Raw genomic sequence first — 72089 nt, 5'->3', positions numbered from 1 at the left:
CTGATGCAGATCCTGTGGTGGCGGAACTCACTTACTTCGGCACGCTGCAGGAGATTTTGAGGATCGATTACAGAGGATTTTTTGTCGACTTGTTCGACGTGCAATGGTTCAAGATAATCATGGAGGGTCGCAACGCTACTGTGCGTAGAGGAGAGTCTGGTTTTCTTGAGGTGGATTCTACTAAGAAATGGACTGACCTAAGAGACACTTTCGTACTGCCCGAGCATTGTGAACAAGTAAGTATGTAAATAGTTAACATCCCCCTTTTACAAGTTATGTGCTCGAAAGCTCTCATGTAAGTTATGTGGCTCTGGCAGGTAATATTTCATCCTACAAAGTCTACATCAAACTGGTGGTACGTCATAGAGGTAGCCCCTCGTAGTGCAAGGACGTATGAAGGCTACCATGTGCCAATCACAACGGCATCAATGGAGGAGATCAGAGAAGATGCTCAATCAGAAGCCGCTGCGGTGGTGCCAGACGAGCATCAAGATGCTACTACTCTATATGGGGTGCATGCAGAGGAGCTACAAAATGAAACAGAGGATATGTGTTTAAACGGAGAGCTCTATATAGATATAGGAAGTTATGCTGAGTTATGCGAGGATGAGAGAGAGATCTCTTAAAGCCACAAATATTGTATTTGAACAATTTTGCTCCGTGTTGTAAAAGCTCTGGCTCTCTAAGTACCTTCCATGGTGTATAACGCTCTTTTCTACTCACGCTCACATCTTTTGATTGAAAATTCTGAGTTTTCGACTTGCCTCTTCTATCACTCAATTCATTGCGTCATTCTATTTATATGCGTCATTACGTCATTGTATTTAATGGTCTTTGCGTCATTGTTTACTCTATTCATTCAATATTAAGTTTAAATATTCGTGTGTTTAATGCAGGTATGGATGATGAGGAGTTTCTTTCTTCTTTGTCGCCACAGCAGAGACAGTGGTACGTGGAGCGTCATCGCTCTGGCGCATCATCGCGCGTTCCTACTCCATCCGCATCTCCCTCTCTTTCGGAGCATTCGGCGCGCTCCGAAGCTTCGGCATCGACGAGACGAGCTTCACACTCGTTTAGACACCGGCGCTCTAGTGGTGGCGGTGGCGGTTGTTGTGGGGATTTTCACACCTCTACCTACTCCGCCAGGAGCCACCCCGCTCGACACTCCTCGCTTCGAGGTCCAGACGCCGGTGGAGACACCTGCCGTCCGTACCCCCATCGACACGCCGCTAGAGACCCCTGCTGGGACACCCAGGTTCACGCGTCACCGGCCAGAGGGCTTGCCTTACTCCGTCGACTTCAGCGGCGGCATCATCATGGATGATGACGGCAAGAAGGTGATCTCGCGCATGCGTGGTCTTTGCTCTCAGCTGTTTAGACACTACATACTAAACAAATGGAGTGAAGTACCAAGTGATTTAAAAAACAGAGTCATTAGCATACTTCATGATGAGTTTCCCGTTCCAACACGGGATCAGCGCTTCAATGAAGACCTGATGAAGATTCGAATGCGCGAATACTGCAAACACAAGCGTTCCGAAGTGCAAAAAGCAATCAAGCATGGGTGGAACAGGCCAGATTGGCTGGCCAAAGAAGATTGGAAGAATGCGAAGAAAGCAGCGCGCGAGAATCCCGACAAGTGGAAGCAACAAAAGGATGCAGCTAGAGCGCGAGTAGAGGCAGGGAGCTCGCACCACTTGGGGAGCGGTGGATGGGCATCATTTGAAACCGATTTTGTAAGTGTTTTTGCATTGCTCTTTTATGTTTGATAGTTTAGGGTTTATGAGTTTTTTAATTCTAACATAATGAAATCTTTGTATGTTTTGACAGTGGTTGATGACAGGACGTGATCCCACACCGTACGAGCGCGAGTACGCAGGCTGGAAGGGCTTAAACGCCCTGATGGACATTCTCAGTTCTCGCGGCGGCATGGTTAGTATTAGGGTTTACTCTTTTCTATTTTTTGTATTGTTTTATAAATGTCGTTATATGTTTATACTTACTGAAAGCTGTCTTATTGTCTTTTTTTTGCAGAATCCGACAGATACGCCGCTTGGACGCGATGAGACATCTGACTAGACGACGTCAGTTTAGCCGTAGCTAGATAGCATTAGTTTAGGGTTTCTCATAGCTTATGTATCATGAGACGGATTTTATACGTCTTTTTGAACCATGTATATTATTACATTTGTCACCGCAGTTCATTTTGCCAATCAATTCTTTATGCCTATGATGTTGTACAATTGTCATTATTACATTTGCCAATCAATTCATTTTGCCTATGATGTGTACAATTGTCAATTTTACGCTTGTCAATTTTGCAAACAATGCGTCTTGTGGGTGACTATTTTGGGTCTATTATCTACCCTTGCACTTTTTTTAAAAAGTGAATCAAGTACAATATGGTTGATGGGTGGCAGGGCATTCAATGCCCTGTCACCAAAAAAAAAATCTCTCGGGCGTCGCTATAACCGTCGCTATTTATGGCTTTGTAGCGTCGCTATGAGCGTCGTTATAGACTTCTGTTTAAACGTCGCTATATGCGTCGCTATATAGCGACGCGTATAGCGACGCATAAAGCGACGGTTATAGCGACGCTCTCGTAGCGACGCTATTAGCGACGGTTTTAGCGATGCCGGGGGTTATAAAAACCCAGTGTATTTCCGTCGCTAACAGCGTCACAAGAGCACACAACCTCTTGTAGTGATTGGACACTACTTTTGTACATTCTATGGTAGAGCTTAATTGAGCTAGAAATTGCATATACAAGCATGGTATTGATGCAATTTTATGTTTGATTAGTGTAGGGGTTGAGTAATTTCCCACTTTGACACATATGCATTTTTCTTCACTTATATGTGTTACCATATACACGTGGTAGTGATGTGTGTGAACACATTAGGACCGCCGGGGCATTTTTTCCCTCTTTAGGAGGTTTTCCCCCCATGCATTATATATACGCCCATCACTCTAGGGCTATCTATCTTTCCATTGCATACTAAGAAACACACTCTCTATTGTGTGCCTTGAGCTTCCTTCGTCTTCTCCAAGCTGTGTGCGTTTCTCTGCAACCCTAATTCCAACAATTGGTATCAGAGCAGGTCACGTCCTCCCGGGCTTAGTCGCCAGCTACTCCAGCACACGCCTGCTCACTTTCTCCGATTTCAGTGAGCTTTGGCAAGCTTTCGCAGGTCGACAAATATTTTGGGCAAGCTGGTAGAGCTTGATCTGCTCAGAATTTTGATTTGGGCTCATTTCGGCCTCCGTTTCCACTGCACAGGCTATTTTGTCATTTTGTGCAGAATTTTCTGTCAGTGCTGTTTTCTGCATAACAGGTGCCTTATAGTCTTCTACGGTTTGTGCTATATAGCACAGGTTGTTCCCGCTCCGTTTCTCTTATTTTCGGGCAGTTTTCACATCAGGTGCAACATGGCTGACAACAACAACACAGATGTATTCAAGATGTTTGCTGCTGAGGTCAGGTTGGATGGGGACAATTACCCTATGTGGGCTTATATGATGCAACATGTTCTTGTGTCAAAGGGCGTCTGGAACATTGTGCAGGGCATTGATGTATGTCCTGGTTCTGAGGATGTAGGCGATGTTGAGGATGTTGCAAGTCTTGCTGTTGTTAGAGTTGTTTTGTCTACGGTAGAACAAGCTCGTTGGGATGTAAAGGATGCGCAGGCTCATGCATTGATTGCGTTTTCTGTGAAGCGCACCATTGTTCCTCACATCCGTTCAGCAAAATCTGCAAAACAGGCTTGGGATATTTTGGCTGCTCTTTATGCAAGTCGCAATGAGGCTAAAATTGCTTTGCTGCGTAAAGAGCTGGAGTCAAAGATTATGAGGAAGATGATATGGACACTTTTCTTGCTGGTGTCAAGGATATCAATGAGCAACTTATTTCTATAGGTGAAGTCATTTCAGACAGTTCCCTTGTGCAGACTGTTCTTGATGCCTTACCAGATTCTTACCAGACTTTTACTAGTACTTGGAGACTTATGACCCAAGGAAATCCTGAAGTTGTCAAGTTTGATGCATTATGCACATTGCTGTTGCAAGAGTCACTTTCCAGGAAAAACAGGACTAGGCAGCGTGCAGTTGAATAGGCTTTTATTGCTTCTCAAAGAAAGGGTGGTAACAATAATGCAGCCACTTCTTATGGTTCTGCTGCGAGTGGCAAAACTTCTCTTCCTAATGCTTCTGCTGGCAGCACTTCGTCTGGCAATTCTAGTGATAAGGAAAAAAAGAAGATGCGTTGCCATTATTGTAAAGCTAATGATCACTTGATCAAGCAGTGTCCTAAGTTGAAGGCAAAAGAGGCTAAGAAGGAAGAGGGTGGTTCCACTGCAAATGTTGGTTCTACTACAAATGCAGCCATTGTTGAGTCTTCTGTAAAAGGAGACTGTAATGCTGATGTTGATGCAGAATGGGCTTTTAGTGCAAAGTGCACTTAAAATCCTGCTGTCAATGATACATGCTTGTCAGTTGCTGCAGATTCACATGTGTGGTATTTCGACAGTGGTGCTACAAAGCACAGTACCTCACATCGTGAATTGTTTACCTCTCTCGAGTCTGTCCCTCATGGGAATTCAGTCACTTGTGCCAACAATGCCTCTTATCCAGTTCAGGGAGTTGGAAAGATTGTGCTCACTGCTGCTAATGGCAGTTCCTTCACACTTGTTGATGCACTTTATGTACCTAGGATCAAGAAGAATCTCTTGTCTGTATCCGCACTTGCTAGACTTGGACTTGTAGTCAAATTTGTGGATGACAGATGTACAGTTCATGATCTCAGTTTTGGTGATGAAATTGTTGCATCTGGGCTTTTGTGCCATGGGCTGTATAAGCTCACTTTGTATGACAAGTGTGGAAAAATTTTTGCAAATGCTGTTGCAGATTCAAGGGCTATTTCAGATGCAAAACTTTGGCATGCACGTTTTGGTCATCTTAATTTTGCCAGTTTTCTACGTTTGCAGAAATCTGATATGGTTGCTTCTTTGCCGCCTCTTGAAGCACCTGTCAAACATGTTTGGGAAGGCTGTATTTTGGGTAAGATGCAGCGTTCTAAGTTTCCAAAGGATGGTTCAGTTCGGGCCACATGCAGGTTGCAGCTTGTGCATAGTGATGTTTGTGGGCCCATGCAAAATCCTTCCTTGGGCAATTACTTGTACTTCGTGACTTTCATTGATGATTACTCCAGGCATGCATGGGTATTTCCGCTTAAAGCGAATTCCGAAGTTTTTATGTGCTTCAAACAATTTCTGGCTATGGCTGAAAATGTCTCGAAATGTATTATGGGCACCCTCCGTTCCGATCGAGGGGGGGAGTATATGTCTCATGAATTTAATGCATTTCTGGCTAGTCATGGGATAAAACACCAATGTACAGTGCGTTATACACCTCAGCAAAATGGTGTTGCTGAGAGGAAAAACAGGTCACTGACGGAAATGGCACGATGTATGGTCAAAAGTCAAGCTTTTCCGCATTCTTTTTGGCTTGAGGCCATCATGTGTGCCACTTTTTAACTTAACAGGTGTCCTACGAAATCTTTGCAATCTATTACTCCATATGAAGCATGGCATGATAGAAAGCCTTCTATTGAGCACATGTGTGTTTTTGGCTATTTGGCATATGCTTTGGTGCCACAAGTGCAGCTCAAAAAATTGGATGATAAGGCTGTCAAATGTATTTTTGTTGGTTATAGTGCTGAAAGCAAAGGTTACAGGTTGTATCATCCGCAAACAAAACGTATTCTAGTTTCTCAGGATGTAGTGTTTGTGGAAGATTCTGTTCAGCCCTTGCTGTCATGTACTAGAGACAGTAATGTAAGCTCACAGGACATTTATGATACTTTGTTGCCTCTTTTCAGTCGTGGAAATACGAATGTAAGTTCCTATGTGGCAAATGTACTGCCTATGGGGGTTTCTGGAAATGTTCTAGATCAGCCTATTACTGATGCAGATGTACATGATGTACTTGATGAGGAAAGGGCTGAAATGAGCAGGCTAGAGATATGCCAAAATGGTTGGTGCACACTTTGCGTGACAGTAAATTGGATGCACCTTTGTCTAGTCGTACTCGTTTAGGCTCTCCCCATGCATCTTATGCATCAGATTGTTATGCTTTGCCTCTGTCTTTTGATGAAGCACAGAATTCGGAAAATATGATGGTTGCCATGCAATCACAATATGATGCACTCATAGAAAATGACACATGGACTTTATGTGATTTACCTCCTGGCAAAAAGGCCATTGGTACAAAGTGGGTTTACAAGTTGAAACGCAAGCCGGATGGTGAGATTGATTGCCATAAGGCTCGACTTGTTGCACAGGGTTATGCACAACAAAAAGGCATAGATTATGACGAGACTTTTGCTCCCGCTTGTCGTATGACTACTGTGCGTTTTCTATGTGCATTGGCAGCTCATTTTGGTTGGGATGTACATCAATCAGACATTGTTACTGCTTTCTTGAATGGTGACATATTTGCGAAAGTTTATGTAATGCAGCCTCGCGGTTTTGTCATAAAAGGACAAGAGGACAAAGTGTGCAGATGTAAGAAGGCTTTGTATGGGTTGAAGCAATCTCCTCGTGCTTGGTATGAGAAAGCTGACACTCATTTGGTCAAACAAGGCTTTCGTAACAGTCCAACAGAAAGCACATTGTATGTAAAGCGTGAGGGTGATGTACTTATCATTGTGGTTCTTTATGTTGATGATTTGTTGATCATTGGACCAAATGAGAGACATATTGTTGAATTTAAGGCTGATTTGAATGCTAATTTCAAGATGAAAGATTTGGGGCTGTTGCATCATTACTTGGGTATACAGTTTAAGCAGTGTGATGGTGATATTGCCTTGTGTCAGAAAAGTTACATAGAGACATTGCTATGTATGTTCGGACTTGAGGATTGCAAACCTATTGCCACTCCCATGGAAACAGGTTTGAAGTTGAGTCTACATGATGCTGGCGATCCTGCTGATTTCACTCTTCACCAAACTACTGTTGGCTGCCTCATTTATGTATGGAACACGAGGCCGGATATTCAGTTTGCAGTCTCACAGGTCAGCAGATTTATGCATAGCCTAGGGTCTAAGCATTGGCAGGCTGTCAAGAGGATTTTCCGCTACCTTAGTGGCACTTTACATCTTGGCTTGTTTTATCCCAAGGGGGGATCGTTGCCGCCAGACTTACATGCTTTTTCGGACTCAGATTGGGCTGGTTGTTTTGACATGCGAGTGTCCACAAGTTGTTTTTGTTTCATGCTTGGCAGTTCATGTATATCATGGTTGAGCAAGAAGCAACCTACTGTGGCCACTTCGAGTTGTGAGGCTGAGTACAGGGCAGTCTTCACAGCTACGGTTTAGTGTGTATGGCTCAGACGCCTTATGGCTGATTTGGGTGTTGGACACTGCCAACACTATCTACACTGACAGTCATAGCGCATTGGTAGTTGCGAGGAACACAGTTTTTCATGCTCGCACAAAGCACATTGGGGTGCATTACCACTATGTTAGGGAGAGGCTCTTAGCAGGAGAGATCAGCTTGGCTTATGTGCCAACACAGGAAAACCTTGCAGATCTTTTCAGAAAGGCATTGTCTCGTGAGAAGCTTGAAGCTTTCCTCATAGCTTTGGGCTTACTCCCCTTTGTGGACTGATCATGTCCTCAGGGCATGGCACTTCCCTTTACTCACGTGCCAGCTCTCGTTCACCGCATCACTGCAGGGGGGATTTGTTACCATATACATGTGGTAGTGATGTGTGTGAACACATTAGGACCGCCGGGGCATTTTTTCCATCTTTAGGAGGTTTTTTCCCCTGTGCATTATATATACGCACATCACTCTAGGGCTATCTATCTTTCCATTGCATACTAAGAAACACACTCTCTATTGTGTGCCTTGAGCTTCCTTCGTCTTCTCCAAGCTGTGTGCGTTTCTCTGCAACCCTAATTCCAACAATATCACATCAATTATGTGTGACAGATCAGAGGTTACAATGACAATTTGTGAGAGATGACAGTCTCGCTCTTGTTGATACATACATTGTTGGCATCGTGGTCACATATAAGGGCACATTAGATTCTGTTGTTCAAATGTATGAGGTAGTAGTGGAGATGTATTCATGCTGCAATCCTAATTTTGACACAGACTAGAGAGGTGGCTTCACATACAAATGATGATGATGTCACGTTTGCCTCTCGTATTCCTCTTGCTTTATGTATGATAGAGATGAGAATATCTCTCAATGGCTGTTAGATGAGTATACAACATTCCATGTCACATCATGTCGTGAGTGGTTTAGCACTTTTGCTAGTGGGAGCCTTTGTCGTGTGTATCTAGCTAACGGATCAGTATATGACATAGAGGGTGCAAGAGATGTATTCTTTTCATTGTCGAGTGGTGCATCTTCTATGCTATATGACATGTGCATTATTTTCCTAAGATCGCATAGAGTTTGATCTTGATAAGAAAACTAGTAGATTGTGGTTGTCATGTACTGCTTTGAAGCAATCTTTCCAGATGCGTTGCAGATTGCTTGTGATTGTGAGAAGAGCTAGATATGGCTTCTCTGTTCCATTAGACATATCTAAGGTACGAGACAACATAGTCTCGATTACATTACAATCATGTCAATGAGAGACTAGGTAGATATCTTTCATGGATGAGCTCCAGAGTGTTGTGCACGACATGTCTGTAGATGCCCCGGGGGATTCACTCTATATACAAAATGGGACGCCACCTGCGAGCGGACAACTTTGATAAAACCCCTATATACAACTCATATTAGGTAATATGACCCCCCTTTCTACGCTTATACGATAACCAATGCAAAAAACTATCATACCCCTATCTTACATAAAATTTAGGTCTCACATGATCTACTTGAGTAAAACTACTCAAAGAGCATGTAGCATAGTGATTGGCAACATACAAAGGAACCACTTCTGTTGATAACTAGATGTACCCTCAATGTGTCTTAGTTTGGCTTTCAAACTATGTGACCGTTTAGTCTGCACTCTAGCTACTCGTCCAATTTGGACCCATCTAAATTACTCAAAAAACATGGTTATATAGTTGTGTTAGGTTCTTCGTGTAAATTTTCATCTATACAAGCTCTTTATGGCTTTCATCCCTCAACAAATAAACTATAATCACAAAACAAGAAATTGATACAGGGGAATTTCAAACTCTGAGCAAACTTTTTCGAGCAATCATAAAAACAAGCAAAACCCAACAAGATATATATAAAACTATAAATAAAAAAAGGAAACATTTAGCATCAAATAAAATATTATCTATCTATCAATGTCCTCCTCTAGCATTATGCAAGGAAACTTCAATCATACACTCTTATATTAACTCCTTGATTATCCAAGGTTATGCTCCCTCCTCATAAGCATGACTGGTGGTCATAGATAGTAAAGCCATAGTAGATGCTCGGGCAAGTGTTTGTGTGTGTGTGTGTGTGTACGCGCTTGCGATTTGTTGTTGTTTTGGGGGGGGGGGGGGGGGGGGGGTTCTCAATACAATATTAAAGAAAATGCTTGTAGAGAGAGAGGATTTTTTCACAAAAAAAAAGTTGTTAAGAAATGCCTACTTTAGGGAAGTTATGAAATAAGTAGACTTGATAGAGTTTATTTGGTAGGTTGGAGTCAATATGAGAAATGTGTGTTTGTTGTCTTTGGTTCTAGATTGTATCTTATTGAAATTGAAGGTAAAAAAATTTGTGGGTAACTCCATATTTTTTAGCTTCCAAAAAGGATGTTTCAACTTACAATCATGACACCTAAGGAAAAGGAAAATGTCCTCCACATACATGAAAAAAATAGTGTGAAGGAATTAAAGGAATTTTTAAATTTCAAGTCTTTTATAGATGTCATTGAAAGGAACTTTGTATTTTTAAGAAAGAATTTTCTTTTGGAGTTGTAGTCAAATCCCTTTTGAATAGATGCAACAATAGCCAAAAGGCATATACAATTTTGGAGAGAACCTCACAAATCTAAGTGCACATAGGTAAAGCAATTGTTTCCTATATAGCAAAAATGAAATGTACTAATGAGATGATGCAAAGTTTCATGGTGTTGGCTACATTTTTGAGCTCTCTTGGGCTTGTACTTTACAACATTTAGACTTTTCATCTTCTCCCCTCCTCTCTCTCTCTCCCTCTCTCTCTCTCAAACAAACTTTGGCTAATTTAGTTGCAAAAGTGAATGAAGAGGCACTTTGCGATGCAAGTGCATTTATGCAAGCACACGTACAATGCATACGATCAACAAGTTCAATGAGTTGGGTGCAACAACATCCATGGTAGTTCGATCGATAAATTCACCATCACTAGCATATCTACCTTCTCAATGAGAGGACAATTCACCATTCTTAGAGGGCTTTAGCATCTTCCTCTCCCTTCTTGTGATATACTTACAAGATCACGACCCCTAGTATATGAAATAGCTTGGCTTTTCTCCTACAGATATGAAAGGGCGGTGGTAATACGTGTGCTAGTCTCCACCCAACCGTGCTATCTTATAGCCTCCCCCTAGCGTACACACTGTCCGGCCGTGCCGGTGGCCTTGCCTTAGGACCCATGTCCTTACATTACCCCCCCCTTGGAGAATCGTTTTCGTCCTCGAAAACGAGCGTAGGAAAACGTTTCTTAAGTGTGGAGACATTCTCCCATGTAGAACCTTCTTCAGGTCTATCTAGCCATTTTACCAACACCTGTCGTCTGACATGATGTCTGTTGCGAAGCTCATGAGAATCCAAAATGTTTTTGGGCTCATGAGGAATGCTTGGTGGTGCGATAAGGGCAACCAACACACCTATGTCAATGACATTATCATTCTGTCCTAGCTGTTTTCGTAAACGGCTAACATGAAAAACATGATGAACTCGTGAGTGCTCTGGAAGAGGTAACTTATAGGCCACTTGACCTATACGTTTGAGAATGGTAAACGGTCCACAATAGCGTGGTGAAAGTTTAGCAACTTTTCCCGTCTTCAGACTTTTTGAATGCTCCGGAACTTTGAGGAAAACCTTGTCTCCTTCTTTGAAAGGAGCAAGATGTCGATGCTTATCTGCGTACTTCTTATCTCGATCTTGAGCTTGCTTAACACTCTGTCGAGCAACTCGAAGCATGTCAAAATGGTCTTGGAGAAAATCCTTTGCTTGTTGTATCTTCTCCTTAGCCAACCCCACCGTAACGGGTGATCTAGGTTGAAATCCATACAAAAGCATAAATGGACTAAACCCTGTAGTCACATGCTTTGAACTATTATAAGCAAATTCCAATATAGGTAAGTAGTCTTCCCAATTGGTTTGCTTCTTGCTCACGTAGGCTTGTAGCATATCCTCTAGCACTTGATTAACTCTTTCTGTTTGACCATCCGTTTCTGGATGATCAGTCGTACTTAGATTACGTTTAGTTTCCAACTTTTGGACACGGCTCTCCAGAAGTGATTATCAAACTTTCGATCTCTGTCACTAATGATACTAGCTGGAAGACCGTAGAGTTTATATATATGCTCTACAAATAGCCGTGCTAATTTTGGTCTTAACCGTAGTCTTAATGGGAATGAATCGATCCATCTTTGCGAGACGGTCTACAATTACCCAAATGGCATCATGGCCACGATTTGTAGTAGGTAGTCCTACTACAAAATCCATAGAGATACTCTCCCACTTACCTGTGGAATCTCTAAAGGATGTAAAAGGCCACCTACCTTGAGGTGCTCTGCCTTATTAACTTGGCACTGTTGGAAGTTTAGTATGTGCTCTTGAATATCATGATGTAAGCCCGACCATAAAATTGCCGTCGAACTAAGGCATACATCTTACGGATACCTGGATGACCAGCACTTGGACTATCGTGAAACTCAAATAAGATTTTGCGCCTAGTGTCTGAGTCCTTTGGCACACATACTCTACCTTTGTGGAGTAAGTAGCCATCATCAATGGAAAAATTCTTCCATCGCTTAAGCTCTTCCTGAGTAGGGGTGGAGCTCTGTGTGTTGGAGTTTCTATCTGCGCGTGCAGGGACATGTTGAGCTGGCTGTTCAGAGACATGTGAGTGTGAGGGATCCCTTTTTAAAACTGCCCTCGACACTTTAGCATATGCTTGATCTTGTGTACACTTGCCACGTAATGACTCAAAAAATCCACTGTTTAGTTCCGTGAAAGGAAGTGAATTAATTTGAGGCATCCGACTTAGTGCATCCGCTACTACATTATATCGCCCCTTGCGATATTGTAGCTTACAATCATAATCTTGAAGGATTTCTGCCCATCTAGCTTTATGGCCCTTCAAGTCTGTTTGAGTAGTAAACCATTTGATACTCTCATGGTCAAAAACTACTTCAAACTCGACACCATATAAATAGTGTCGCCACTTTCGTAAAGCGTGAATTATGGCATAGAGCTCTCTCTCATAGACATAATAATTCTGTTGAGCTCTATCTAACTTTTTACTTTCAAAGGCTATAGGTCTTCCCTCCCGGAGAAGTACCGCACCGATGGCTTTATCACTAGCATCAGTCTCTACCACAAACGGCATAAGTGGGTCGACGATTGCTAGGATGGGAGCAGTGGCTATAGCTACCTTGAGCTGTTCGAAACTGCATTTTTGGGCTTCTTCCCAAGAAAAGGTCTTACCTTTTGCTTTAAGTTGATCCATAGGAACAATGATTTTGGCATAGTCACGGATATACTGTCGATAAAATCCAGCCATGCCTAAAAATATTTGAAGCTCCTCAACCGTGTCGGGATGTGGCCATCGAAGAATGACAACGACCTTGTCAGTGTCCATCTTGATGCCAAAATAAGAGATCACATGACCGAGGTAATGTATCTCTATTTAAAGAAATCGCACTTGCTTTGCTTAGCATACAACACGTGAGCTCGTAGTAGCTGTTCAAACACTAATCATAAGTGTTCTATGTGTTCATCTTCAGTCTTACTGTAAATGAGAATATCATCAAGTAAGCACCACAACAAACTTTCCAAGATAGGGACGTAAGACACTATCCATGAGTGTCATAAATGTAGCTGGAGCATTGGTTAGACCAAAAGGCATAACCAAAAATTCAAAATGCCCGAACCGTGTTCTAAAGGCAGTTTTGGAGATATCTTGTAGTAGGATACGTACCTGGTGGTATCCTGAACGAAGATCTATCTTTGTATAGTATCTTGGCCCGTGGATTTGATCAAACAATTCATCCACTTGAGGCAGAGGATACTTGTTCTTGATGGTTATCACATTTAATCCGCGATAATCTACGCACATGCGCATAGTACCATCTTTCTTTTTTACCAATAGAATTGGTGATGCCCAAGGCGAAGTGCTAGGTCTAATGAAACCAAGAGCGAGGTCGTCAGCCAACTGACTCTCAACCTCCTTAGCTTCTTTAGCACTCATATGATAAGGTGGTTTACTCACCGGTCTAGTGCTTGGCAAGACATCTATGCCATGCTGCACATCACGTGTAGGGGGTAAACCCGGTGGTAAATCACTTGAGAACGCATCACTATGCTCCGTGAGAAAGTGAATCACCTTTTGCTGTGCAAAAAGGAGAAAGTAAACTAGAGTTATGCTGGGATGGAGAATCTTGTTTTCTTGTAAGTTTGTTTTACAATAGTTGCACGTTGCTCTATAGAATTAAAATTGAGACCACTTTGCTTGTTAGATTTGTTAACACTTTGTTTATCAGTAGAATTCATTGTACTTTGCTTACCATTACTAGAATTCACCGCACTTTGCTCTTGAGAATTCACAAGACTTGGAGACAAGCAGTAACACAAAAAGACTTCATCTGTTAAATTTTCTTTTTGCAAAATAGAAAGCTCGGCTGTATATATAAGAGGTGCAGATGGTATATTTTTCTCACCAAGCAAAAGCACATGTTTACCATTGGCCATAAAGGATAAGGAGTTGTGTTCATAACTAGTGTGCAATTTTTTTCCTAAACCATGTAGCCACTCCCGTCCTAAAACTACATCAACACGGTCCATGTTCATAACTTGGAAGTCAAGGGTCATCGTATGATCTTGAACAATAAGCTCAACCCCTTGAACTACCGTGTCCCATACTTCTATATCATTCCCAAAAATCTGCTCCACCACATACTTGTGAGAGCAGGGAGTTTGTGTAAGCTTCAATTTCTTGACTAGATTATAGTTCAAGAAGTTATGAGTTGCACCATCATCCACTAAAATATGAACTCTTGTCCGTTAATAGTGCCATGCATGCGAATCAAATCATGAGGGCCAAAGGTGGGCTGCCACATTGAAGCAGGCACACAACACTTGTGCTTTTCTTCCATATGAAGAACCTCTATAACACAATATTTAGGAGATGAATCTAATGTGAGGCGTTGCACCGTGTGCATGGCCTTTTCTTTTCCTTGCAAAAGAGGACAATTTCTTTGTTATGTTGGTCCGAAAGACATCTAAAACACAAATTGTGTTTCTTTGCACGCTCAAAATCAACAGTGCTGAGAGACCCACGTGGAGTATCTAGTGATTGCTTAGGCTTCTTAGCCTCTTGTGGGCATGGAGAGGTAGATTGTCTCTTATTCCTCTTGGAACGTGTGGGAGATCTACCTCACCATTGGCTCTTAGCCACATTGCTCTTAGCAAAAGTATTCTTAGAGTAGGGAACATTTCCTTTCCTCTCTTGGTCATCATCATATCTTTGTGCATGACTAATGGCTTCTTCTAAAGTTTTTGGATGTGGGTCTTGAAATGGAGACGATAGTCTTTGTCAAGACCCCTATTAAAACCCCGTATCTTTTGGAATTTATCTAGACCTTCTAGTTTTAATATGATTTCCCGATACTTTGAAAGGTACTGTGTGAGAGAGAGGCCATACATGCGGCATGCATCCCATGCTAACCAACCGGTCCCCCAATAAATATGATACCCCCTCGCTTATTTTTAAGCTTGGGAGAAAAAATTATTGGGGACCCGTCCCTAACTTATAAGCTTATGTAACTTGTAAAAAACCCCCCTCCCCCGCACTTACGTGATGCGGCAAGTTTTCCATGGTGAATCCCTCGGGGTAGATGCAGAGTTAGAGTGACCATGCTTTAGTGAGACGCAACATCTTGATCCTATATCCAAACTGTAATCCATATCATGTTCTATGAGATTCGGAGAAACTAATTCCATTGGTACGATAACATCTATTCTATACAACATTATGAATGGTGTCATGCCAGTAATAATCTTATATGCTGTTTGGTATGCCTGTAGCACTATTTGAAACTTCTCATCCCAGTTGTGGGGTTCCTTCTACACAATCTTAATCAAGACAATCTTGTTGCTACTCTCAACCTATCCATTGCATCTGGGATAATAATGCGTTAACTATTGACGCTCGATGGAAATTATTTTAACCGAGATCTGAATAATATTGTTGATGAAATGAGTTTTTCTTGAGTTGAAACTATCTCCAGAGTACAACCATATCGGCAGATGATATGTTCGTATATGAACCAGAGCTATAGACTTGGCTATATTATTAGGGATTGCTTTAGCTTCCACCTTTTTACTAACATAGCATGTTGTCACTATATATCAATTCTTTTTGGGTATGACTTTCTTGAAAGGCCCCACGAAATCCAAACCCCACTTCTTAAATATTTTGAAGGGTTGTGGATCATGTTTGTGTGAAAAGATGTGCAAAAAATGCTTCGTGTGTGAAACTTTATCTTTGGTGCGCTGAAGTTGACTCCTGATAGTGGATTCTATTTTCCTTCTTTCTCTGCTTCCTTATGAATTTAGCAGCCTCAGGTTACGTTCTTCTAATGTCATCTAGTTCAATATTTAGCTTCTTGATCCTTTCACATACGTTGACATAAATCTAGTCTTGCTCGTTTCTAGAACTACTATTTGAACTGGACAACCTTCCCTTTGAAAAGCTTTGAGGACAGTGCCATGCCTCTATGGCCTTCTCTGTCTTTTAGCTGTTGGATCCTTGAGTGTCGATTTAGATCGTTCCTTCTAAACATTTTCTATCCTCAGATCCTTTTTAATGGCCTCAACTAAGTCAACCTTGATTTGCCGTACCTCTTTCTAGGGTTTCTCCTTAAACCCTCAAGCTGCATTCGCAACATTCTCCTTACTAGATCTAGAAACTGGGATTTCCTCTCTTTGAGATTCTGAGGTTATCGATGAAAGTCTTTGAATGGATTAGGCTACTGAGCACTCTGGTCTTACGACGAAAATCCTCTGAATGGATTAGGCTTGTGAGCACTCTGATCTTTTTGGCCTCCTCTGCTCTAAATATTGGATGATGTGAGCTGCCATTACCCTTTGCTCCTACCATTCATCCACTTCCTTGACCTTTCCCTTAGCCCTGGAAATAACTGTTTGTTTCTTCCACTTATGAGCGTCTTCACTTTGCTTCGTTTGACTGGTTGATTCATATGGTATCTCTTTGATGATAACACTAGCGCTCCTAGCGATCACGTGCACAGGTACTAGCTGTGCGGCCTTTTCATTGGCACTTCAGCTTTTATACTATCTAAATATTGAACTGCAAAGTGTCTCTACTTTCCACAGGTGTAACAACTGAAATTTCATCTGACAAAATTACTCCTATCCCTTCCGCGATAAAAAAAATACTGGTGCCTCCCTCTTCCTGCCATCCCACTGATACTAGCTCCATTCTCTGCGTGTAGACATCCTTTCCCTCCTTAAAGTGATGAATTCTAATCTTGTAGATATTCCACATGCACCCAAAAGCTTTGCAATAGGTATAGTGCCAACATTCATCAAATCAATGTTGTTTGGATTTACATTTTGTACACACACCTCTACTTTCCCCACATGAGGTTTGATCCTAGAGATCTCAGAGATCTCTTTGGACAATTCCTCAATCTTTCTACTCCATGCTCCCTTTTCTTGCTCTTGGATGAATCTTCTAACTCCTTATCATCCAAAGAACTATAACTAGTTGATGATTCTTTAGCTGTCGACTCACTGGAACCGGAGCTTGCTTTTCCTCTCTAGCCCTTTCCCTTCTTAGCTTGTTGTTCCAGTTTCAGAGCTCTTTGCATGAGATCATTTTCTGGTAGGTGTTAGCACTTCCTGTTCTTTGGGCTTCTTGCTTATGGATCCACTCGGAAACGAAGCGCACATATGCTTCTCTGACGGTGGTTCATTCAATTGTTCGGTCACCTGTTTAATTTTCTCCACATAACTCCTAATTGAAAGCTTACTTTGTGTGATTTTATCGAACTCATAGAGGATACCCTCATTCCCTTGGTTCTCATTGTATTCTACGAAGAAGCATTTCTTCATCTTGTTGTATGTCCTCAGCTTAGAGGTTGGATAATGAGATGCATGCCCTGGGGTAGAATTCAAGGGGATTTTGGGAAGTTGGGCAAAATTTTGGAAGTTTCGAATTTTGAGGGTAGTTTGGGAATTTCCACAAATGTCAAGACTCAAGAGACATTTGGGATATTTTTCCCCAAAAAACACAATCCAAATGGATTAATGATCTGGCTTGGAGATGGCAGGGCCTCAACACTATCTCACACAGGCATGGGTTGGATGGGATCAATGGCCCACGCCTTTTTTGGGGAGCGCGGGCATCGTGGGCCGTTGATCTCATGGCGCACCCGAATTTACTAAAGCCGCCCCGAATTTACACAGCGACCGGTTTATCATAAAACTCCCCCTTCTTCCATTGCTTTCAACGAGCACGCGCAGGTGAGGTGGTTAAGCTGATAGGCTTGCAAAGGTGGTGTCCAAGGTTAAAATCCGGGGATGAGAGGGGGAGGGGGGCCCAGGGCGCTTGAATTTACAAGTTTTGGTGCGCATCGGATGGCTCATATCGCACCCGATCCCCTAAATGGGTGTGGCACGTGTGAGATAGTGAGGAGAGGATGGCAGGGCGCGATGCTAACAATCCAAATGGATTAATATTCTGGCTTGGAGATGGCAGGGCGCAGGGGAACAACACGATAGCGTGCCTCGTGCAACGAGCAAAGGAGACGTACATGTAGCGATAGCAGCATACAAGTCAGCTTTCTGGCCAGGCTCCATCGAGGGATCTTATGTTTGTGGTAGCTCACCACGGTTGGATGTTGACGCTTCAATCTTCTGTGTAAGCTAGTGCACCGAAATGGGTGCAAAAATTAGACAATGATAATAGACGGAGTGGTGGCCATACGCGATTGTGTACCACAGCTGCCCTCCATAGATACTTTGATCCTTACCTTGCAAACCTGTAGAGAAAAGAGGAATCTTGACACAGTAAACCGCGCGCATGTGCAGCTCAGCATTCATGGGTTGGCAAGCAGCAATGCCCTTGGCAATTGCCTTCTTTCCATGTATGCAGAATGCAGAGACTTATACCGTGTGGAGCAAGTTTTCAGGTGCTTGTGTGCACGTAACGAGTATGCTTGGACGACTCTCATACAGGGATATGTGGAATGTGGTGAAGCAGAGCTTGCCTTCGAGGCGTACAACCTGATGCAAGAAGAAGGTATGGACCCTTCTACCTATACATATGTGGCTTTGCTGAAAGCATGTACCAAGATGAAGTGGGTGGAAAGAGGCTATGTGTTGCATGCAGAGATGGCGAAGGAGGGTCTTGACTTCGACCCTTTTGTCAGCAGCACTTTGGTACACATGTATTTTAAACTTTGCATGCTTGCAGAGGCCCACAATGTTCTTGACAGCTTGCCAGCCCGTGATTTGGTTTTATGGACAGCACTAATCTCAGGGTATGCTGAACAAGGAAAATGCCAAGAAGCTCTTTTCTGCTTCAATCAGATGCAATTGGAGGGCATGGTACCAGATCCTGTTACATATATATGCTCCTTGAAAGCTTGTGGACTCCTCGGTGATGTGGAAAAGGGCTTAAAAATGCATGGTGATTTGGTTAGGAAGGGTTTTGATGGGAATCTCATCGTTGGTAACACTTTAATTGATATGTATGCAAGGTTTGGCTTGCTTGCAGATGCAAAGGAGGTGTTTGAAAAGCTAGTGGATAAAGATATTGTTTCCTGGAATGCACTAGCTTCAGGCTATGCAGAGCATGGGCTTGGTGTGGAGGTATTGAACCTTCTAGATAGGATGATTTTGGAAAGAGTTCAGCCCGACAAGATTACCTATGTTTGCTGCTTGAGAGGTTGTAGTTGCACAGGAGCCTTCAAGAAGGGCCAACACCTCCATGCTGAGATAGTTGAAGAGAGCATAGAAAGTGACCCTTATGTTGGTACTACATTGGTTGATTTCTATGTGAAGTGTGGAAAACTTGTAGAAGCTCGGGAAACTCTTGATGAGATGCAGGTTAGAGACCTTGTTCCTTGGACAGCAATGGTGGCAGGGTATGCTGAACATGGCTACGAAGATGAAGTCTTAGATTGCTACTGTCAGATGCTAATGGAGGGTGTGCCTTTGACGAAAGCTACATTTAGCTCAGTTATTTTTGCTTATGCAGGGCAAGGGGAAGCTGAGAAAACATACCAGCACTTTATAAGAATGCAAGAGCAAGGCTTGCTGCCAGATAGCAGCATCTTCGTGGGTGTTCTAGTGGCGTGCGGGAACTCGCATGCGCTGGAACTTGGCATGAGGATTCATGCTCAATCATACAAGATTAGCTTAGGTGATGTAATATTAGCAACAGCTGCCATCGACATGTATGGTTCTTGCGGTAGCATGGATAATGCTCATCAGTTACTAGATACTCTGCCCACCAAGGCAGTAATCACATGGAACTCATTACTCACAGGATATGCTCATCATGGAAACAGTGATCTTGTTTTTAACTTGTTTGAGAAGATGAAGAAAGAGTCTGTACAGCCAGACAAAGTCACATTTCTCAACCTTGTTTCTGTATGTAGTCATTTAGGTCTGTATAAGGAGGTGTTTGACTGTTTTGAAGATATGAAGAAGAAAGGCATCAGTCCTAACTTGAAGCACTACACCTGTCTGGTTGACCTTCTATGTCGCACTGGACAACTCGACGAGGCAGTGGCAATGCTGAAGAAGTTGCCAATACAACCGAGCCTTTCAAGTTGGCACACTGTGATGAGTGCTTGCCATAAATGGGGCAGTGTAAAGCTGGGTAGGCATGCATTTGACCATGCTGTAGACTTAGATGAGGATCATGGTGCAGCTTACATCTTGATGTCCAATATGTACTCTGACGCAGAATTATGGGAGGAGATGAACCAGATTGAGGTAATTAGCCATAGTCAATTTTCCTTTCAACAGTTTACCTGATGTGAAGGTTTGCCTAGAGAGAGCAGTGCACTCAATTGTAAAGCAGAAACCTGTGGCAGCTTGTTGCATATTATCGTACAGGTGGCCCAGAATCGGAAAAAGGAGGCTAAATCATTCCAGCTTATTCATACACATTCAAGAGATGAATTCATTGAAACTTTACTGATGACCATCTCAGCTGAGGCTTATACGTTATATTACCTGCTCCATCTGACTATGGGGGTGTTGATTTGATTTGGGCTGCTTGTTTGTTCACAACAAGCGAGCTCTCATTCTTATGGTATACTGTCAAATTTCTGAATCTTGTAAGTGGACTTGGCTTTCTAAGGTATGGTTATCATCAAAAAGGAAAAAAAATGTAATCTTGTGTTTGATCAGCACTTAAGCGCGGTCTGGAAATCTTTTGCGAATACATTGTGCTGCAGATTTTATGGTGCTGTTGTTTACAACATTATGCAAACTCGATGGCAGGCATGTTATAGACGTAATATGTTCAACGGGGAAGACACAAGAGAGGCTTGAAGATGTCATGCTGGAGACTGCATTTTGTGGAGCGGTTTATACAGCCAAGAGAATTTGGGAATCAGAGATGGTGTATGTGGGAGTCTGTAGCAACCACCAATCTGGTTAAAAATGGCCCAAAAAACAGGTTGTATATTAGAGATGAATTGAGCGTTAAAAAGAGTACTCAAGCAGATGCCATCGCTCAAGAGAACACATGACACGCCCCAATTGTGCCATTGATGGCCCCCCATTGAGAAAACTGCCATGGTTGACAGAAAGTGGCAAAGAATCACTTTTGCACTCATTGAGAGAGATTCCTTTTGCAATTACATGGGAGCGGGTGGGCTGCAAACAAGAAGTCTAAGAAATTTTGATGGAGAGCTTCATAAGGCAAGCTACCCCTCAACCATTGATGGACAATAGGAGGTGCAGATGTGGCAAGTGAGCTCAATAGAAGCCTGAAGAAGAGCGGACATTTTTCCAGCTCCTTTCTTCTACTAGCCAGGTAATGTTTGGCCAATTATACATTAAAGCACCTAGATTAGACACACTTACTTTCGAAATAATAAGGAAAATTGAAATCTGTCTATCTTGAACCACATTAAGCCATGTCACATTTACGATTGTTTCGATAAAGATTTGGACCAACTCGACCACATCTATGCCATTCTGGAAGTTCAGGTTAATTAATCAAGCTTTTCTTATTTTGGGTGCATTCAATCTATCTGCCTGTAAACGATTTATGTGTGCCCTCTTTTAAGAGAATTCATGGGGTGTTCTTGGCCTCGAGCAACTTTGTTATCAGAACTGTAGCCAGCATTGCAAATTTAATCCACAGCTGAAGGTGACGTCAATTCACATGGTTCTGCTTATTTGCTCACTTGCACCTCTTGTATTTTGCACCCATTCTCAAAAGATGTGAGAATGAGGGGTCTGCAAAACTTGCGAACCGAGTTCACAAGTCGCGAGTGATTGGGTGGACTTAAGATTTCCAGTCAATTCTTACTGAAAGACAGCCTGGAAAATTAAATAAAAAGACTGAAACTGGAAAAGATAATTGAAACTGAAAGAGAACATCAGGGCTGTTAGCCTTCTGTTTTTTGACTGTACATTGCCGTCCATCAGTTTTCCGCTTGCATTTTTGAGAGATTGTTATCATTCCTTCATCATAATGCTATCTGACATCCTTCAAACTAACCTAATTGCATTCAATTAAAACCTTCTGACAGCATTCACGATTTTTCATTAAACTCCACACTTAAGACATCAGCTCTGAACTGGCTTCTTTCAACCATTTAATTACTTAAGACTTCCTCTGACCAGTTAGAATCCTGGTTTGAACTCTTTACTTAGCTACTTGGATGCCTTAACTTTTCTTGGTTTGTCTCTTCTTATCTCAGGGGTTCTGATATGATTTTATAGGCTTTGTAGGGGTATTGCTTTCAATGTCACTTTTTTCTTGACTCGCTTCTGTGGAGAGATGGTTCTGACATTCAATGCCCTTAGGTATGTCTATACCTTCTACCTACTGTGAAGTACTGGCTTCGTCTTGCTGAGTGGGTTCAATGTTCTTCAGCTTGGCTTGCTCTGAAGCTTTCTTCTCTTTTACTTCTCTTTCAATAATTCTTTCAATGGAAATCTCTCCGAATTCTTCATATAGTTCAAGGAGCATGGCCTGTTTGAATGTGTTAAGAGTATACCACTTCTTCTGCTTTACATTATCACATGTTTGCTTTCCTTTGGTCACTCTTGTTCGACTCAGTTTGTAGCAAAGTTGGTTGTTGCAATCCAGCCACCTGCCACCACTGCTTAGATCAGATCATGCTTGGGGTTGTCTGGTCTTTCCCGTTCCTGAGCTGACATGCCAGTACCATATACACTCTTCACAATCCAATGGCTCAGGAAACTTGGGATACAGGGCATGGTAGAATTGGGCACTTCATCTCATGACGGTGCTATGGCATACATCAACACATTTGGCTCTGACATTCTCTTCATAAACTCTACTAGAGTTTCAAATTCTTTGTTTATCATATCCTTCATGACCTTGATGATATGGAATAGATGTTTGAATTGTTACACCTTGTCCATCATTGTCAGGACTGCTCTTTATCTAGATCCTTCAACAAGGTAGAGACTCACTGGTCATGTCCTATCTTGTGCCTTGTTGATGCTATAGGGATTAGGGAGGTTTAGAGAGTGTTGCAGTCATGGTAATGACATGCTGATCACAAACTTAATTACTCATTGGAAATTACAGTAGAGTGTAGACACAAAATGATAACTAGATTGATTTTTTAAAGTAAGTACAAAGAGGCTCAATCATAGAGTTAGACTAAGCATATGGGTCCGGACGGCAAAAGTTAGAAAATGGGGGGTCCGGAACGGCAAATATATATTTTTTCCTCGATTTTTTTGAGTTGCTTGAGGGCTGAGGCTTGGGCAATGAGAGAGTGGAGAGGAGCTTGAAGCTTGAGCAATGAGAGACACTATGTAACAAACTTGGACACCCCAAGTCAAGATTCTACCGCGACACAGCAGAGACTCACTTCAAACTTATTCACAATTCACAATAAAGTCGACATGGCATAGTTCCTTGCCAAGAGGTATTGGCCCCAAAGACTGGTGCCCCTTTTGGTATTTATTTTTATATTAATCTTTGAGCAAAGTACAATGAGCCCATGGGTGCTCACTCTCAGACTTTGTGTCCAGATGCCCTCAGAAGTGAGGCCCTTGGGCGTATTTATTCTTACAAGGGATGCCCAAAAGCAGAGCCCCAAAATCTTTCAAACTCAAAAGCAATTGATCTCCAAAAGCTTTAAACTTAAAAGCAAAAGTTCCAAAAGCAACTGGTTCCCAAAATTTGCCAAAAGTAGTCGGCACAAATTTACGGAAATTCTGTAGAGCTGCCACATCAGCATGTCAATGCAAATTACGGGCGTCCGTAGAGCTGCCACGTCATCAACCAGCCATGTCATCGGCCAGCCACGTCAGCCTATCGACACCTTTTTTCCGGGCATTTGCCACGTCAGCAGTTGTGTGTGTGTTTGTCTGGGGGACCTGCCACGTCACCAGTTTGTGACACACTAGATTAGAAACGACACCAAGCAATGAGAGAGTACAGAGGGAGCTTGAGGGCCGAGGCTTGGGCAATGGGGGAGTGGAGGGAGCTGAGAGACACTAGATTAGAAAGGACACCAAGCAGTTGAGGCTTGAGAGATTAGACTCAGGTCTTTAAGCAAGCTCAACAGAGTGAGCTTGTTTTTTTGTTTTCTTGTTTGTTTTTTTTTTTAAGGCCTACCCTCTCTACCTCCCCTTCCTCCTCTCGCCGCCCATGTACTTCCTCTTCCCTTGCTCCTCCTCCAACATCCTCCCTCTCCTCCACTTCCTCCATCCATATCCTGCTCTAGCTGCCCTCCCTTCCATCTCCTGCTCCAACCGCCTTTCCTTCCTCAAAGTCCTCTTCCCCCACTCTCTTCTCCTCCTTCCACCCTCTCTCTTGCCCTCTCACTCTCAAACCCCTATCCCTCTCTCCCCCCTTCTCCTTTCCTTCCTCAAAGTCCTCTTCTCCTCCTCCCACCCTCTCTCTTTCCCTCTCACTCTCAAACCACTATCGGAGTGAAGCAGGGCTGCCCGCTCTGTCCTACTCTATTTGGTATGTATGTGGATGAGGTTTCTGACTATATTGAGAGAGTTGGTGATAGATGTGCACAGCTTGCAGGGACATGGATTCCGCTATTGTTATATGCTGATGATATTGTGTTGATCTCCGAGTGTCGGGAGGGGATGCAATGTCATTTGGATGCTTTGCATAGGTTCGCCCATGAAAGTGGTTTGTCTGTCAACCTTGGTGGTTTGTCTGTCAACCTCGGTAAAATCAAGGTTATGGTGTTTAATACCACCCCAGAGTGAATAAGGAGGTCAACACCTGCATTCACATACGGCCAAGAGATAGTGGAGTATACAGATGCTTACACTTACCTTGGGTGGTCTTTAGTGGACCAGCATTTTCATTGAGGAGAGCAGCAGAGACTAGACTTACCAGAGACTATGCGGCATTCTCTTTGACAATTTGGTGGCTTCCGCACTGCTTTATGGAGCTGAGATATGGGGACCTTCATTGGACCATCATGGGAGGTAGGGTCGTACTGATGGATGTGGGGGACATGGAGAAGCTCTGGTCTCTATGGTTTCGCGGCTTATTAGAGCCAAGGCTTCATTACCGGGTGACATTATCCGAGCAGAGCTAGCTGCCCCCCCCACTAGTGGTTGAGGCGCTCACCAGATCGGTCTCCTTTATACACTGCCTGTGGGACCTTCCTAGAGACAAATATGCGCGCCTAGCACTTGAGTCCTCCCGACAGTTAGCCATGCAGGGAGATATAGCATGCTGGTGGGGAGATGACATCATGGTTTTCAGGCACATGGGTTCAACATGAACATATTTGCCCCCTTCCAGTACTCATTGGATGCACCCTCTCGGACTATTACACAATCCAAGATCACCAGGCTCATCTGCCATGACCTGACTCAGCTAGACACCAGGAGGACATGGATACAGCCAGCACATGAGCTGGGCATGAAGATGGATTTCTGTTGAGAGCATCTTCTCCAGCTTATAGAGGACGGCTTTGTGACGAGACCCAGATACATGGACACCCACTTGTCTCGAGACTAGGAGATGCAGCGGAGTGATAGCAAAGGCGAGGGCATGCCCCTTGTGTCACATGGAGCCTGAAACGAGTTGCACTACACATGCCACTGCCCAGTCTACTATGAGATACAAGGCCGCTTCCACTGCCTGTTTAGAGAAGGCTTTGGACCACTCTCTAGAGTCGTGGGGTACGAGGACCAAAGATGCTTGGGATTGTTTTTGCTCGAGCTGCGCAGACACAGAGAGAGAGCCTGATGAGAGGAGAGGCTAGCCAGTCTAAGAGACGGATCACAGACTTCTTTAGAGTAGACACTGGACACCTGGAGGAGCTACTACCACATCAGAGCCCACATTCTCCTCACACTAGAGGCACATTGATCGACCGAGTTACCAAGATCCAGATGCCCATGATTGCGGAGGACTACACAACATCGACGGAGGCTGCATCAGAGGATTCGGATCACTTTGGCCCGACATGCACGACGCCCGGTCATACTATTGACCATGGAGGAGATTGATGGGATCCGCTAGCGACCGATGTTGGATGACCTATGATTTAGCTCTTTCTGAGGATACACCCACACTGTGTTATCTTAGCCCACCCACTCACTTCACCCCCTACCCATATCCAACACAAGCCCAGCTACCTGCTTAGCTCACATCTAGCAGCTTAGGATTCTATAGTATTTTTATTTTGTTACTCATACTTTATATCAGATCCACCACATCATAACTTTCTGGTCTCATAGGTCACTTTGGCCTTTTGAAGACGTTAATATAACATTTCATTAAAAAGAGGCTCGCTGCTGTTGTGCGCTTCCCCCCTCGCCATCGCTGTCCCTCCCCCCCCGGCGTAGCTTCGCCCTTGCCCTGCAGCGCGCACACATGCGCCTACCCCGCCCCCCTCGTCCTTTGCCCTCGCGCGCCAGTCCGCTCCCCCTCCATCCTGCTGCCTCGGTCTGCCCGCGCGCGCCAGCCCGCTTCCCCCTCCCTATCCTGCTGCCCCAGCTCGTTTCTGCCACTATCCTTCCTTCAGCCCGCCTGCCTAGCCCTCCCCCCCCCCCCTTGTGCACCTTGCCCCCCTCCCCCCCCCCCCCCGAAGGCCTCACTTGTTCAGCCCTGCAGTTGAGTTCTCGTTGGGACTTTACTCGCTGAGTTCTCAGGTGTTAGTCTTCACGCCCCCCCCTTTCCTACTCAGCAGTAGACACAAATGGAGGCTCATGCTCCGCCCTAGAGGGACTCCTCAGAAGTCCCCCTCGCCTGACCTTGCAGAGCCCACCATCAGACTTGGTCTTTCACCGACAGAGCAAGCAAGCCTCGCAGCAGAGGTGGAGCGCCTCCAGGCGACCTCCGTCATCTGCAAGATTCTCGGCACCAGATCCAACAGAGGAGAGCTGTGTGATCTTCTCCAGTCCCTCCTTCTCGCAGAGGTGGGCACGATCTTGGACGTTCAGATCCTCGGACGAGGCTACTATTAGATAAGTTTGAGACCTCCGAGATGGCGTCCAAGGTCATTGCCATGAGCCCCTTGACCATTTGAGCAGTTTGAGCCCACTTTCGACAGTGGAGACATGGTTTTGACCCTGCTTTAGATGTTCTGGTAGAGGAAGCAGACATTCCCATCTCCATCTGCTTTCCTGGTTTGCGGAGGGAGTACCTACCACTTTTGTTCAGGATAGGCTCAGCGATTGGGACTGTCCTGGAAAGACCTCGCACGGCAGCCTCAGTAGCTGCCAAGGCGGCCGGCATTCCCTTAGTTTGCGTTCTGGTTAGGGACACTGACACTCTCCCAAAGATCATCCTACTTCCTCGGGTGAGTGGAGGTTGGTTTAGACAGAGCGTGGAGTATTTGGGCCTCTCGAATCAGTGCTTCATTTGTCGACAGATGGGCCATCTTGCGAAGGCCTTTCCACGGAGGAGGCCCCGACTTACACCACAGGCCCCGCCCCAACCTTCAAGGGCTAGCCAATAGCCACAGGCAGAGACACAAGGCACACAGGTAGAGCCACCCTCCGAGCCTGGGGCTCTAGCGGGCTGGAGGAGGGATGGCAGCAGGTTCGTGGTCGATGATGGCAGGGGCCACATCGACAACTTGGCACTTAGAGTGGTCCTCAAGCGTCTGCCCAACAGCACTGGGTTCCCACAGGGAACTGATTCGGTCCTCTTGAGCAGGATGAGGTCCCTTCTCCAGCCTCCACCTCAGGTTCACCCTCGACAGCCCCCCCTCCCCCCGAGTTCCCCCCCTCCTCCTCAGCCCCCCCCATCTCCTGTTCCAGCCGCCTCTCCTCCTCGCCCCTCTACCTTTGCCGCCCCTCGCCCCTCTTCTCCCCCACCTCCCCTTGCTCCTACACCCCCCCCTCCCGCTCTAGTCCCACAGTCGACCCAGGGGGCAGGGCCATCCCCGGCTGCTAGGAGATCTCTTGGCAACGCCTTTACCATGAGTCGCTTGGTGAGAGAGGGACAACCTTTCTTGCGACCCTCTCTTCTGGTACAGATGTCTCCCTTTTTGTAGCAGTCCCTCGTGGTCTGACGAGCTTTGACATTCGGTGCCGATGGGACTTCTTTGCCTACGACTTTACACGCTTTCTCGACGACGACTCCTCAGACCTTGAGGCAGCCTGCTTCAGGGTTCATGTTCTGTTCCTTGCAGCTAGGGGGATAGAGGCCTTGGACTCAGCGGTTGGCTTTTCTTTTCCCCTTTGCGGCAGGGACCAGATTGAGTGGACTCTCGACTCAGTGTTGGAGTGTCTACAAACACAGGCCCTAGAGTTCTCTCACCACATGGGAGACCTAGGAGTTACATTATACATACATGCTTCAGACTCTTTGGCCATTGGCCAAGTTTGCTATGACCCCTCCGGATGCAACAAGATGTAGACACATTGTGGTTCACTTTGTTGCTGATACGCAGTGCCCGCCATGCTATGTACACATTCATGAGGACTCCTAGACAGAGAAGGTTGCTTTACGCACGGCTCGGTCTACTTGGGCTTGGGCCAGACACTCTTTGCAGTCACGCCTATCTAGAGGACGCTCGGATGCGGATTACTCCCCATCTAAGCCAGCCTCGAAGATCACACGTTTAGCTGTTGCGGCAGCATCTGTTCTCTCTCGCTCCCCATGAGGATCGTCTCATGGAACGTACAGGGATTAGGTGGGCTCCAGTTTCAGTGTCAGAGGGGCCGACTGCGCCAGGAGCTTCAACAATGCCTTGTTGGAGGAGAGATTGACCTCCTTATGCTACAGGAGCATCATCTGTGTGAGAGCTGCATTAGATGATGTGGTCAGCTTTTGCGTGGACGATATGATACTTTTTGGTAGCTGCTTTTGGATCTGGAGGCATCCAGGGTGGGGTATGTATGACTATTGCGGATTCTTTGCAGCAGACCATTGTGGGCAGAGGGATTATTGTGCCAGGCAGGGCTCAATGGATCACTATGCAGGTTCAGGGTTGCCTTGTGGGCTTCCTGAACATCTATGCGCCCAATGTGGCGAGTGCACGAGTAGAGTTTTGGTCACAAATTGTTGAGTCTCTGCCGTAGGCAGAGCAGTGGTGCATAGGGGGTGACTTCAACATGTTGGAGGACCCCTCTGACAGGATTGGTGGTAGCCATGCTACTGTGCATGGAGTTGAGCTGGCAGCTTGGGAGAGGTGTCACAAGACGGGCACCATGTGCCAATAGAAAAGGACAGACTGAACAGACTTTTAGCACTTCAATAACAACTGAACTGAGAGAGAGAGAGAGATGACGCGCGACACGGAGTGGCGGAATTTCACCCCAAAGAGTATTGGCCCCAAACCTTGGCGCCCCTTTCGGTATTTCTTTATATTGCATCAACACAGTACAAGCCGGTACTCCAGACTCTGCACCTTCTCCAGGAAGCATGCCAGAGAATGAGCTCTAATATCATATTTAAAGGCCCTTGGCCTAAAAAGCAATTATAGTGAAAAGCCTTTAAACTCAAAAGCATCTGGTCCAAAAGCAAAGCCAAAAAGCTACCATCGCAATTTACGAAAATTCGTACAGTCCTGCCACGTTTGCACCGCCAGCGTGAAAAGCGAAAATCCATACAATTCTGCCACGTCATCAGCCAGCGTGATTTTCAAAAATCTGCCATGTCATCAGCCTGCTTCGAAGTTCTTGTGTGTGTGTGTGTGTGAGCCCTACTTTATTTCTTGCTGCTCTGCCTCTTCACTTAAGGTTTAGGCCCCTCAGCCCACATCTGCAAGTTGGCTCCCTTCTTCAGGGCTTTGGCACGTCATCAGTTTGTTACAAGAGGTTTTGTATAACTTTGAGGGTTTTGGACGTGTGGCAGCACTCTAGTTTTGTGAGGCCCCCAGACAGTCTGGCCTTTTCTCGTTCGGACCGCAGAGTGGGAGGAGTGAATCTATCACGGATAGATTGCTTCTACACTAGTGACCACTTCTGTGACTTGGGTGGGACAGTTGGCATACTGGCAGGAACTTCCTTCTCGGACCATGCACCAGTGATCCTCACAATGACAGATAGGCAGAGGAGGGGGAGCACGATGCTTCGCATCCCTGAGAGGATCTTGCTGGACTCTACACTCAGAGAGCGAGTGGAGGCTCTTTGGACAGAGAGCTTAGACATGCAGGATTCTCCTGCTGAGACAGAGTAGCCTCAGGACTAGCTCAGCTTAGTCATTTCTTTCTCCAGGAGTCTTTGGCTCGCCTGGTTGCAGCGAGAGAGTAGGAGCAGCGTCTCCGACAGGGCGTTGCTTCCTTGTAGAGGATCCAGGAGCAGCATCCAGACAGTCCTTGGTTGGAGGAGCAGTTACAGCAGGCTCGCCAGGAGCTTGTTAGCACAGAGGAGCGGCGCCATGAGTTTGCTTTCCATCGACAGTCATCTCAGTGGACGCAGGTGGGTGACAGAGTGACTGGTGCTTTCTTTGAGGTAGTGGGACCTCGACATACGCATGCCAAGGTCAGTCAGTTGAGGAGGCTCGACGGGTCAGTTGCTTTTGGGCCAGAGGACATGCGTGCAGTTGCTACTGACTTTTACCCTGAGTTACTGTCTGCAGAGCCTCAGTCAAAGTGTCAGGATGCATGCAGGGAGCAGGTGTGGGCACATATGCCTTGCCTTGTGACTGAGGAGATGCGTCAGAGGCTTGAGCTGCCACTTCAGCTTGAGGAGTTGGACACGGCTCTTAGTGCACTCCCCCGTGGTAGCTGTCCAGGTGAGAATGGCTTGACTCCCAGTTTTTTCTTGGAGTACTAGGACTTGCTTGGCCCAGATCTCTGAAGTGCTTTTCAGTACATCTTGCACACAGGAGAGATGCCTGACAGCATGAGTGAGGGCCTGATCTACCTCATTTCCAAGGAGGGTGGCTCCTTGGATGAGATTCGATAGTGGTGCCCCATCACCATCCTCAACTTAGCCTACAAAATTCTTGCCATGGCTTTGAGTTTGAGGATTCAGCCACTTCTAGAGAGCCTTATACATGGGACTCAGGCAAGTTTTGTCAAGGAGCGTAGTATCCTTGACAACATCTTTACTTTTTGGGAGGCTTTTGCCCTAGTGCGACTCCGTGGTGAGGATCTGGTGATTCTTCTTCTCGATTTTGAGAAGGCCTACGACAGAGTTGATTGGACTTTCTGGAGGGCACTCTACGCAGGATGGGCTTCTCAGATGCTTGGATCAGAGGGGTGTCAGCTTTGTATAGACAGGCACATAGTCAGGTTATCAGGAGGTAGAGGTGATCGTTTCATGCTCACACGTTCGGTCAGACATGGCTACCCTCTTGCCCCCTTCCTCTTTCTGTTCTATGCTGAGACGATGAGTAGGTCTTTGGTGTCGCAGCATGTTGGTCTACGGGGCTTAGCACTTCCTATTCGGGGAGATGAGCTACTGGACACTGAGTTTGAAGACGACTCAACCTTGTACTTGGATGGCCAGGAGGCCAACCTTCACAGGTGTGAGCAGGCTCTAGAGACCTTCTATTGTGCATCTGGCGCACTGATCAACTGGAGAAAGACAGTGGCTTTCTCGGTTGGTAGTGCTCCTGTGCCCGATTGGATGCCAGGTGAGGGTTTTAGGTGGATTCCACCAGGGACTGCAGTTTGCTACTTGGGCTGTCAGGTTGGTTTGGACTTGTCTCCTGAGCAGCAGATTGCTCCCCTCCTCCTGTCTATCAGGAGGAAGTTGTTACATTGGAGCTCCGTACGACTTTCTCTGGCAGGCAGAGTTGTAGTGGCCAACCAGGTGTTGTTGGCTACTATGTGGTACATCACTTCTTGCTGGATCTTTTAGAGTTCTTGTATCGGCCAGGTAGAGAGGCTGATCATGAACTTCCTTTGGTCAGGGCGTGACACTCAGATAGCCCGGGCCAAAGTGGCTTGTCAGGACATCACTCTTCCTTGTTCTCGGGGAGGGCTTGGGATCATAGACCCAACACAGTAGAGCAGAGCCCTTCTTGGGAAGTTCATCGTTAGAGGACTTCTTGCAAGTGAGGAGCCCTGGAAGGAGTTCTTGCTACAGCGACTTCGTGCTAGGGTGCCTCAGGCTGGAGGCCCTTGGCGACCTTCGACCAGATAGATGCATAGAGCTGGCTTGAGCAAGAGACTGGAGGACCGCTTCGCTGTGAGTTTGCTTCGATCTTGGGAGCATTTGCGGCGAGGCCTGGAGCAGCCTTAGCCTACTTGCACGGAGGAGCGCCTGAGACAGCTCCTTGTTTGGAACCCCATGGTTAGCACTCAGAGAGGCCACTTGGTTGTAGTCGGCCTCATGTTTCCTGGGGTCCCATGGCAGCGGGTCCAGCACGCTCTTTAGGTGACTGGTTATAGTTTTCAGGCTTGTCAGAGGAGCTGCAGGGCATGAGAGGGATGCAGAGCATGTGCCAGGACATCTCAGAGGCAGTACCAGCTGAGTGGCTCACACCTCTCGAGCCAGCAACGCCTAGATGGATGGGAGCCTTCACGTGACTGCAGGTTCTCATCTCAGTTCGGGCTTGCTCAAAGACTGTACCCTGTGTGTATTTTGAGTTACAAGGTGAGGGACGCTTACATCGAGTTGCAGTAGAGGCCTCGTAGGTGGCAGAGTGCTGTTTTCAAAGGATCCGAGTGGTGGGCATTTGTGGGAGGACTTGTGTCATCAATCTTGACCCAACAACTCTTGAGACTGGACAATGGAGACCGTGGGCTTGGGAGTGCTGTCCACTGGCACGAGTGCTGTGGGATCCTGGAGAGTGGCTTTCGAGGGACCCCTTCTCTTCTGCAGACCACCCAGGTGTCCCTTTCTTTCAGTACACTGTTCGACTGAGACGTCACATACTGGTAGCACAGAGAGAGGCTCGCCCTGCTGCAACACCTCATTGGCAGGAGGAGGGTCTCACAGCTGAGTTCTTGGCAGATTTTTGGAGAGGTTGCGGGACTCTAGACAGCCGAGGCGAGTCACTTTGTTTCAGTGGCTGGTCGCACATAGAGCTACAACAGTTGGGAGCTGGCTTGTACATAGTGGTCTCCAGAGGTTGTGGACTCCAGACAACCGAGGCGAGTCACTTTGTTTCAGTGGCTGGTTGCACATAGAGCTACAACAGTTGGGAGCTAGCTTGTACATAGTGGTCTCTCAGCCGCATGTGCAGCTTGTGACCATCTTGTGGAGAGTCAGCGTTACTGTCTTTGGGACTGTTCTTTGGCATAGCAGGTGTGGCTTTGTGTTCTTCGGCTGATGCCTGCGCTTTCCACGGCTCGGCAATACACTTGGGGGGCAGTTGCTTGGTCCACTCTCACGGGCCCCGCACTTCAGTTTGAGCTATCTTCCACCAGCAGGATGATAGTGATGTAGGGGGAGCAACCTACACTCCAGCTTGCCACGGAGCTTACTCCACAGGAGTGGTGAAGTGAGAGAGAGGAGTGGTGGGAGCTCATCATTGGCCTGACACTCTGGTTCATCTGGCGGGCCCGCTGCTTCCACATCTTTGAAGCTCGCCCTGTACCACCAACAGAGACTGTTCGCGATCTTTGGCTAGAGCTGATCCACTCTCTGAGAGGACAGCTTGAGAGACTCCAGGGTAGCTCCAACCGCATGCGGTAGCGCAGAGAGGCTTTCCTTTGACTCGGGCGTCCTGGGCCTTTTTTCACCATGGTCTAGGGTGTACTCAGATGGCACTACCGTCCACGTATGTGGCTTTTCCCTCCTCCCATTTCTTTGATTTAGCCTCATTGTACATATGGTGTTTTTTCATTGGGAGAGTCTGCCCATCATGGTTGTTGTAGTCCTCTTGAAGAGGTGGTTGTAGCTCTATGGGCAGTTTCATTAACTAATAGAAGGATCTTTTTCTCGGGAAAAAAAAATATAACATTTCATTTCATCTCTCTCTCTCTCTCTCTCTCTCTCTCTCTCTCTCTCTCTCTCTCTCTCTCTCTCTCATCTGGAGCTAGGGAGATCGATACCACGACTGAGGAGAGGAGCTTCACAACATCGATGGAGACTATAACAGAAGATTCAAGCCATACTATCTCAACATCCAAAGTACAAATGAGGATGGATTCATCACCCATTGTATCTTTCTCTTGTATTGGGCTTCTATATTCATTTTTGTATATCTTTTTTGTGCTTAGACATGGTATCAGATTCACTAGTGGTCTCATAGGTCATTTTGGCCTTTTGAAGACGTTAATATATCATTCATTTCCCTCTCACTCCCCTCCTTCTCCCTCCACACCCCCCCCCCCCCCCCCCCCCCCCACACACACACACACTTGGTCACTGCAACTGACCAGGGTAGCTAGTTCTAGTTACACTAACTCTACCTATTGGTTTTACTACCCTAACCATGTATGTTGGTAAATACTGTACCCAACACACTTCTGGTAGTTTGACTAAGCCTCTGTTGCTCGAGTACAAGCAGCCTACTCATAACATAAGGATCTCCACCTTGGGTAGGAAAACTCTGAAATGATACTTGATTTTATTGTTGCTGGCCTACTATGCTATCTTGATTAGCATGGCTGAATGAATACCACAAAGAAACTTAATTCGGTGGGTGCAACCCCTTGTGGATTTAACCCTACTTGGTTGCTTGGGTTAGTATGAACGAGTTTTTTGGAACATGGGCTCAGTGGGAGCATCCCCTAAAAAATTCTCTAAACCTATAAGTGCTAGGCTCCCTTCTCGGTTACGCTCTGTATTACTGGGGTAGTTTACTCTGTTGGGACAAGACTCTTTCCCTTCCACTCATAAAGCATCACGATACATCTCGATCGAAGGATGGGTGGCTTGACACAACGCTGAGCCATCAACTGCTTGGTATGATTCAAAAGGCATCCTACCCTCCTATGCTAGGCGTCTACGGCACCTCCATAACTGCGGCGTCTGCGGCCTCTTCCACTACATAAGGTGAGGGGTGCTTCCCTTCACTTAGACTTGGTCTCCCTTGGCACTTTGGAGAAACTCTTGGAATTACGTCTGCTCACATGTTATTTATATTTTTTTAATCTCAAATGCTTCATAAAGGTGGTTTCTGGTTGAAATCTTTTAATTGGATAAATGATGTTCTTCTCTCTGGACTACTGACCTAGGCAGAGTTGGCTTTGTCCTTCCCATTTTACTCGGCTTGACTGAACAAAATGGATTAGATAAAATTTTTGTTGTACATTCTTGGACTAGGGATGTTACTTGAGGATGATATTTCAGTTTTGGCTCTGAGATGATTTTTCAGTTTTAGCGCTGGCTGATACTGCAGCCTTACTTGGATGCCAAGGGAAACTCTTTATGATACTTGGAGTGATGCTAATGGGTGTACAAGTCCTAGTGTTTGGTCTGTACCTTGTAGGATTTACCTCTCCTATCTGTTGATAGTCCAAGATCAACTTTGGTCATATAGTCATACATTAGAATGGAAACATGGAGTATGCTTGGGCTTGGTTCTTGCCTTGGAACACTAATACTAAACTGAGGTTTTTTGTGACCCTTTTGGGTGTTGGACTAAATGGGATTTTTTTGTACTGACATTGATTTTTGTCAGCATTAATAAACTGCTGTAGTACTTGGGGTGTAATTTTCATTAAGATTAAGGAGGGATCATGCTCACTACCTGTGTCTAAGAGGTTTACCATTTTTAATAGAAAATCTGACTTGAAAAAAATGGATCTAATACTTGATGATACTTCTAAGATAACTTTGACTATATAAAGGATGATGTGATGTATCTCATGAGGTTTCCATGGCATATTCCTTTGACTCTTTACAGGTTTAATCTCTTCAAATTGGCCAAATATTGGTCTTATAAGCATTGCTGAGTGCTAAATCACCCGATGATTGTGGGGCTGCTAATCATTAGGATAAGGAATAGATAGAATTTTGACTTGGGATGTTACTTATCAGTTTTGGCTCTAGGTTGATAGTTCAGCTGTTGCTTTGATTCCAAAGGAAATTCTTTATGGAACTTGGTGTGGTGCCGATGAGTGTATAGGCCTGTTGCAGATTACTGGATTACTAATTGGCTTTTGGTTCTTGATGTCTGGCCTAAATCTAGTCTTTTTTAATGTTGGTAACCATGTTCTTGCATAGATATTATACCATATATGTTTCTTGGTTGAGGAGCTGCCATAAATTTTTGGTAACCTTATACATACATACATATTTCAATAGGATTGAAAGCTATTAAGGGATCCAATCCTATTTCATGATATACTTATGAAAAATTTGGCATCGACTATGTTTTGAGCTTACTAGTTGTTATGTATCGGTTGTCACAAAGAGGATTGGGTTACACATTTTTGTCTTTTAGTGATTGTGATCATCCATACAAGGGTATAAATGGGAAGAAGATATACCCGGATAAGAGGGATTAAGATGTTTTTTGACTTTTAATTACTGGGTGTATTCATTTCTTTATTGGAAGGTATGGCAAAATCTAGTATATGGCAGTGCTTATTCTGGTAGTTCTAAGGTGAACTCGGGTTTTCACGAGTGATAATCCTAGATGATTCTGGCTTTGTTCACTATCATGTTGACGTAGCAAGATATTTCACTTCTAGTGTCTTGAATTTGTTGGTTTTGATCATTGTTATGCTGTCCTGTTTTTTAGACCACTACAGGCTTTTTGGCTGAATCTTTTGATTTGTTACCCTTTTAGTGTAGTTCTAGCATTATTCTTTAGCTTTACCTAGCTGAAGGTATACTACTGTTTTGATCAAACATGCTAAGTCTTGGAGGAATTCCGTTATAGTTTTTTGGAAATATAGATTACAGTGGTTCTTGACAACCGATTGTCGAGCTCGCTGGATTTGCATTAGCTGACCCTAATTTCTTTTGGTCTCTACTTCTGGTTTTAAAGTTATAATACTGTTGGTTACTGACTTTAGATTAGTCTCGCTTATAGAGTAGGTTTTGGTTCCACTATTTGAAGGGCTCGACTTTGATCCATACAACAAGATTATAGTTACATTGCAAAGCTTCTCTAAAGTTATACTTACATGTTTAACTAAAGGATGGTTTGACAGGTTGGAACTCTTTGGTACAATTTTGGTAGGATTACTTAAAATAGGAAAAAATTGAGATTTGGTGATTACTTCAATATTTAGGACTGTAATTAGTTTAATAATTTTTAAGTTTGACATGGATAACAACTCATAGGTTCTTTGAAGCCTGCCATAGGTAGCTAAGTCTAACATATCTGTTGTCTTGACTATATGGATGCAGGTGAGAATTCTATCTTGGCTTAAAAATGGTTTAGCTTGCTGCAGTCTGACTTTGAAAACACTCGATTATTCAACTGGGATAGTTTTGATACCTTTGTATAAACTCATTTGGAATGATACTTCATTCTTACTATGCTGTATAGTTATGAATCAAAGACTGAGTTGTTTCTGTACTAATCTTTGCCTTAACATCTTTAGCCAGTCGTCTTTTGTACATCTTGTTCCTTGGTGTGTATTTATTAAAAGTAAAACACACACACACACACACACATACACACACACACAGTGACCTTGCGGCAGAAATGCCCACGCAGAAGCTGTATACGGACCCTCGCAAAACGTAATGGCAGGTTGACGTGGCAAACTGTATAGAATTCCACTTTTTCCACTGACTGATGACGTGGTGGCTTGTACGGATTTTTGCAATTTGTGCTGAAGCTTTTTTGGCAATTTGTGAGGATCAGTTGCTTTTGAAACAAATTGCTTTTTGCGTTCGTTGCTTTAGGAACCAATGGCTTTTGAGTTTAATTGCTTTTGGGGCTCCGCTTTTGGCATTCCTTGTAAGAATAAAAGGACCCTTAGGGGCCTCACTTCTCAGAGCATGTGGACGCAGAGTCTGAGAGTATGAACCCCTTTCAGTTGTACTTTGCTCAAGATTTGATATAATTAAAAAATACAAAAAGGGGCACTAGGATTTGGGGCCAATACCTATGGGCATGGAACTACGCCGGGCCGTGTTGTCTCGAATTGAACCGTGATTTAGAGTTGTGAAGTATTTTAAATGAATCTCTCTCTCTCCTGTCGCGACAAATTCTAGACTTGTTACAATGATATTAGAGCACGGTCGATTTCTCTTCCATCGGGAAATACGATTCTTTGATACATATGGATTCCGAAAAGAATCAGACGACTCTATTTGCCACTTCCGAAGCGGAAGGCAATACGAAAAATGCAAGCGGATTAGCAGAGAATGAGTACAAGCCACCTCGGCCTTCGCAGTATCAACTCATGGAGATGCAACGTTAACAACAGGTTGACAAGTGCACAAAGCAGGTGCTTCAGTTTGCCAAGGATCACAGTATGCCAAATTTTTGACCAGGCACCCGATGGATGAAGTGCATACTTATATGACAGAAAGCCATTGAGTCACCAATTAAACCGACAATCAAGAAACCTCTTGTCCCACGGATGGTTATTGAAGATGAACTTGAGGACATTGTCGAAAAATGAGTCAACCAACTATTTGGGTCAAAGGAGAAGCAATTGAAGAAACGTTACAAGGGAATTGACTTCCTTGGTTAGTTAGGCTAAAAATCCTCTTTTGAAAAAGCAAGAAACCAGAAGAAGCGTGTACGCTTCAAAGCATTGTCCAGTTCATCCTCATCTTCTTCTGACAGCTCGGATAGCTCCTTCTTTTTTGACTTGAGTGATGAGGACAGAAAGGGCAAGAAAGAACGAGCGGATTATATGTTTTATTATAAAAGGAAGCACTTTTACAGAGCCAATCAATATGGTTTTCTCAACAACAAGGGCAAGAAGGACAAGGAATTCAAAGAGAGTGGGCAAATAGTAAAGTTTGAAAGCTTTTCATGGTTTCTAGATGCTCCTAGGGCTTTAGCCTTTATCCAACAGTTTGACATAGCATTTTTTGGAGGCCGCTATACAGAGCACTCTAAGATTAAACGGGCATCATCCTTTCTGAAAGGCAATGCACGGACATGGTGATCCACTCTTTTGTGGAAAGAAGCACCGACAGAGTGATTAAAATTCAAGAAACTCTTTATTTCTTCATGGCTGACTCAAGAGTATGAACGAGATGTGAGAACCGATTGGAACCACCTTCGGATGATCAGAGGTGACAGTTTGGATGATTACTGTGAAAGGTTTTGGGATACTTTCCTTTCGACCTTTTCTTTCAAGAAGATCAGTTTTAAGGAGCAGATTGAGAGGTTTTTTTGTGGACTCCCCAAAGAAATTCGAGACTACTGCCTTGAGAAGAAGTCACAGTCCATTCAACAATTGATGGGACATGCTAAGCGGGGATTCCCTATGCATTCGGATAACTTGACTTATGCACCCGACGAACCTTTGACAAGTCAGAACAGAAACAAACGACAGACAGATAGACGAACTCGACCAACAGAACAACAGAACGATACACGATCTCGACTGACAGAAGACCTGAAAGATGAATATTTCAAAACAGGAAAGTGTTTTGAATGTGGAGAACAAGGACATATCGCTGCACGGTGCCCCAACAAGGCACAAGAATAAGGATGACTGACCTAATGGAAATACAGCGGGGCAAGGAGATACTTGTTCCAGAATAGATTCTTGATAGAAAATTATGGATTAATTAGCATTATTTTGTTGTATGAATTAATGAAATAAGACTTTTCGGAAGAAGACTTTGAATTTTTGGATGGAACCAATGTTGTAAGGAAGAACCTGTTATTTGTGAGCATATAACACGATTATGAACGAAATGATGATGATGGCCGGTGATAGCTCTCGAATGAACCTGAATTGAAAAAGAGCGAGAAGATACTCGTTTAGGAAAGATACTAGCTTTCCAAGGCAAGAAAGAGAAAGGTAAAGTGAACGGTGGTTCTTAGTTAAGAACCATCCGGTATTAAATGCGAATTGAATGGAGGACGAGGACCTAGCAGACACTCCTCAGATTTGGAACTTGACCTCGACGCTTTTGGTTTAGATGTGGCTATTTCAAGAGTTCGTACTGGTAAGCGGGTTGAATCTGGTGCAGGGGGACTTCACAAGAGGGGAGTTACTCCACTTCTTTGTCGCAGATTACCTCGATGGAATAAAGTCATTCGTTTCCCTTTGGGGTTTAGGGATACTGATGTGCCGACAGTATTCTACTGAATGACTTTATGAGAGAAGTACTTTGACATGGGATCCCCGAAAATGATTACTCGTACACGACAGTGCTTGAGTGGAATGATTGACCAAATGATTGTAGCATTTTGCTCTTAGAATCTATGGACGTGATTGCGATATGGGATTAGTTAAATCGACATCAGTGAGGTCCAGTGCGGATCTAGATGCGATTGCTAAATACGTCGCCAAGAATCACCTAGATCCTATGTGATGTGCATGTGATCTGATGTGATGTGACTGTCGTCTTTGTACAAGTGTTGTTGAATCAGCGTCGTCTAGTGCATCGGTACTTAGTGTCTACTGAATTGGTTTATGGCTTATGTCTAATTTTGCAGGCGTAATCGAGGGCAATTACAATTCTTTTAAGAGGGGGTATGTCACAAAATGATGATGTGGCAACCTTGCCTGAATTTACACATACAATGACCTTGCGCTATAAATGCCATGTGGCATCAATACGGACCCCCGTAAAACACACTGCAGGCTGATTTGGCAAACTGTACGGAATCTCGCTTTTTGTGATGGCTGATGACATGGCAGCTTGTAAGGATTTACGCAATTTGTGCTGGTGCTTTTTTGGCAATTTTTGAGGATCAGTTGCTTTTGGAACAATTTGCTTTTTGGGTCATTGCTTTAGGAACCAATGGATTTTGAGTATAACTGCTTTTCGGGGTCTGCTTTTGTATCTTGTGTAAGAATAAAAGGACCCCTAGGGGGCCTCACTTCTCAGAGCATCTGGATGCAGAGTCTGAGAGCAGAGGACCCCTACGGGAGTTGTACTTTGCTTAAGATTTAAAATAATAAAGAAATACCAAAAGGGACGCCAAGTTTTGGGGTCAATACCTCTGGGCACGGAACTACGCCAGGCCATGTCGTCTCGAATTGGACCGTGATTTAAAGTTGTGAAGTATTTTTAGTAAACCTCTCTCTCGTGTCGTGATATATTCTAGACTTGGGGTGCCAGGTTGTTATATTGATTGACTTGATATCTGGTGTGCTAGGTCTCTGTACTATGGATATATAAAAAAAATCATCACACTTGGAAAAAGTTACGACTCCATCACGTTAGGAGATAGATGACGATTTTTTTCAAAAAATTATGTTTTTTCTTCTTTTCGGTCTAATTTTAGAGATTTGGTGATCCAAATAGCTTGTGATCTTGCATACGTGTCCTAAATGCTATGGATATACACAATCCAAAGTCACTTTGTCAAAAAATCCCATTTGGCCACGTTCAAAGAGAACTTGGTTTCCTCTTGGGAAATACACTGCGTTTTTCACTTTCCGGCCTAAATTTAGAGATTTTTGTGTCAGATGGACTTGATATTTGGTGTGCTAGACCAATGTACTATGAATATACGTCAACAATCAATAAACTCTAAAAAACTTATACCGTGATCAAGTTAAAAGAGAATTGGCGTTCTTTTTCCAAAATTACAGTGTTTTTCACTTTTTGTCCCAAATTTGTAGATTCTGAGGTCCAAATGACTCGAGATCTTGCGAATGATGTACATACTAAGGATGCAAAAAACATTTAGTCACTTTTAAGGTTAACTTCTCATGTGTACGGATAAGTCTCTATTATCTTGGAGCCAAATCTATCACAATTTGCTAGACTTTTTATCAAACCATTGGTCAATCTTTTGATTAGGCAAACAAATCTAAAACAACTTCAAACTTGGCTCGCTCTTAGATCTACGTGCATTCTTGGTACGAGTCAAGTCAGCTTGTGATTCCGGTGACCCACTTGAGAGAAACTCACTCCTAAGCTTGACCACAATATGGTCAAGATTTTTGTACTATTATCAACTCACCCGAGTCTTTGTTTGATGTCATTTGAAGTCCAAATGACTTGAAATTTCTAGGGTAGCCTCCTTCACTTGTGTTGCACAAGGTTTGATGGTCATTTTTGTGACTAGAGCTAGCTTTTGGGTTAATCCCAATTTTGGGTCAAGTTTATGTTTTTTCGTCTTTGAATGTCTTAAAAAACACTCTTCAACAGTGGACTCTATTACAACTTTGAGTACAATTTTTTTGAAATGGTTACATTACCATTAATTAGAACAATATTGATGCTCCCCCTTGGAGCTTACAACTTTACAAAAAGAAGGTCCCACCACTAACTCAAATAAGAATGATGCTCCACATGTTGCTGTCAAATGGGACAACAACAAACAATCACTGTCACTAAAATCTTTGCTCATTCTCTCTCTCTCTCTCTCTCTCTCTCTCTCTCTCTCTCTCCCCCCCCCCCCCCCCCCCTCCCCGCCCCCCCGCCCAACAATGCACATATCACATTCTGATATTTAAACCCAAATAGAATAAAACAAAGATACAAAGTGCACCCCAAAGGAAGACCCAAACAAACATATTGCAGTGAAGCCTTGGGGTTACAATATATAGTGCTAAACGTGGTTGTCTACACACTTATTTTTGTCCTCTCATCAGTTCTTTTTATCTGCCATGAGTGTCATCTCTTTCATGACGGTGTGTCACCTCCATCGTGTTCTGTATTTCCGTGCCATGCATTGCAAAAACTACGTTCAGATCTTGGTTAGGCACAATGCTCGCAACAAAAAGTAATTTACTGCTCAAAGTTTGTCTAAACATCATGGTAGGCAGATATTCTAAACGATTACCTATTACTCAAAGCCTATGCATACTTTGGTTACCCTTTCAGAAAGGCTTGTTCTTGACACAATCTGATGCTAACCCAGGATATGCATGGAGACCTTCTAGATATGGGAGTAAATTTATGAGGAGCACATTGTCATGCTTGCTCCATCGTAACTTCTCAATGTGACAAGCGTGAGGTGGGTTTTTGATTGCCATTTCAAAGCTATCATCTATTAGAATGGTGTCCAAAGGATGTGTGATGTAAGGTGAAAAACCAATTGAGATCTAAAGTTATTCACAAACAACACATTAAATGATGATGCTGTGCTTTCATGATGATCAATTGTCAAACAAATCTTCCTTAGAGGCATTACTAAATTCACACTTCACACTCCTGGTTGAGGGTTGACACTTACCATTGCATAGATGATGTAATTCTTCCACCGATGTTTCTCAACCTAGCAATACTAAGTGTCTGACCATTTGTAGTACCGGACGTGCAAGGAGTTCGCATCTAGCATATATTTGCAATACTACATTTCTCTCTTTTATATAAAGGAAGAGTAAATTCTCCTGTAAAACCAGAGTTCTCTCCAAGGCCTTTGCAAAGATAGTAACATTCAAAATACATGCATAGTAAATAAAAAAGGCAAATACTCTTGAAGTGAATGTGTCGAGGATGTAAGACATACCTGTTATAGAAATGATATTTTATGATTTATTGCAGTTGACAGGTGGAAAAGACTAGACCGAGCTAGGGCTATGCGAATGGAAATATATATTGTACATTTTATTATTCAAGTGCTCTTTATGAGCTTTTGCCATTTATGACCGGCCGGCAAGTTTGTACTCACATTGACCATTGAAGAAATCTATAAATGAAATACGTGCAAGAGGGAAATGGTCACTCTTGCACGGGGGGAGATTGCACACAGTGTCTGTATTATTCTCCTCTCCTTCCTCTCTTCTCTCTCGCCGCGCCGGCGTAGCACTCCGCTCTAGGAGGTGCGCCTGCACGTGCTCTTTTCTTCTGTTCTTGCTCTCAGTCCCTCTCTGTTTGCATACATCGTGGTTTAGTGCTATGGGAATCGCCAGGTATGCAAAATTGTCCGTTTATGCTAGATATTGTCTCATCTTGAGTATTTTGCAGGGCATCCACGCATCCGTTTGTAGCAATGGTATCAGAGCACAGATTTCCGTTCCAAACGATACAAGTACATCTATGGAGAGTTCCAAGGGATTGAGCTAAGTTCCTTTTTCCTTTTGTGTGAAAATTTCACTCCTAAATGGTGCAAATGTTTTCTTATTAAGAGAAAATTAATGGTTTTTTTTTTAATTAGTGTACATGTGGAGCATTATTGGTATATCTGAGAATCATCGACAGTGCATATTGATTTAGATGTATAGTAGTTTTGAGACGATTGAGGTAAAAAGCCTAACTACTCATACCAAGTGTTTAGAAGGGACTCCATAGGAGAGAGTGGATACAAAACGACGATGGAGAAGGAGTTGCAAAACGCTCTTTAATTTGAGCTAGTTTAGAATTCGAAGAAGAATTGGATGTTTAATGTCATCAAGTGAATCAAAGATGTGCACAAGGAGATTGAGTGCGAATCTTTCTCATTTCTTCTTGCATTGTAGCCAGCATACCCAAGAAAACCTTGCGATGTAGATGTTTGAGAGAGCAAATTTTTGAGGGCAACAACCTATGGCTCAGTCTCATGCGATCGGGAGCCTATCATGGGAATGAACTCTAAAGGAAAAAAAAAAGAGAAAAACACAAACTAACAAAAAGAAAGAAAAAAAGAAACTATGGCCCTTACAGTACAGTGGAGCGACTCGAGGCTCGGCTCACAACTAACTGACAAGCCGGGCGACTCAAACATTGGTGGCAACAATTTCTAACGTCAGCAATGATGACACGACATACCCACTAACACCTGCGGCATTGTTTGCAAGCAGAGGATGCCATGCTAGCGGTGCTTGAGAGCTCCAATGAGGGTGGGCCTTGAGGTCTGCGTTTTTTTTATCCTTTTCTTTCCTCTGACTTTCCATGCATGATCGTCAGTGCCCCAACCTCCCACATCAACCACAGCCAGTATTTTTTTCGGCCAACCTCTTCCCACCGTTGCATGACAGTTTTCGACACCCAAGACACAGGTGACCACACACAATCTCTCTCTCTCTCTCTCTCTCTCTCTCTCTCTCTCTCTCTCTCTCTCTCTCTCTCTCTCTCTCTCTCTCTCGACTCTAGCTTTAGCCGCCAAAGGTTCTTTCTCTCTCTTTGTCAACTGGCGACGGCCCCCACACTCAACTCGTTCTCATCCCCACAGGTCACCAACCTCCATGCGAATTTGGAACCACACAACTGCGCCGAATTTCCTCTCTCTGGTCCAGTGACTGTGCCGCACACAATCTTCAGTCAATTGCCTCTCGCATGCATTTTCTGCCTACCACCTGCTCAACCACCAGTATTCAGTCATCTCCTATATCCCCTCAGTCTCTCACGGTGCCGCCTTTTCAGCCGCCATGCAGACCTCACCAACCTTGTGGCACTCACTCTCTCTCAGCCAACTATTACCACGCCTTGTGCATGCATATCATGTTTCTTTTCCCTTGTTAGGAACAAGCATAGACACACACTCCAGCTACAGCCTGGGCACTGCAGGCCGATGGCAGCCCGTCGAATAACTCTCTCGCTCTCTTTCTCTCAGTTCTCACCGACGGCCATGCAACCGGCCTCCATCACGCTCTGCAACCATGGAGTCTATTGCTACTGGCAACACCATGGTTCGTCTTACTCACCATATGCACCTGCATGCCTTCTACGCTGCCACCTTTGCGGCCATGACAATCATCAACCTGCTTGCAGTCAAAGCTGTTGCAACACCTGCAGAGTATGCACCTACTGCGGCCATTTCCACCGCCACACCTTTTGTGGGCTGCCCTTGCTGCACCAACATCAGATAGCCATCACAGCAGCCCAGTCTGATGTCGAAATCCCTGCATGCTGGTGCCCAACCACACACACACACACACACACACACACACACACACACACACACACACACACACACACACACACACACACACACACACACACACACACACACACACACACACACACACACACACACACACACACACACACACACACACACACACACACACACACACACACACACGAAACTTTACAGGCAATATGGTGTCGCCTCCTAATTTCTTCTTCCTCATTTTTGGGTATGAGCCCATTCTCCTAGGAGTCTTTCTCCTACTTCCTCTCCGCAGTGCCAGAGCACCACCTCATCTGCACACATTGATATCCTTTAGTGGATGACGAAGCCAATTCCCCTCCGTCTCTGCGCTTCTTATTTGTGAACAATGAGCTTGCTGCCTCTGTACAGGAAAAGCAGCCATGGCTTAGCTTAAGGGAACTGTGGTTGCAATGCCGTTTGGAAGGTCCCCTCATCCTAGGAAACCTCCTCAGTTTCTTGCTCCAGTTGATCTCTGCGACATTCGTCGGCCATACTGGATCGTTGGAGTTTTCTTCGGCGACCTTGCCTACTCCTTTTCCATTGTCACTGGTTACAATGTATTGCTGGACTTGGGTGCTGCCTTTGGAGACCTTATGCGGACAAGCTTTCGGAGCAGGCAAATATCGTAAAGTCAGAGTATACATGCAGAGGGCAATGGTTGTCCTCACATTTTTGGCAGTGCCGATTGAGATTATATGGGTGTTTATGGAGCAAATTTTTCTAGCTGTCGGACAGGATGCACAGCTGGCTAGCAAAGCTGGAGCATATGAACTTGGGCTATAGAGGTGCTGTTATTGCAAAAAACACCTCTGTTTGGACTAATGTCCTCTCTTTTGTTCTTTATGTGAGGTTTTCACCAAATACTGTCCTCTCTCGTCGGCCCTACTATGGTTCCTTATCACGACGAACATTGAGGAAGCTCTTCAACGAACATTGAGGACGCTTTCTCAGATAAACGCCTACTATTGGGCAGTCATGAAAATCGACAATGACGTTGACGATTTTTAGAATGATGCTTTTAGGGTTTTAATTTTTGTCTTTCATTCTACCTCATTTTGAGTACATAGATCTTAGATTCACACTGCTTACATCAATTTTGACTCACGATATAATTTTGGTCTTTCCCCCTCGTTTGCTGCATCATCATCTGACACCTCCACAACAGAGCCCCCCTCCCTCCCCCCCTTAGATTACATTGAGGATATGCCCCATCGACGATTACAATGTGACTAGATATTGACGAATGGTACAAATTTGTGGTGGGTAACAACATTAATTAAGGCAGAAAGTATTTGGAACACAACTACAAATTATGCTAGAGACGACCACACTCAAGCTTCATAAAGTGCTCATAAGACGTAGGTTTATATAACTCTAATATCTTCAATGGATTCCATCATACTATTTGCAAAAATTTAATTTTACTTCTAATCTTTAGATATTTATGGCAAGACTTGCATGATTTTGGGTACGCAGCACAATATTTAACCTTTGCGATTCCTAGCAATGCTATTCGCATTTTATTTTAAGTTGGTTAATATGAACACACGTTACTTCATGCTCATACTACTACTGCCAGCTTGCTCGGTGACCCCTTTTTGCAACTTCATCTAATTGTGACATGACTATATTGCATGCTCTTTTGCGATTCCTTCTGTCGACCGCGGTTGTCAAAATTCTAGACTTGAAATTTGTAAGACTTACCAAATTGTGAAGATTTTATGGGTTTCTCTCCTCTTCAAATGGCTCATTATTTAATGTACAATAGCACTGCTCAACCCCCATACCTTTATTCGGTTTATCGTAATTTACAGGAAATTAAAATTATTTGTCTTGTTTGACTTTAATAAAATGATTTTTCTCATACTCTTCACTTGTTTTTGTTACATTTCTCTAACTCATATAAGGATTCACAAAAACCGATGCAGACCATAATGCGAGGCAGTTAGATAAGTCATCTTTTAACTTTATTTTGCAACTTCATTCTTACGGCTTTCGTACTCATCTTCTCACTATATTTTATCGAGTTTTATGATACCCCCTACTCTGTTATCGATCCAATATCTATCCTCACCTAAACCTTACTACCTCCTGCTTGATTATACTAACTCTGTCATACAAGATTGTGCCACGCTCCTAGTTATGTTTACTGATACCATTCCAAGAGACAACACAACTCTCTTTACACGCATAATCATGTAGCCACTCTGGATCCTGCTGGTATGTACCTCGAATACGTCACTCCTCTTTTCTCTGCATTGTATTTGTATCTGCATTGTATTTAAGCTGAATACTCAAACACTGCAAATATTATGCCCTCTAATTGAATTCAAAGGAATTTTTGTGAGATAATTTTGTTGGGATGCTTTGTCAGTAAGCTATGCAGCTACTCATATGCACTACAATACTCTGGGATAGTGCACAACAATTTGTAAGTCCTTTGATATACTGCACTGTGATGTCAACAACATAGTAAATATTTTTTTTCCTTTATGTCTTGCCTAGTCCATTGGTCATGCACACACAGATTCACCGATCTAGGCAGTGTGTAGATACTCATCTCGGTGCAGATCCGCCGATTTAGGAAGCACAATAATAAACTTCAAATCCATAATTTTTAAACAATATCCAATGCAGATCCGCCGATTTAGGCAGCATTAGTGCAGATTCGCCGATATAGGCAGCACGTCTTATTGGTGTAGATTCGCTGATTTAGGCAACATTTCCCACAAAATCATGCTGCAGTGGCTAGCCACCACTGTAACTGGTATGATTTTGTTACCCGGGTATAAAAAATGAAAGATATTTTGAATTTGGATTTGGAATTGGTATATGATGATTTTTTGGTCGCGACAGTATTTATGGAAGCGAACTTGAGATTGATGAGAATTGATTTATACAATGATGAGTGTGACCAATGATATCCTGATTCATCAGGGTTTGACATATACTGCTTATTCTAGTGGTATGGGACACTAGAATGGGTAGCATGTGGATGACGGCAGGCATAACCAATGTGTTTAATTTTATGGATATTTTTCTTTTTGATACAGATTTCTAATCATTGTTTTTGACAAGTAGTGTTTGCAGATTTTTATCTTCGCGAGGACAATTGATTTCCAACGGAGAGGTATGTTATAGAAATGATATTTTATGATTTATTGCAGTTGACAGGTGGAAAAGACTAGACCGAGCTAGGCCTATGCGAATGGAAATATATATTGTACATTTTATTATTCAAGTGCTCTTTATGAGCTTTTGCCATTTATGACCGTTCGGCCAGTTTGTACTCACATTGACCATTGAAGAAATCTATAAATGAAATACGTGCAAGAGGGAAATGGTCACTCTTGCACGGGGGGAGATTGCACCCAGTGTCTGTATTATTCTCCTCTCCTTCCTCTCTTCTCTCTCGCCGCGTCGGCGTAGCACTCTGCTCTAGGAGGTGCGCCTGCACGTGCTCTTTTCTTCTGTTCTTGCTCTCAGTCCCTCTCTGTTTGCATATATCGTGGTTTAGTGCTATGGGAATCGCCAGGTATGGAAAATTGTCCGTTTATGCTAGATATTGTGTCATCTTGAGTATTTTGCAGGGCATCCACGCATCTGTTTGTAGCAATACCTCGCCAAGGGAATTCGCCTATTTTGCATTGCTAATGTCTATCAGTATAGTAATCCATGATAACTTCTAAATGAGGACACTGACCAAATCTGAAGCTCCCAATCTTGCAGAGTATAAGTGTTTCCAGGCATCGCATTTTCGAGGATTAAGAGTCATAATAGAGACACTCAATCAAACACTCATCTATCTTACAAACCTATAGGTAGTTTATTTACCTGAACATCACTATGAATGCTAAATTGAGTTTCACAAAGAACCATTTCCATATGGTCAATGTAATACACATTTCAAGGTGCTAAAATCCATGCATGCTCTCGGTAATACAATACCACCAAATTTTCCTTCTCATCAAGATATTCCCTAGAAAGGCCGAAAAACTTCCCTATTTGATTGATATCAATATGGTTCCATGTTGGAATCCTGTCTGATGTTATCCCAATGACGCTTGTATTGGTGGGTAAGTGATAGAATATTGCATCACAACAACCTGCATTTGTTGTCCCTTCTCGCATCCAAATTTTTTGTCTAGCTGCTTTAACAACATTCCAACATTCATGAGTAGGACACGTACATCTGCCTTTCCTCCCTTGTCAAGTGCCCCATAGGATCTATAGCTAACTGGTTTTAGACAAATTGACATTTTGTGAGCACAATGAAACACTAATACTTGGCGTACCTCAGGTTGTCTGCAACCTGATAGATTTGCCATTGAATTTTACACTTTATCGTGAGGTGGAGTGTTGCATTGCACCATGACATTTTGACAGCACAATCAGAATACTACTTGAAACTGACATAACTAAAAATATGTCCGCTTTTTTGCTCGACGTTTGCTCACTTCCACCAAAAAGAGTAGACTCTCTGCGTGGATGAACCTCCACCGCAGTAGACACTACCGTTGACGTTTCCTTTCTTGCATCTTTCGCTTCCCCTGTAACCACCCACTACATCTTTCGCTTCCCTTGTAACCACCCACTACATTATTATAGCCATGCTTGCGGAATATCAATCACCACAATCATTATTTTGTACTTACGAGGCATGCTGACAATTGTTGATATTTCTTCAGAGTGTTCAACATTCTACAATGAATCTACACTGTGGAGACTTGGGGGTGAACAGGAACAAGTGCTACATTATTTTGAGCCTCTATACATTCCTTGCGTGTCTGCTCATGTGCCTTGTCATGTGACAAAAGAATGTCTTGCTCTGAGATAATATGAAATGCTTTTAATACTTCCTCAGCCTTAGGGAATGGGAGGGACAAATGGCAAGGGTCCTCGTTGCTGCTAGAAAGGGGTTGTGAAAGTTTTGGATGGTTGGGATTCTTAGTGCACCTCTCAATGCTAGTGGAACTATTAGGATTCGATGCCGAAAAGGGTTTGTAAGTCAACAAGTTCTCTCCCACTGATTGCGTGTTTACCTCTCGATCTTGTTTAGGATCAGATGTATGTGGCATTGCTCGGCTGTGTACAATATGTTTATAACATGCCACCATCAATACAACATTTTCTCATTGAGGACAAGAAAGATAGATAAATACTTGCATGGGTAGATTGTGGGGCTCTTGTAGGTGCCAAAGTGGGAGATGATGGCACATCACTTTTGTCTTCATTTTTCAGGAACTTTGATGGACATTCACTATCACTATGTCTTGGGCTTCATTGATCCTCCTCCTCCTTCTCCTCATCTTCTATATGTGTGTCCTCATTTTCAATTTATTTTCCTTTAAGGAATGTAGGTTCTTACCTTGACAAATATATTCGTGATTAGTGTGATGTAGTTAAAGTAACATGAATTGATAATAGTCAAACCCTGCATGTCTTTGTGTGCTTTTACCTTTATTGTTGCCTTATCACTCTTTTGGCCTTCACCTCTCTGAACTGCTCTTGCTCGTTATAAAAAATCTATCTTTTGAAAAGTCAATAAAAAGATGACACTTAACATTCATTTGTTTGGGTCACAATGCTGCACATTTCTTTTTTGTAAAGACGCATGCGATGTGCTTTACATTCAACCATTCTTTTCTCATGAGGATCCTATCTGTTCAATCCAATTTCCATGCCCATCTTGTATATGTTTTAAAAAATATACATATAGTCAACTATACAACTTATTTTACGGGTATGGTCAGTGGACGATCAGACTCAGGATATCCAACCCTAGACAAAGGCACATCTCCTTTACCCCAACAACCTCCCACCTAAAGGTGGATGTACCAATAAGTGAGTGCTACTATCTAAACTACTAGTATATACAAGAAAATAAGTGAAAGACTCTCTCAACCTACATCTACTAGCTCGCTCTCTCAAATACATATGCATTCGTATCAGGTCTAGTGATAGGTAAACGTGCATATCAATGCTAGAGCCTGCATGTAAATCCCCTAGACATCTTTGTATGGTCTCCATAGCTCCACAATGCATCATTCTAGTGTCACTCACCACACGACTTATAATTCTTGTGGCGAATTCTCCCACTGCAGCTGCTAGGTCGGGCCTCAAAACTAGTAGGTCGTACATGAGACGTTCGAACACTGATAAAATTTGCACAAACCTCACTGTAGTAGCCTCCAAAGTGCTATCGGCATGCACTACATCATTATGACTACTCATCACGTATGAATGTGTCATCACTGACACTGGGATGTCTACATCCCTCTCATCCATAACAGGAACTATGTGTCCTGGCATCAACTCATCAGCCTCTAGCATGAGCATGTCAAAGAATTTCATGTTCTTCATCCCTACCTATGTCTCTAGGGAGCAGTCCTGCTCTACCTTTGTCTGCATAGACTCTGACAATATTTGTTGTGTTCAATTAGAGCATTGTCGCTCTACGATGTCTGTACAGAGTCTATTGACATATAATGTACAAATAAAAGATTTGTTTCATGAGCATGGTGGAGCTCACTCATGAATGAGACATATCTTGTCTCTCACTCATCACATGCTAACAACAAAAAAATCGAGACTATGCCATCTCATACCTCATATATATGCATAGGATATACCTAGCCACTTCGAGCTCCCCTAGAAAATCACTAGTGATTTGCAATCCATTTGGAAAGACTGCTCTCTAAACAATATTTGACACCCACAATCTACTAATTATCTCACTAAGATCAAATTTTGTCTTAGTTGAGGAACATAGCACACATGTCATAGAATATAAGATGCATCATTGGGCAATGACAAGTAAACATCTCCTATACTTGCAATGTCAAACACTTAAAGATTGTTGCCTCTTACTCCCTTTCCCACGATATTGCCTTATGAATCAATTTTTTTTGCTCTACTTTGCTTGAAACAAATTTCAAGACCACGATCAATGATTGTAGCAATCAAGATCACAATAAAAATAGCTACTTGTAAATTTCTTCTTCTTGAGCGTTTTTTTTAATGTATTTGATGTAGTACCCTTGCATTTTGTGATGGCTATGGAAGCGAAATCACCCCCACCATCCTTAGTCCTAAGTCGTAGCTCCTCTTCAAGAAACATTGAATTTCATTCTTTAAAAGTAAAGAGGGGCTGGACATACCTGAGTGTTGAGTGTCATTACAAGACCATTATATCTAACTAGTATGCAAATACATCACTGAGCTAAATCTTTTAGAGAAATAGCCACACCAACAATAGCTAATTGATCGTGGATATCCTTAATTTTCTTGATAAAGGCCTTCACCTTCTCTCCATCAAAACAAGTTTCTCAGTAGCAAGTTGATTTTCTACCTTTTGAATTCTGGTGTGATTGTGCGCCTCATATTGGCGAGCCAATATGCTCCAAGATTCATGTACTTTAGTGGCATGTTGAATCAAAGTGAGAACAGAATCACTTACACACATGACAATGGTGCACAAAGCATTTGAATTTCTTCTCTTGTAGGCATGTAGAAAATCAACATTCAAAGGAATTACAAGACTTAGATTTGCTAGATCAATTGTTGTAGCGGGCTCTAGGTTGGGACAAATCCAAAATTATATTCTCTATTACATATGAATGGCTGAAAGCAAGGGTGGTGGTACAAAATTGGTTATCCTTGACACCACCTAAGCTTGGTGGGTCTCCTAAGTAGAACAAGACTAGGGAAAAAGGAAAATAAAAAAGGAAATTTAAATTGAAAATTATTGGGATTTTATACATTAGTCTTTTTGTTGAAACGTCTCGTAACAAATCAACATGGGTGCAAAATGTGGGTGGGACACAAATTTTGCTGCACTCTCTCTCTCTCTCTCTCTCTCTTTCTCTCTCTCTCTCTCTCTCTCCTACACATCCTGTGTTCTTTATGGAGCACCATAACCCTCTCTCTTTCTCTTTCTCTCTCTCTCTCTCTCTCTCTCTCTCTCTCTCTATATATATATATATACACACACACACACACACACACACACACACACACACACACACACACATCCATGGTAGCTCAAGGCAATACCATATCTATAGAGACAATGATGAAAGCTGAGCATGATTCCTTCACAAATCTCAAGTAAGGGATACTTGCATTTATAGAGGGTACTATCATGGGAACCATGAGCATTCACAAACCTGTTAGTAACCAAGAATTTGTGCGGGCTATTAAGCACAAAATTAGCGTGAGCAATGATGCAAGGAGCACAACCCTCCTAAGACAACTAAAATTTCTAGAACCAGGTCAAGGAAATATATATCCAAAGCCATGGCTAGATGTAGGCAAACCCAAGGACTAACAATAGTAGAACAATAGGAAATCCTAGAGCATCTCATGCATCATCATCCATTTTCAAAACAATGCCAGTGAACCAATCCAAAATTACTGTTGTCTTGGATGTTCATCAATGGAATATAATGGCAACAAGCACTTGTATGGAATTGAAAGATTAGGATGAAGTGTTGCCACTTATGCCTTGTCACCGACAATTACCTCTGCATACAAGTATCACAAGTGAACCAGAGATTTGGTGACCGTTTTTTGAAAATTCAAGATGAGAGTTTCACCTAACAAAAAAGATATTTGTAAGCACATGATTGAGGCAAAATGTGTCATCAAACATCCCATACATCTTCTAGGTGACTCTAAAGTAATTTTTTTTTTCTACAATGCAATCCTTGGTGGCCTTGGTTTCTGTTGGAATAACACAAAATTTGTAGTCTTTGAGCAACACTCACATTTGGCTGTATAGTATCAAATTGATAGATTTTTACCAACAATCACTCTAGGCCAAACAATTCCAGTTTGGTAATGTTTGGGCAATAATTATTATAGGTACCAATTCCTGAATCCATAGTACCATGGTTCCAATTCCCAGCTCCATAGTATCAATTTGGTGCTTCTTTGGATTTTGCATAGTACCAACCAGGATGCACAATACAATTTTTGGTTGTAATGTCCAAAAGTATGGATGCATAGTCCCAATTTGGTACTTTTGATTACCACTCTCACTTGGTAGTGTTATACCAAATTGGGTTTTGGAAACAGATTTGATGCTTTCAGTGTATCTTGCAAAGTACCAAAGTAGATGCATGGATTCAATTTGGTAACATGGATTCAATTTGTAAATGTAGTATACTAAAAAATACCCAATACGGTACTAGGGATCCAATTTGGTACTATGCAGGGTACTTTAGGTGTGTGCATAGTACATAAGGGAATTCACAGTAACAATTTGATACTTTTGGGTACTTCTTGCACCTGGAAATATAGCACCAAATTGGATTTTGGAAACATATTTGGTGCTTATAGTGTTACTTGCAAAGTATTGAACAAAATGCATAGTACCAAATTTAAAGATTTTTTAAATAATGAAACATTTCCCATTTGGTACTATGGATCCAGTTTGGCACTATGCACTATGCAAAACAATTTCTTGTTTAGTACTATGCATTGTAAAGAAATGTACTCAATTTGGTACTATGTAGATTGCTTTGAGTATGCGTGCATAGTACTTTAGGGATCCACAGTCTCAATTTGGTACTTTTGGGCACAATTCACACTTGGTAGCATGATACCAAATTGGGTTTTGAAAACAAATTTGGTGCTTTTAGTGTATCTTGTAAAGTACCAAACTGGATGCATAGTACCAACATTGGTGCTTTTTTGTTACCTGAAAAAAAAATCTAGTTTGATACTATGCAATATACAAAAAAGTATCCAATTGGGTACTATGCAGGGTGCTTTTTGTATGCCTGCATAGTACCTTAGGGAATCCATAGCACCAAATTTGGTGCTTTTATGCAGTTTGATACTATGCACTATGCTTTTAGTGTGCATGTATAGTATCTTAGGAAATCCATAGCACCAAATTTGGTGCTTTTATGTAACATAGTACCAAAGATTATATGCATGGTTGAGTAATTTAATTCTTTTCGGACACTAGTCACTCTAGATAGTATAATACAAAATTGGGTTCTAACAATAGACTTGCTACTTTTACGGTACTTGCATAGGTTACATAGAACAAAATTTGGTGCTTTTTTACACCGAATTTGGTACTATAGTATGATTCTGTAATATTCTAATCTATAACGTGGATCATTATTTGTTTATAGGTGGAGCTCTACAAAAGATTCAAGAGCATGTATCATGTGGTGAAGTATTCACTTAGGTCCTTTGAGACACTCAAGCCATTCTTTGTTCCAAAATTGAAAGAGCACAATTCTTGCTACTGTATTTACCATATCTAGATGGTATACCTCAAAGATGATTTCAATCCATGTACATCCTCTATATGTGATACACATAGTAACGCGGGTTAGTGTTCTACAAATCGGGCAGTTTTTCAGTACATATGTAACTTGCTAGATTCCATATTATACCCTCGCTCTACAGATTATGTATATCATGCAAAAAGATGCTTGCTTGGAAAGTGCCATAGATGTGGTGGATGAAAGTCATCACTCTATCCAGACAAAATTGCAACAGATTGTAGGGAGGTGACTATTAAGGTATTTGAGGATGTGGATATTGGACATGTTAATGTTACCATATACATGTGGTAGTGATGTGTGTGAACACACTAGGACCGCCGGGGCATTTTTTCCCTCTTTAGGAGGTTTTTTCCCCCGTGCATTGTATATACGCCCATCACTCTAGGGCTATCTATCTTTCCATTGCACACTAAGTAATAAACTCTCTATTGTGTGCCTTGAGCTTCCTTCATCTTCTCCAAGCTGTGTGTGTTTCTCTGCAACCCTAATTCCAACAATTGGTATCAGAGCAGGTCACGTCCTCCCGGGCTTAGTCGCCAGCTGCTCGAGCACATGCCTGCTCACTTTCTCCGATTTCAATGAGCTTTGGCGAGCGTTCGCAGGTCGACAAATATTTTGGAAACGGAGGCCTCCGTTTCGGCCTTGGTTCCACTGCAAATGTTGGTTCTACTACAAATGCAGCCATTGTTGAGTCTTCTGTAAAAGGAGACTGTAATGCTGATGTTGATGCAGAATGGGTTTTTAGCGCAGAGTGCACTTACAATCCTGCTGTCCATGATGCATGCTTGTCAGTTGCTGTAGATTCACATGTGTGGTATTTCGACAGTGGTGCTACAAAGCACATTACCTTACATCGCGAAGTGTTTACCTCTCTCGAGTCTGTCCCTCATGGGAATTCTATCACTTGTGCCAACAACGCCTCTTATCCAGTTCAGGGAGTTGGAAAGATTGTGCTTACTGCTACTAATGGGAGTTCTTTAACACTTGTTGATGCACAATATGTACCTGGGATGAAGAAGAATCTCTTGTCTGTATCCGCACTTGCTAGACTTGGACTTGTAGTCAAATTTGTGGATGACAGATGTACAGTTCATGATCTCAGTTTTGGTGATGAAATTGTTGCATCTGGGCTTTTGTGCCGTGGGTTGTATAAGCTCACTTTGTATGACAAGTGTGGACAAAATTTTGCAAATGCTGTTGCAGATTCAAGGGCTATTTCAGATGCAAAACTTTGGCATGCACGTTTTGGTCATCTGAATTTTGCCAGTTTGCTGCATTTGCAGAAATCTGACATGGTTGCTTCTTTGCCACCTCTTGAAGCACCTGTCAAACATGTTTGTGAAGGCTGTATTTTGGGTAAGATGCAGCGTTCTAAGTTTCCAAAGGATGGTTCAGTTCGGGCCACAAGCAGGTTGCAGCTTGTGCATAGTGATGTTTGTGGGCCCATGCAAACTCCGTCCTTGGGCAATTACCTGTACTTCATGACTTTCATTGATGATTATTCCAGGCATGCATGGGTATTTCCGCTTAAAGCGAAGTCCGAAGTTTTTATGTGCTTCAAACAATTTCTGGCTATGGCTGAAAATGTCTCGAAATGTACTATGGGCACCCTCCGTTCCGATCGAGGGGGGGAGTATATGTCTCATGAATTTAATGCATTTCTGGCTAGTCGTGGGATAAAACACCAATGTACAGTGCCTTATACGCCTCAGCAAAATGGTGTTGCTGAGAGGAAAAACAGGTCACTGACGGAAATGGCACGATGTATGGTCAAAAGTCAAGCTTTACCGCATTCTTTTTGGCTTGAGGCCATCATGTGTGCCACTTATGTACTTAACAGGTGTCCTACGAAAGCTTTGCAGTGTATTACTCCATATGAAGCATGGCATGATAGCAAGCCTTCTATTGAGCACATGTGTGTTTTTGGCTGTTTGGCATATGCTTTGGTTCCACAAGTGCAGCGCAGAAAATTGGATGATAAGGCTTTCAAATGTATTTTTGTTGGTTATAGTGCTGAAAGCAAAGGTTATAGGTTGTATCATCCACAAACAAAACGTATTCTGGTTTCTCGGGATGTAGTGTTTGTGGAAGATTCTGTTCAGCCCTTGCTGTCATGTACTAGAGACAGTAATGTAAGCTCACAGGACATTTATGACACTTTGTTGCCTCTTTTCAGTGGTGGAAATACGAATGTAAGTTCCAATGAGGCAAATGTATAGCCTATGGGGGTTTCTGAAAATGTTTTAGATCAGCCTATTACTGATGTAGATGTACATGATGTACTTGATGAGGAAAGGGCTGAAAATGAGCAGGCTAGAGGTATGCCAAAATGGCTGGTGCACACTTTGCGTGACAGTAAATTGGATGCACCTTTGTCTAGTCGTACTCGTTCAGGCTCTCGCCATGCATTTTATGCATCAGATTGTTATGCTTTGGTTGTGTCTAGCTTACATGATGTTGAGTAGCCTCTGACTTTTGATGAAGCACAGAATTCAGAAAATTGGATGGCTGCCATGCAATCAGAATATGATGCACTTATAGAGAATGACACGTGGACTTTATGTGATTTGCCTCCTGGCAAAAAGGCCATTGGTACGAAGTGGGTTTACAAGTTGAAACGCAAGCCGGATGGTGAGATTGATCGCCATAAGGCTTGACTTGTTGCAAAGGGTTATGCACAACAAAAACGCATAGATTATGAAGAAACTTTTGCTCCCACTTGTCGTATGACTACTGTGCGTTTTCTATGTGCATTGGAAGCTCATTTTGGTTGGGATGTACATCAATCAGACATTGTTACTGCTTTCTTGAATGGTGACATATTTGAGGAAGTTTATGTAACGCAGCCTCGCGGTTTTGTCATAAAAGGACAAGAGGACAAAGTGTGCAAATGTAACAAGGCTTTGTATGGGTTGAAGCAATCTCCTCGTGCTTGGTATGAGAAAGCTGACACTCATTTGGTCAAACAAGGCTTTCGTAACAGTCCAATTGAAAGCACATTGTATGTAAAGCATGAGGGTGATGTATTTCTCATCGTGGTTCTTTATGTTGATGATTTGCTGATCACTGGACCAAATGAGAGACATATTGCTGAATTTAAGGCTGATTTGAATGCTACTTTCAAAATGAAATATTTGGGGCTGTTGCATCATTACTTGGGTATACAGTTTAAGCAGTGTGATGGTGGTATTTCCTTGTGTCAGAAAAGTTACATAGAGACATTGCTATGTAAGTTTGGACTTGAGGATTGGAAACCTATTGCCACTCCCATGGAAACAGGTTTGAAGTTGAGTCTACATGATGCTGGAGATCCTGCTGATGTCACTCTTTACCAAACTGTTGTTGGCTGCCTCATTTATGTATGCAACACGAGGCCAGATATTCAGTTTGGAGTCTCACAGGTCAGCAGATTTATGCATAGCCCAGGGTCTAAGCATTGGCAGGCTGTCAAGAGGTTTTTCTGCTACCTTAGTGGCACTTTACATCTTGGCTTGTTTTATCCCAAGGGGGGATCATTGCCGCCATACCTACATGCTTTTTTGGACTCAGATTGGGCTGGTTTTTTTGACACGAGAGTGTCCACAAGTGGTTTTTGTTTCATGCTTGGCAGTTCATGTATATCATGGTTGAGCAAGAAGCAACCTACTGTGGCCACTTCGAGTTGTGAGGCTGAATACAGGGTAGTCTTCACAGCTACGGTTGAGTGTGTATAGCTCAGACCCCTTATGGTTAATTTGGGTGTTGGACAGGAAACTGCCAACACTATCTACACTGACAGTCAGAGCGTATTAGCAGTTGGGAGAAACCCAGTTTTTCATGCTCGCACAAAGCACATTGAGGTGCATTACCACTATGTCAGGGAGAGGCTCTCAGTAGGAGAGATCAACTTGGCTTATGTGCCAACACAGGACAACCTTGCAGATCTTTTCACAAAGGCATTGTCTTGTGAGAATCTTGAAGCTTTCCGCAAAGCTTTGGGCTTACTCCCCTTTGTGGACTGATCCTGTCCTCAGGGCATGGCACTTCCCTTTACTCATGTGCCAGCTCTCGTTCACCGCATCACTCCAGGGGGGATTTGTTACCATATACATGTGGTAGTGATGTGTGTGAACACACTAGGACCGCCGGGGCATTTTTTCCCTCTTTAGGAGGTTTTTTCCCCCGTGCATTGTATATACGCCCATCACTCTAGGGCTATCTATCTTTCCATTGCACACTAAGTAATAAACTCTCTATTGTGTGCCTTGAGCTTCCTTCATCTTCTCCAAGCTGTGTGTGTTTCTCTGCAACCCTAATTCGAACAATTAATGCCAAAGAAAAAGAGAAGAAGAGAAAGGACTTGGTCATGAAAAGATTGAAAAGTGAAACTTTCAGTCATCTTTTTCTAGATCACTCAAAAAACTTCCTCAACCATAACTTTGTGTTTAGGTGGAAATCCCAATAATTAAAGACTTCTTGCCCCTTAAGAATATCAGCAAATAAACCATTGAAGAAGTGAAACATGCCAGATTAGCAAACCATGTGCAAATAAACACTTTTAACGTTCATACACAATGCGATAAGCTAGGAATAGAATACCTCCTGTTGTTGAACCTCAACTTGGAACTTTTGATTTTTTTTTAGAAACTCCGTGTCATCATAAGAAGCACCAATTGCTCCCAATTTGGCCTCAACCTCTCTAATCTCTTCATTTGGGATAGGGATTTGCTACCGCAAAAGAACAATGCGCTTCTAGGGTATTAGTGTCCTTCATCAAACTTTTTGGCACACACTCTTTACCTTCATATAATAGTAGTTGGTCCTTGTCTTCTTGAATAGAGACCTGTAGATGTGTTAGGTTTGATCACCCTAATGTGGTACAGTTTAAGTAGTCTTTGCCAACAATGCCTCTAAATCAAGTAGGTAGTCAACCACTACCCCTCTGCTAGCTTGCTCTTGTTATGTGCAGATGTTGCTGCCACTTTGAGTCATCTGGACCTTCTTATATGAATGCAGGACACTTCTAGGGGAGGAACCATTTTTCCTCCTTCATGCCCCAGTTTCATAGTCAAAACCACCCATGATTCCCAGATGCTATCTGCAGCAGTCCTTCCCCAAACCGGTACCATGCTACTGTATGCGCTACTGGGTCTTTTTTCTTTGCTTGAAATTTAGCAAAAGCATAGCACCTAGAAAATTTGTTGGTCACTTTACCACATGAAGGAAACCCCTGATAAAATTTGGAGAATAGAAATCTATAGTCTCCAACTAGATGGGGCTGAAAACTCAATAGTCAATCAATCAGTCAGTCAACGAGTCAGTTAGTGTCAAATCAATAAGCACTAAACATAGATCTTCTTTTTCTTTTGGTACTTGTACTTGGAAACAACTAACCACTTCTTGGATGGCAAGTATTCATCGGTCAAGTCCTTAGAGAGCTTTCCTTCTAGACGACTGAGGCCGTACTCCTCATGCAGGTCTCGTGCTGTGTAACAAAACTTGATTTGTTGAGGGTACTCCTCCATTTTATTCTTACCTAAAATGTGAAACAAATCAAACAAAATTGATGAGATATAGACTAATTGTGGTGTTATGCCCTATAGTATCAAAGGGGGTATTCTAGAGTACCAAATTTGGTACTTTGGAAAGGGGGTACTCTAGAGTACCAAATTTGGTATTGCACATTTAACTTCAAATGTCACATCGAGTATAGGGAGTGAACATGCACTGTTTAATTAACGATTACTTGATGCTATTGACTTGTTGGAAAATTTTGATTCATCATCGTCAAAGAGGAGTGAGGTCTGTTCGAAGTCAATATCAACACCCTTGCACAGTTTTTAGTAGTCATTGTTTTGGGATTGGTTTTGTGCTCTGGATATGTTTGTTGGGGGGATGGGGTGGAAGCACCTTTGTTGTTGCTTCTATCAGGGGAGGACATTCCCTCCTTGGAATTCACTTTTTGTTTGCGTGTTAAAGGTGATGCTCTACTAATAGCAGAAACAACTCCCTTGGACTTTGGGTCCTCATGGTTGGAGAACTAACACGAGAGAGCAGAGCAGCTTTACTGCAACTGCATGCGATGCTGAGGGGGGAGAGAGAGAGAGAGAGAGAGAGAGAGAGAGAGAGAGAGAGAGAGAGAGAGAGAGAGAGAGAGAGAGAGAGAGAGAGAGAGAGAGAGAGAGAGAGAGAGAGAGAGAGAGATTACAAAAGGCAACAAGAAGGGAATGCTATGTAGCTCGAGTTTAAAAACAGGGCAAATTTTTTGGAACCACTAAATCCACTCATGACTCCACTACTCTCACATGGGGTGGCCCATTATGAAAATATACAAAACATTCTTGTGAAAATACCATTATATCTAAAAAATATAATTACAAACACCAGATTAATCTAGATATAAAATTCAAACTTCCCAAATATTCATTAAAATGTGAATTTTACTACCAAATCAACTGAGAGAATGTTCTATAAATGGGCTATAGCTTTCAATAAATAGGCTTTCCATCTTTAGAAGCATAGACATACCTTTGGAACTACCCATGCTAGCTATGTAGCACTCTAGAGGTCACTAAGCTGTGTTTTAGGGTGATCATGAAAATTGGCAAAAAATAGCACATGTCTTTTGACTCAAGTTAGGTTTAAAAATGTTATTCAAACCAAACTCTGAAGGAGGAATTAGTAGCCCAACGTAATTCCATATTTTATTTAGGTCATACGGTAGCTTTGTGGACATAGAGCACTTTAGAACCTTCTTGGCATCTCAAGCAATAATTATACGAACTTGCTAAGTTAAGAGGACACAGTGTCCTGTTACCAATCTAGTGTAAGCAGTGGAGAGCATGAACACTCTGTGATTAACAGATGTTTCCAAAATTTCTGCATTTGGTTTTTTGGTGCATGGAGGTCTTACATTGTGATGATTTTGGTCTTCTCCATATATAGAGAACTTGCGGATTGCTACTTGTGGATCTTGTGTCGGTCCTTACCAAAATCTATTCTCATGCAATGTGTTTAAAGAAATAGAAACTTTGGTCTATTGTCTCCTTATGTGGTATAGTTTTTGCAACACTTTTTGATAGTACTTGGAGGCATGGACCAAGCTCTTGTAAATTATGAAGGTCATGAACTTTTTGACTTGATGAGCATACCCAAGTTCAATGTGTTTTATGAGCTAGGTTTTGGAAATTTGTCCATACAATCTCTTGAAGATCGCACCAGATACATCACCCTTTCACAAGAGGAAGAGAAAATTATGTATTGTATCATGTTCATAGTGGTAGCAATGGTGAACAACAATAAGAGTTGCAAGTATTTTCAACGAGATTTGGTAAGTGATGCCACACAATATATTTCTCCCAAGGAAAGAACCTTCAAGATCTTTGATCATGGGGGTTTCTTATTATGGAAACTTTGACTAGTGAAGGGGATTTACTAAACCACTTAATTACATCATGCTATTGAGTCTCGAGAGAATATTTTACAAAACGAAAGTTTTTCTAACCATATATCATAGGTGTTTTAAGCCAAATGGGAGAAGACAAAGATAGGTGCTACAAGATTTATAGGCTATAACTATGTGAATAAATCATTCGGACTAGTGGTACATGCATATATCATTATCTAATGGGGGACTAAATGATAGCTGTTTTTTGGCTTGACATTAGGTCATTTTGAGCCACCTTACCCAAGAAAAACTATCTTAACACTATAAAGATCCTTACTTTTACACTGTACATAGGTGTGCATGCGTTAGGGGACTTTTTCCACACTTCCTTGAAAACCCTCTGCTAGGTAGTCACCTCGAGGAGTGCATTACATAATCATGTTAATGTACAAGATGAGTTCAAAAGGAGGGGTTTTAAAATGCAAAAAAAAGGCAATTTTAATAGAGATACATTAAAATAAGGGGTTTTTACATTCAATTTTGAAAAGAAAAATCCAAAAATAAGGGGTCATTTTATTCATTCAAACATGTTAAAAGAGGGGTTTTCTAAATACCCTTTCAAGATAATACTATGATACTAGAAAACAATATTCCAAACATGTCAAACCAAAAATACATTTCAAGCATTTGAAAGCACCATGCAAACTAATGCATACCCTTGCAAGAGTGCATTTATCAGGTCGTTCCCACCTTTTCATTTTGAATGTGTTACTTTCTTTTTTCTTTAGTATTATTAAAGTTATCTAGTTATCTTTCAAGCAATCACATACACTTCTCCAGGAATATTCCTATCCTTATCCTAGGACTCAAGTATCCTGTCTCCTTCGCCACGTGTGGAGGCGACGCCTTTACACAACTTCCAATTCTTATTTCTCTTTATCTTGTGTGGAAAAGGCTTCAATAAAAATCTATCCTAGGTTATTTTTAATTCGATAATCCAAAAAGTAGAGCAAAATTTTGGTTGATGAGAACAATTGCGGAATAGCTCATTTAGGTTCCTAGCTTTCCCAAGGTTCCTTTTTACCAAACAATTAGAAGAGTTCCTTAATTAAATCACATCTTCCTCCCTTATCCAATCCCACTTTGGATCCATTTTCCTTCCTCCATTCCTCCCGGTATCAGGCCTACCCGGACTAAGCCGATTTACAAGTGCATCCACGGATCCCTATTACTCGGCTGGGACATCACTCCCATTCAATCCCATTTATAGGGCAATCAATGTAACAAAGATTAAAACATTGACCAACGGTTATCAGTCAGTCCTAGCCAAAGAGGACCATCTCTTGTTGCATTCCATAGGTAAACACCTACGCTAGCCTTTTTCAAACATGTAAGACAAAGTTCACACTTAAATCTTCTAAGTTATGCTAGGGCTATCCACGTCAAATCTTCTTAGTAAGTTTTTAATCATAGTTTAAATTTAGATTAAGTTCTATGAGTTATAATCCCTTAGTTTTTATTTCATTTTAATCTTTACTCAAATAAGACCTTAAGAAAACAAGGAGTCACTTGGGAGTGAAGAGTTTGCCCCGACGTAAGTTTCAACTTAACTCCGTCTTGGATGATTCCCAATTGTTTCCTTTGCATCACTTGCCATCCATATGGCATCTCCATGGAAGCGATGGGAGTTTTATGTTCAAGCAACTTGGTCACAACATCCATGAAGCTATCTCTTTACTCCCCCCATATTGCAATTGCAAAACAAATTTGAAAGAACGTGCATATGCTCTTTAGGATGATCTTTGCTTTAGTGTGGTCCATGAGTGATTATGCAAGAGTCGATGCTTGATTGTGTAAGAGTAGAATCTTTCAATGAATGATAGTATAAAAGTAAACTGCAAAGTTCCTAAGAGTCAATATGTTCGTGTAGTGAGAAATTCTCGTGCAAGGGAGTGTGAATGCTTAATAAAGTCTTCTTAAGATTGGATTTAGGCTTACCTCTTCTATCGTGGAGAGGATTACTCACATAATTATGAGAGGCTTAGAGATTTGGATTTTCCAATTTTCAAGAGGGAAGGGAAGGAATGAACTGATGGAGAATCCTCCTTCTCAAACAACTTCCTTTGATTATGCTAATTTAACCTTAAAAACCTCAATTTTCTCTTGAGAAAATTAAGTATTAACCTAATTTGCATTACTAAACAAAATCTTGCACATATCCAACATAGAAGTTATGTCTTCCTCCTAAGAAAAAATGATTGCGTATGAAAATGTGAGAGCTTAAGCATGAATTTAAGTAAGCATGAAAGTAAATCTCTTTTAAGAATGAGCAAATAACAAGATAACCTTACCTTAGTGTGTATATCATAGGGTCTTCTCCTTGCTTTGGAAGAGTAACGACAAAGTGTGTTAATGTAGCTGGCTCTTTTCCGCTTCAATTTGCTTGAAGACCACCAATTTGGCTATTGGAAGAATGAGAGGTTAAAGCATATTCAAGCTATGGAAAACTTGAAGGTTATGAGAGAAAAGATGGACAGGGTAATGATATATTTGATTATGTTATGAACATGGCTTCTCTTGGAGAGGAGGTGTGTGTGAAAGAGGATTAGCTTTGGCTTTCATAAGCTCACTCTTAAGCTTGCACTTTCAAAAATGAGAATGGAAGTGTTGAACGAGTAGAGAAGGATTCCTTTTAAGCTTAAATTGATAAGGCCCTTAACTTATCTTGATAAGTTACTTTTTCATATCTTGATAGCCTTTCTTTCTTTTCAAAGCTTCTTCAACACGCTATTTTTTTAACAAGTGGCTTGTTCAACCAACTACTTTTTCAACAAGTGGATTATTCAACAAGCTACTTTTTTACCTTATCCTTATTCTTTCTTTGTTTCCTTATGCAAATTTTTTTTGAGATAAAACTAATCTCTAATGCATTGGTTATATCCACGTTCCCATGGTGTAAACTAAAAGCGTCTCGTGAGTAACTAGGGTGCTTGACTATAGCCCAAATTTACTCGATCATTTTCTAAAAGTTGATGGCTTAGATATGTTGGTTAAGAGTAAGGGCTAGGAGGAGGACCTTACAAACTCCCCAACAAAAGGAAAGAGCTGTCCTCACCTTGAAAAAAACAAGAAAGGTGGCAAATCTTCATACGTCGCAATTTACACTTTCAACTTCTAGGTAACGCTGATTTGGCCTTCACTAGGTGGTTTGTCTATATAAGACACGATATATTCTCAGTTCTTACAGTATTCTTGCCTTCATCTTTCACTTTTCCTTTCATCTCCTTGTCCAAATTTCTTTGGTTTGTCTCTTTTCTCTTTACCTTACTTTATGGATCGGTGGCAAGAGCTAGTTTATATGTGGCAAGGAAATACAAGTACTTCTTGTACAATATTAGCTATGCGCACCTAACACTCTAATACCATGTCAAAAATGAAGAACAAATTAGGATCTTGTAGCAAGAAGAGTAGAGAGAGATACAATGCAAAGTAGATCAGTGGAAAATAAAAAATATGGATAAGTATTATTATAAAGTAACGGCTTCATTTAGCCATGTACTCTCAAAGTAGATCTTATATGGTGATATAGACAACTAGAGCAAGCAGGTAGGAATACAAGGGAATGTTTATCCTTCAATATGGATTCCCTTCAATGTGGGATGTTCAATGGTTCATGGAGATGAATTCCTTTTATGAATGTAAATGAGCCTCTATGGCTACCCTCTCTCATGAGAGATAGCCGCCCATGTGCCCATGTGCCCATGTGTAGCATCCACGAGTAACCAAGTCCACCTAGAAGTTGACTACCGATCGTTGAATGCCGGCCACTAGCCATCGGCCAACCATTTTTTGGTCACTTTTTGGCGAGTGATTTTTCTCACTCACAATTTTCTTCGTACCATCCACAATCAACATAGCCATCATCAATGTGTCAACTAGAATATACCAACACCATATGTGTACTATTGGCTTCTCCTCATATGGGGGACTTACAAATTGTGCATCATACATTATGATGGGCAAAACTGATAGGTGGGCATTGTAGGTATACTAACAATAACAAGTGGCATAATGGCATCAGTGGTTGCGGTACCTTGTGAGTGACCTGCATTACCATGACAAAAAATTAGGTCTTCATGTAGATTGCCTCAAAAGAGTTAGAGGAGCATAATATATTTGCAAAACTATTAACCTCTGGGTGATGCAAAGTGTTGTCAAGAAAATCCCATTTCAGCATGGACTTCTTTGTAATATTGAAGAGACCGCGATCTCCCATGCCCTCTCCTTTGCCATCTTCTTCACTCAAGTAGTTTGAATTAGGGACCTGCTTCTTTGATGATGCTGGTACCTCGAATTATGATTTTCCTTTGCTAATGACCTTCACCAACTTCTCCACTTATTCTTTTCCTTAGTTGATTGCTTGCTTTGTGCTAGTTGTGATCTTCTTCATAATGGATTTGCCCTTTTTCTTTGGGGGCTCCTAGCTAGGGTCATCATATTTCATTGCTCGTGTTATCCGCCTGCTTTCAACAACTTTTGTTTTTTGATCTGCACTTCTTTTTTTTAAAGTCGTTGACTTCTTGGACAATTGAAAACGCCTATTAGCTTGGTTTGTTAACAAATAACTATTAATTTCATGAGTATTTTGACCACAATTCTATCTCTACTCCAAGTGCCTTTGTAGGAGGTCTTGAGGCGTGTGGTTTTTGGGGGCAGATGTTGCACCAGTGGCTCCTGGAGTGACAAACACATAACTTTTTTCTCCAGTTGGTTTAATACCCTATTCTTTTACTTGAACACAAAAAATGGCTATTGTGTTGGGAGAGAACACACAAGAATATCAAATTAAAAATCACCCTTACCAAATATTTCATCGTCCAAGCCAGAATAGTGCCCGTCGCAACACTTAACATGCACACATCATCATCAATCAGTGGTACATGTGGTAATGCTAGTCAGGGGGTTGAAGCTGACTTAAGGGCTACCCTGACATGCCTCTAGGCAAGTCTCTCCATATATCTTTTTGTGGGGTGGAGACTGCATCACATTTGCTTTGCCAACTTACTTGCCTTTGCTTAGAAGTGTCACTTGCTTATGCTTGCCAAAGGACATACTTGCATGTGCCATCTGTTACCCATCATGAACTTTTGTAAGGGCACCACATTTGACATACATATCAATAAAAGAACAACAAATCATGCCATATTTTTGCCTTTTTCTTCTTCTTCTTCTCTGTTTCTCTCTCTCTCTTTGTATCTTTCTCTCCCTCTCTCTCTATAAAATTCAGTGCATTGAAGGAGATAGAAACAAGTGAAGAGATTATACATAGATATGGCTCATTTGAACTTCTCATTTTTTCTTGTTATTAGTGTTCATGATTTCTTTAGATGTCCGCATATCCATGCAAAGAGCATTTTTTCCAAAGAGAGTGCTTCAGAGTCCTTGACGAGATCTTCATTGTTTGGCCCCTCAAAATTTTGGCTTGAGTTACACTCATGCTTCATGTAACAATACTTACATGAGACAGTTGCCCTTTGACAGATCTTTGGTAGATCCTTTGGTAGAAGGCGACTCAAATAAGGCTTCAAGCGATACCCGTTTACCTTCCTGGAGTGCTCTTTCCCATTCAAGTCCGTAAGCTGATAATAACTTGAGTTGAAAGCCTTTTTGACTATGTATGGCCCCTGCCATCTAGTTTCAAATTTGGCATCAAAACGATTATCGAGTCGATTGTCATACCTTAGCACAAGATCTCCTTCATTGATGCCTTTGTCCTTCAATTTCTTGTCAAGATTTTCCTTCGTTTGTGTGGCTTTCCTCTTGTAGCACTCGTATGCTGCTTCTCTTTTCCACTCAAGCTCAGCTAAGGTAAGAAGTCGATCCATCCATGCTTCTTGATCATCTTGTGTTGCTTTGCCATGAAGTCGCATTGTTGGAATGTTGAGCTCAATTGGTTGTAAAGCCTCTTGACCATAGACCAAGTGAAATGGTGTAAACTCCGTGGCTTCCCTATATGTGGTTCGATACGCCCACAAGGCACCATCCAAGAAGTCATCCCACAACTTTGTCTTGTTTTTCATCATCTTTCTAATGATGCCTGCAATGACACCATTAGCTTTTTCTACCAAACCATTTGATTGGGGATAGTAGGGTGTACTATGACGATGTAGAATGTGAAGTTCTTCACAGATTTCTGTGAGCAAGCCCTTTCTAAACCCTGGACCATTATCAGAAACAATCTCCAAAGGTGTGCCAAATCTGCAACAAATGTGAGTGTACACAAACTTGCTAACTGTCTTCTCATTCACTCTTGCCACACTTTGAGCTTCTACCCACCTAGTCATGTAGTCTATGGCCACCAAGATATACAATTTTCCATTTTTAGTCTTGGGCAATGGACCCATAACATCAATGCCCCATTTTTCAAATGGACCATTTGCAAGGACTAGCTGACGTGGACCATGTAACAGACGCTTGTTTCCAATAATCTGACAATTGTGGCAGCTTTTACACCAATGTTGAACATCAATGTGCAAGCTTGGCCAAACATATCCGGCAAGCAAAATCTTTTTTGCAGTGAGTTCCTGTGCAAAATGACCACCACACGCTTCCTCATGCAAACCTTTTAGAATGGCCGGGATTTCCTCAATAGTTGGTACTCTTCTGCACACTTGATCCTTCCCTCTTTGATAAAGGGATCCTTCTAGAAAGAGATACGCGCTTGCCTTTTTCATGAGTCTCCTCTTCTGAGCCTTTGTGAAGTCTTGTGGAAACTCACCCTCCAAAATGTAGCTAATAATGGGAGTCAATGACTCCAATCCCTGGTATCTCGGTTGCTTGACAGTTGCTGCCACCACGATGACCTGCACTTTTTTCTCAACACATGTAACTGCTTGTTGTGCAAGTAAATCGGCATCTCCATTCTGTTTCCTAGGAATATGATATAGTTGCACTTCTTCAAATTGATTAAACAATCTACGAATGGCATGAACTTTTGTCCTTAGGCTTTCATTCTTGCATGCCCAAATGCCTAAAATTTGCTTCACAATGAGAAGTGCATCCCCTTTTACCATGAGACGTTGTATACCTTGGCCAATGCATAACTTTAAACCATGAAGTAGTGTGTCGTATTCTGCTTCATTGTTGCTAGTTGAACCTGGTAGATTGACCTTCTCTTTCATGACCACCTCTCCACTTGGGTTGAGCAATACTAGCCCTCCCCCTGCTTTTCCTGTGACTCGTCGAAAAGCTCCATCAAAGAACAAGGTAAAAGCATTAGGAATACTTTTAGGTGGTGGCAATGGTAGGGTCTTTACTTCAGGCACCTTAATATCCTTCTCATGTACCCTATAAGTAAGGATCCCTGCCAATTGTGCACGCACACTATCTTCTACTTTGAAAGAGTATTGAAACTCTTGCAACTCCATAATCCACTTTGAGATCCTAGTACTAAGATTCATTTGAGATGACACCCAAGGGAACAAATTTTCTGCAGTGAGAATTACAAAAGGTTTTGGTAGCAGGTAGGATCTAAACTTTCTCACCGCAAACATGAGAGAAAGCATCATGAGTTCTGCCTCTGTGTAGCCTCTCTCTAAAGCATTCATGACCCTACTAGCAAAGTAGATGGGTCGCATCCGGGTACTATGGGGATCTTGTTGTAGCAAAACCGCTCCAATTGTTTCTTTCCCAACACTAGAGCTAACAAAGAATGTGTACTCCCAACAAGGAGGCATGAGTGTTGGTAGTTCTGACAGGATGACTTTAATGTTACAAAAGTACTCTTAAAGCTCATCAGACCATGCAAATTCTACTTATTGTGTCAACTTTTGCAAAGGATGAAGCAACTCCGAAGCTAAGTGAATAAAGCTTGACATATACTTCACCTTTTGAATGAATGAGATGACCTCTTTGAGATTCTTGGGTGATGGGAGCTCAATAAGAGCCTTTGCCTTTGAAGGATCCACCTCAATGCCTTTATAGGAAACCTTGTGACCAAGCAAGATCACTTCATCCTCACCTATGTGACACTTGTCGGGGTTGAGTTGACCTCCCATGTCGTAGAGCTTCTTTAAACCTTCTTCTACCCTTTGTAGATGCAATGATTTTGAGCTATAAATGCAAAAATCATCAATAAAAACCCTAATGGACTTTCCAAAGAATGCTTGAAACACCATGTTCATGAAGCGTTGGAAAGTTGCAGGAGCATTTTTTAGTCCAAATGGCATGACTCTAAAAGCTTAACAACCCCAAGGAGTGATGAAGGTTGTTTTCAACTGATCTTCCAATGCGATACCTATTTGAAAGTAACCCGAGTAGCCATCACACACAGTGTACTTCTCATGACCAGCTACCTCATTTAGTATCTCATCCTGAAATGGGAGGGGAAAGTGATCTCTTTTTGTTGCCTCATTGAGCGGACGGTAATCCACACACACCCTCCACTTGCCATTTTTCTTAGGAGTGACAACAACGGGAGAGACCCACTCCGAATTCTCCACTGGATAAATGAAACCTGCTGCTAGAAGCTTTCTTAACTCCTTGAGTAAAGCCTGCTCCTTGATGACTCCTAGCCTTCGTAGCTTCTGAGCCTTAGGTGTGGCCTCTAGCTTCAACTCAATTTTGTGTTGAACAGCATCTACTCCACGCACATCGGTGTAGTCTTTAGCAAAAAGCCTAGGAAATTTCCTTAGCACACATTTGAACTCCTCTCCTTCGTCCTTTGTAAGTGTTGTAGACAACATACCTTCTAACATTCCTTCATCTTGCACATTTTGGTTCTCTTGGGAACCTACCTCTTCCAA

The 72089-nt window shown here is 42.6% G+C and overlaps 1 protein-coding gene across 5 annotated transcripts; it reads left to right on the top strand.

Moving 5' to 3' along the window:
• Positions 1–17859: 17859 nt before the first annotated feature.
• Positions 17860–37234, top strand: LOC147465316 (pentatricopeptide repeat-containing protein At4g39530-like). Of its 5 annotated transcripts, none has more exons than XM_086519358.1 (3): positions 17860–21249; positions 22176–22250; positions 37065–37234. In XM_086519358.1, the coding sequence occupies exon 1, from the start codon at positions 18153–18155 to the stop codon at positions 20238–20240; it is 2088 nt and encodes a 695-aa protein (XP_086375484.1). In that variant the 5' UTR covers positions 17860–18152; the 3' UTR covers positions 20241–21249; positions 22176–22250; positions 37065–37234. The 5 variants fall into 5 exon arrangements, with proteins under 5 accessions (XP_086375484.1, XP_086375476.1, XP_086375480.1 ...); XM_086519350.1 differs by having other exon boundaries at positions 22167–22250; XM_086519354.1 differs by lacking the exon at positions 22176–22250.
• The last annotated feature ends 34855 nt before the right edge of the window (positions 37235–72089 follow it).

This window comes from Adiantum capillus-veneris, chromosome 1 (genome assembly GCF_014529385.1).
Source record: "Adiantum capillus-veneris isolate H3 chromosome 1, ASM1452938v2, whole genome shotgun sequence".
In the NCBI taxonomy this organism is placed as follows: domain Eukaryota; kingdom Viridiplantae; phylum Streptophyta; class Polypodiopsida; order Polypodiales; family Pteridaceae; genus Adiantum; species Adiantum capillus-veneris.
Note: the sequence above shows the minus strand (reverse complement) of the source record. Positions and strands in the feature narration are given on the sequence as shown.

What these genes read in the sequence shown, in the direction of transcription:
- LOC147465316 (XM_086519354.1), top strand. Translation starts at nt 18,153, where the DNA reads ATGATAATAGACGGAGTGGTGGCCATACGCGATTGTGTACCACAGCTG.